Source organism: Martes martes (assembly GCF_963455335.1).
Source record: "Martes martes genome assembly, chromosome: 7".
NCBI lineage: Eukaryota > Metazoa > Chordata > Mammalia > Carnivora > Mustelidae > Martes > Martes martes.
The window spans coordinates 1,930,204-1,999,626 of NC_137894.1; the positions used below are offsets into that span (position 1 = coordinate 1,930,204).

A 69,423-nucleotide genomic window follows, 5' to 3' on the forward strand; every position below is an offset into this window, starting at 1 on the left:
CCGATGTGCGCTTGTGAGTGTCTGGAAAGAACGGCGGCGAGACACGGGGAGCACCGCTACCGCCTGGGGCCGGGGCTCCCCATCGTGCTTGGCTCTATCCCCTCTGGACGCGCGGCATTGGAGAATCAGACGAGGGGATGGGCCCGGGGCTGGCGAGCCCTGCGGCGGAAACCTCAGCAAACTGGCTCCGGTGGGAAGTTGATTGTCAGGATCCAGAGCCGTCAGGCTCTAGCGTCAGCCTAAGCAAGACCCAGGAAGTGAGAAACTCAGGGCAAACCTACAAACTTCACCGAGAGAGGTTTGGACACCTTCGGTCTGGCGGCTCCGCTCTCTGCGACTCGCCTGCCGGCTCACTGGGGACGTCCGGGCTCATGGCCATGACCGCTAACCGCCTGGTGTGTGGAGCCTGCGTTACGACAGACAGACAGACAGCATGTGGCACGAGCGGAGAGGGAGCAGGCTTTCTGCAGGGACAGAAAGGGCAGCGATCTCGCTCTGAAGGACACGGGGTCAGCTGACAGGAGCTTCGAGCGCTCCGCTGCTGTGTTGGTGGATGAATTTCTTAACATTGCTGTCATGTTATCTCAGTAAAAGTGAGGATTTCAGTTCCTCCTCTGGAAGCAAGAGCCGGGGAAGTCAGGGAATACGAACCCTGAAAACAGAGGACGCGGAATCAGTCTGCTGCTCTGAGAGAAACAAGTCGACCCCACGCCTGTCCCCAGGGGCTGCACCGTCCACCCTCCTCCCTGCTCTGTCCCGTTCCATCTCTCATGCAATCCGCTGTTGTCAGGGTTAGTTTTTTTTTGTTTTTGTTTTTTTTTACATTAACCGTATTTTTTATAGAGAGCATTAAAATATCACTGATGCTGGTTGCTGGCTGTGTGACACCCTTCCGCCGTGTGTCTGCAGCAAGTGCCCTCCCCACGCCCTCGTCCTGCCCTGGCCCACGGCAGCACCCCACGTTCTGTAGGCTGCAGGAGAAGACGGGGTGTGCACAGAGGAGCGAGGCAAAGAGCGCTCCGCTCAGACCCTCCCGGAGAGGCGCCGACGGTCCAAGGTCCATGGCTAGTGCGAGAAACTCTCCAAAGATGCGTCGAGTGGCTTCCTGGAATGGGGGTCACCCCCTCCCGCCACCGTGGGGAGGAGCCGCGGATCCAGGACACTGGGTAGAAACCACAAGAGCGCAGAGCGCACCTGTCGAGCCAGAACACAGGCCTAGGACCCTGCCGGTCCCACTCGGCTGTGGAAAAGCTGGGGGACGGTACCCCACGTCCTTGGACCACAGCTCCAGCGAAACAAAACAACACTCAGATCAGGAGCAAGGGGAGGCGGAACCCACCCAAAACAGATGCTGCGGGCCAAGGTCTGGGAGACGCTGTGTCCACGAAGCATGAGCGAGAGGGGAAACAATGACCTGGCGGCCATCCACACATTTGGCAATTACGAAACAACAACAAAAGAAGAAAGAGACTGGCGATTCCAGAAAACAGTCCATTCTGGGGGGAAGAAATATAACCCAAAGGGGAGATTCTCCATTTGGACTTTGAGTTCATAAAACTTAATGAAACCTTGAATTTTAATAAAAACAGCTGAGATGAAAAACAGAATGAAGTTAAAACAAAAGAAACAAAAAGCCTCACATCAGAACTAAGAAAAAAAAACAGGTGCCCAAAACCCCAACGCAAGTTTCCAAACCGATAAGAAAGAAAATCCCTGAATCTGCGATGGAAAATAACACACCATCTTTTACGAGAGTTAAGAAAGAAAGAAAGAAAGAAAGAAAGAAAAAGAAAGAAAAGAAAAGAAAAGAAAGAAGGAAAGAAAGATCAACACTCACACTTCCTAGCAAGGTTACTGAATGTCCGCACTGAGGAGGAAGCCCCAGGGAGCGGAGAGAAAAAGCAGTTATTATTCAGGAGAAAGAGCGGCTGGTCTTGGACCAGTACACGCAGCACACGGTTCACAAGAATCGGGCGGTAGGGGAAGGTCTGTGAACTCCCTGCCTTGATTAGGGTCCGTACTCACTACTGAAGTTGGTAATTAAGAAAGCAAGAGATTAGGGGCGCCTTGGGGGCTCAGGGGTTAAGACTCTGCCTTCGGCTCAGGTTATGATCCCAGGGTCCTGGGATTGAGCCCCGCATCAGGCTCTCTGCTCTGCGGGGAGCCTGCTTCCCCCCGCCTCTCTCTGCCTGCCTCTGCCTACTTGTGATCTCTCTCTCTGTGATCTCTCTATTTTTTAATAAAATATTTTTAAAAAAAGGCAAAAGATTTAACATAATATGTAAAGGAGAGCACCAGAAGTACCAAAAACCAGAGAATAACCATGAGAACCCAGCGGGCGTGAGGACGAAGGGAGCAAGGCGGTCTACCTAATGGCGCTCTCCTGTCTCCTAGGCCACAGTCAAAGGCTACCACGCAGGTGTCTTAGATCAAGACAGGACCGCCCCTCAGAAAGTCAGAAAGTCCCACTGACTTTGTTTTCGACAAAATTTAACTCACATCAGCAGGATCCGTAGATGTTCCGGACTGCCCCCGCCCAGCGCCGGTGAGTTTGCAGGTCGGCCGGGCCGGACAGTTCACAGCAGGGACATCGTGGAGGCTGGGGCCGGAAGTGTTCGGAGGTTCCCCAGCTCGCCCGTCGGCGTGGGCTGGGGGGACAGGGGCACAGGTGTGGCCGCCTGGTGCCTCCAGCTGTATGGGGCCGCCAACGGGGCTGCAGGGTCTGATCTCCGACCCCACCTGGCACACTGCCCAGCAGCGAGGAGGAGCGAGGAGCGGAGAGCTGCATGAACTAAACTGCTCGGGAGAACAGACCAGAATGTTCCGTCTGGTTTCCTCCAGCAATTCCACTGCTAGGGATTCGCCCTTCAGATAAGCATCAAAGTTCACCGAGAAATTCCAGCAGCTCCACGTGCTAAGGAAAAACCCGGAGAATGCAAGGGTCCCCAGGTAGGCAGTGTGCAGGCCAACGGGGGAGGGGGGTCACCCCTCACCGCCACCTGCCCACTGGGGCCACCTGCAGCTGTGACTGGAGCCCCTGCAATACTCCCCAGCTTGCCCCACACACCCGCTGGGGGCCCCCCGCAGTCAGTACTTCAGAACAGCCACGTACAGACGGGATGGTCTCATGCTCACCCCAACGCAGCTCAAAACTCCTCAGGGCATCCCAGATTCCCGCCAGACCGCGTACCTCTTCCCTCTTTACGGGGGTGCTGCACTATGCCCGACTCCTCTTGGCTTCCCTCCATCCCTCCTCTGCTCCTAACCACAGGGCCCTTGCAGACGGTTCCTCTGCCTCCACCCCACCTCCCGGCACCGCGCACCTCTTGCATCGAACAGTTGCCCTTTCTGAGTACTTGTCTTCCCCCACCGGGTCATCACGTTTCAGGACAGCGGGGGCTGCATCTACACTGTCCCTGGCGCCCAGACGTGCCCAGCACGTTCCCAGACGCTCCAAGCACTGGCTGACGTGGCTGCACGTTGCACGGGGAGCAGTGAGGTTAGGACATCCTGACGTGGAAAGACCCCAAGGAAACACAGGCCACTTTAGCGCAGTGTGCAGGTACACTCCCCGCGTCCGGCTGAAACTGCCATCCAACCACCACAGTTGCTGTCTCGGCCAGAGAGCACCGAGAGCTGGCAGAGGGCCACCGGGGCTGCACTCAGGAGCTCAGACAGCCCTTGTCGGGACGAGGCCCGGTGGCTGCAGCTCCAGCCCTGTGCACCGGCCCCCCTCACCCCGCTCGAGGTGTGGGAGACGCAAGGAAGCCCTCCTCCCAAGGGGGCTCGCACGCACGGACCCGGAGATTAGCTCTGACTGGGCCTGACGCCTTCAGGCCGGCCGGGAGGGCAGGTGGAGGCGGGGTGACCATCCGGCCGCGGCACAGACCTGCGGAGCCAGACGGCGTGCTTCAGCCCAGAGAACCCGAAGACTGCCCAGTCAGGGGACACGGCAGCCGGAAGGAACACGTCACTACAAGATGCTGAGCAAACTTCTTTTTTCTTAGAAACAACTTAACAGGAGCTTCCCCTGAGAGGAGGCAGTGGCAGGGGTAGGCACGAACTTGTCACTTTGTACCTTCCTTCAGTCACATTTGGAACCACGCACATGTGCTATTTTTGATTTGTTAAAGTCACAACGGAAGTCCTGTACAAGTAATTTTAGTTCTCACCAATGACACCGGCAGCTAAATCCTGCCGGCCTGACGCACGCACAGCCGCACCCGGCAGGAGCGGGTGGCGCGTCCCATCAGCACAGGACGCGGCAAGTTGAGGCACTTCATCAAAGAGCGGGCAGAGATGAATGAGGTCACGGAGTCTCCCGTCCCACCTGCTGACTCCCACCACCCACCCTCAGCCCCGTCCCGTGACGTGGCACGCGCAAGGCCCACACAGGACAGGAGACACAACCCAGACCCAGATGGACTGCGTAAACCCACACACGTACTGACAACCCCCACGGGATTCAAAGTAAAGGACGATCACATGACGTCCTCTGCACTGAGGTGGGGGGTCAGACATCCTGCCGTCCCACCGCACAGTCAGACCCCCGAGTGCGTGGAGGGCTGGACGACAGTCCCGAAGGCCACGTGTGCGGCCCGAAGAGCCCGGTCCCGCCGAGTCCGCGTCTGTCTGGTCAGCATGCGGTGGCCCCGGTGAACAGAAAGGAAGGAGGCACAGACCCGCATGCCTGTGGGCCAGGGCCGGCGTGGTGACGGGAGCGTGGCCGCAGGAGTCAGCGACACCCCCATACCGAAATGGGAAAAGCAAGTCAGGCTTCCACGTACAGTGACTTTATGGTAAACGCGAATGTGTCACTGTCCAACGTGAATGACAAGACCCCGTCTTCTCTCTTGAAGCTGTTCAAACAGTTCTTCCCACGTGGACCACAAACTGGTCCTATGGGCACAGCCTTTCTAGAAGAGAGCAGGATTCCCCCGGCGAGGGGTGCCTGTGCCCACCCCGCCCGGGGAGCTGCGTGCCCGTCCCGGGGGCTCCTCCGAAGGGGCCGCGGCGGCCGCTCATAGCTCCTCCCTCTCACTCCCAGCTCGACTGTCTTCCTTTGCAGCCTTGGTGGCCCGAGACTTCGGGTCCCCCTCCTGCTTCTTCTTGCCCTTCTCTTGCTTTGTTTTATTCTTCTCTTTGCTTCCCCCACCTCTGCCAGGGTACACCTGCCCCTCCAGGGTGACGTCGGCGCACCTGTCCTGGCTGACCAGAAAGTCCTTGATCTCCCAGGCATAGCTCCCGTCACGAAGCATGAAGATGGCGCGGTCTGATCCCACGATGAACCTTGACAGAGACATGCGAGCGTATGGTCAGAACACACCAGTAAAGCGTTCACGGGCAGAGCTGCTCTGTGGCACGTAACCAGAAAAAATAATCCCCCCAAAAATCCAACAAAAATACAGAGGAGAAACCTGTCGTTTTCAAAGCCAAGTAGGTACTGACATTAAGGGTCAAAAGCACTCGCTGACTGAAGGGTTTCACGCGTCAGCTCAAACCCCAAACACACAGAACCCGGCTGTTCGTGGTGTGGACACCCGCGCTGAGACAGCGTCGGTGAGGGGTCTGGGGGGACACCCCGGGGCTGCGGGAGGCGGCTACCCCTTGAATCTGTTCTGTGTCCTGAGGCACCCAGTGAAGGTTTCCTCTGCCCAAAGCCTTCTGCAGACAAAGCCTGAAAACCACGGGCTTACACTGGGTCGCGGTAAGGGAGCCACGAAGGCTAGGAGACACACTCGGTCACTGGACAGGGATCCCGTGCCCGGCGGGTCACACATAGGCCAGCACTCAGCAGGTCCTCAGGGGCGAAGAGGAGACGATAGAGGCCTAGGCGGCCCCCCAGTGTGGCCAGGGGCACAAAGGCCTCATCCCCAAGGGGCCGCACCCTGCCCCCCGGAGGGCTCTGACCGTTCACCTGCTCCCCTCGCAGCTGGTCACGCCGCCAAGAGCACCACGCCCTTGGGGCACTAAGTGCTCCTTCCTATTTTCTCACTGCTCTTCTCTCCGAAACCAGGACACGGGAAGACCCTGAATTTCAGGGCCGTTACTGGGGAGGAAAAAGGCAAATCCTCAGCACTGCGCTGAGGGCCACGCTGGGCTGCGAGCACCGCACCCTTTACCTTCCTCCAGCCGTCGGCTCCCAGCCTGAGTGTGGACGCGCCCCCGCGGAGGGACCCCGGGGGCACATGGTCAGGCCGTGACGCATCTGCCCCTTGTCGCTAACCTGCTCCACCTCGCTCAGATAAAGGAACAGTTAACGCCACCGTCCCGGGGACAAAGGCACAGCAGGGGCCGTGGCCCTGTCACAGAGCTGGGTGGTGACAGCCGGGAGCCACCCCCGCAGGGGCAAAGCACGCGGCTGCTGAAGCGCCAGGCCGGGCACCTGACACTCGCGTGACATCGTGTGTCCGCTCCACTCCGACCACAAGAAAGTTAAAGATACAAAGAGAAAGAAAACTTGAAGATCAAAGGAGACAGTAAAAAAAAAAGCTTGCTGGCTGTGACCAACAATAAACGCTCTTCTAAAAAAAAAGAGAGAGAAAGAAATACACGTTAGGAGGAAATCGGAGACCGGAGAGGCCCAGGGCGCGAGGCGAGGACCGCCAGGAAGGACGCGCCGCTGCGGCCGCAGGAGGAGGCCCGGCGTGGCCTGCCGTGTCCCCAGCCGGCCTGCCGGGGCGTTACCTCTGCACGTCGTAGTTGGCATTGAAGAGACTGCCCTGCCAGAGGCTGGTGATCTCCTCCGTCTCCTTCTCTGTGGGGCTTCCGGACACGGTAACGAACATCATGAGCGTCTTCCCCTTCTTGGTCATCTTCAGGATGCTCTCGGGCTTGCCCGGGTCTATCTGTGAGAAGTCGATAGGCGCCGAGGGTCTCTTGTGCTCCGGGAGATCCCCTTCTTCTATGTCGTCATCCTTCTACGAGAAGAGAACACAGAGCACGCGCGTGATCAGACGTGCTCGTCGGCCGGCAGGTGCACGCGCATGACTTAAGTTCTCCCAGGAGAAAGGAAACCCAGTTCCCACCCTCACGCAACCTCTAGGCGAAGCCCTAGTCTCCAGCAGGACTTAGCACCCGTCACTCCAGGTCACCAGAGACCCCGCACGATGGCTTATCAGCTCTTTGCGTCTGGAGGAATCTACCCAGCACGGCAGAGTGTAAAAATGACCACGTTCTGCCTCGGTCCTACAATGAGCTGCGACACAGCAATGAAGATGTGTCCCAGACCTAAGAAAGACAGGACTGAGGGACTGATGCCAGGCACAAAAATCAGACGTGCTACAAGCCTGTTATCTAAAGTTCAAGATCAAACACAATTAACCTAGGATGACAGAAACCAGGAACAGTGGTGACCCCTGAGAGGCAGAATGAGGTCGGGCTGTCTGAGAAGGGACACAAGGGAACTTTCTGAGGTCACGGGATTGTCCCCTACCTTGATGGCGGCGTGGACGACACAGGTGTATCCTGTCGTCATAGCACCCTACACTTAAATTCTGCATTCCACGTATACCAACGTTAACTAAACAGTAAGAACTGTGAGCAAACAGTCAGTTCTAGTTAACAGGCTTGGTTTTTGCAGTGGTGTGAACTAGCAAGCCTCAAACTACCGTGCGAGAATTCTAGGCTTCCTCCCCTGGATAAGTAAATATATTAAGGATAATGGCAAGCCCGTTCTCCACTTTGGGGAAGGGAGTTCTAGGCACGGAAGGGGGATGAGCACTCCCTGTGGCTTCAGGCTGGGACTGGGAGGCACCAGAGGGAACGCGTGACTTTTCACAGGTAGGCAGGCAGGTAAACAGACTGATAAATAAAAATATGTAAAAGCCAGAGTTCCTCGGAGAAAAGACTAATAATCTCAGCCATAAAAAGAAATGAATGACTGGTAGGTGGTCCCCGAAAACACTATACTAAGTGACAGAAGCCACTCACAGAAGACCTCGGTGTGTGAAGCCACTGGTGAGATGCCCAGAACAGAACAGAGATTAGTGGCTGCCTGGGGCTGGCTGCAGGGTTGGGAGATGTGGGGGAGGGGGAGTGAGGCGAGATTTTGTTTCTGGGGCGATGGCAAGGTTCTAAAATTGAGGCAGGTGACAGCTGCACAACCCTATGAAAACACCACTGAAATGTGCGCTTTAAATGGCTGAATTGTGCGGCAAGTGAATTACCTCTCATACAGCTGTTATCAAAAAAAATGAAAAACGACCAACCTAAAATGAAACAGAGTCCCTGTATCACTCTTCCATGGTCCTCTTGACAAATCAACAATAACGGACTTTTAAAGTATTTTTAATAAAGGGGGAGCACAAGAGCCTTCTACAGCAGAGCTTGGAGCCGGCCCCCATTTATTCGATTTGGAATCTAGCGTTAATCCACCTCACCACCTGGCTGGCCTTGCATAGGACTCCTTACTCCCCTGGGCCTGCTTCCTCATCTATAAAAAGAAAAACAGAGCTAGGTGACCCCCAGGGCCCCGCCAGTGTGACGGCACACGACATACCAAGCTTTCCTCAACTCTGCGACCCTCCCACCTGACCCGTTTTTCTTTCTCCTTTTGCTTTGTGAGCTGATGGTGATCTGCAGTCAGGGGCTCAGCTGTCCCATGAGGGGATCTGGGACGGCTTAGAAAATCCATTTCCTCACCTATCATGGGGAGGGGGACGGCATCTCCCTCCTAGAGTCTGGGGATTCGATGACAGAAAGACAAGCAGTAAACAGCCTGTGCCGGCCCCAGGAATCACACCTCCAACCACCTATGGGAATCCCACTGACAAAATCAGGCGGGACTGCCTGGCCGCCAAATTCACCGGCTGTTTCCGTCTTTGTTCTACTCTCACTTCTCTGAAACATCTGTTACGGTCTCCTTAAAACACCTCAAGATTCTGGCTGGCTCAGGAACCCAGGACATTTGTGTTTTTCACACTGATTTCACTCAAGAGCTCAGGAAATTAACCCAGTAGGTCACAGGCGGCATTTAATGAAAACGAAGCCATCAGAAGTCCAGTGCGTACAGCAAGGGTACGGACCGTTTCAAGCAAAATGTCCATCTTATAGCTTTATGTGTGTCTCCATTACAAGATAAGCGGGGGTAGAACGGCGCCCCAGCATGGCCACCAGTCCGGCTCTACTTAGTCCGGCTGCTTCTTCCCTGCGGAATCTGACCTATTGCCCCATCTCTCTCTCTGAGGAAGCCATCAGGCCCCTACCCCAGGCACTCGCAGACCCAGGCCAGCCCTGCCTCTAGGCATTTTCAAAGGGCTTCCCCACTTCTCCACTGCAAAGCTCGACTCCCCTTCCGGCAGATCCTTCCCCTGCTCCCGTGGTCCATGACGGTAACACGAGCTGGCATGTACCGAGCAGCTGGTGCCCAGCCTTCAGGACGGCCCTACAAGGCTCCCGCGGAACATGGGGTGGGTGAGGCTCAGAGAAGACAAATGTGACCCGAGGCCACATGCCAGCGGGGGTGACACGGAAGAGCAAGCCCACATGGCTGGCTCCGGAACCCCTCCCCCCAGCCTGCCCCTACTGTAAAGTGTCATCAGAGAATGGCCGGCCTTTGGTTTTCCTACGCCAGCTGGGACTCAGCATTAAATCTAATACAGCAGAAAAAGTTCCCTTGCCCCATTCCCACCCCCAACACGCACGGCAGGCCTCTCCATGGCACACCGATTCTCCCACTGGTGGAAAAGAGTTGGGGCATGGATTCAGGGTTCACCACTGGGGCAGGAAAAATCACAGCTGGGGGGCATGGGCGTGGGGGCAGAGCTCCCGTTTGTGGAGTGTCTGCAAACATTAGCTCACTTGGTCTATCCCGCACCCGGCCAAGGGGGATGTTTCTGGCATTACAGTTAAGGAAAGGGAGAGTCACAGTTACCAAGCTTAGAGCTGATTCAACACCGGTGCTTTGAGCAGATCATGCGGTCTCCTGCCTGGTCACACAACCCACCAGCCACCAAGCTGAGCATACGATCTCTCACGTGTCTCCCTTCCACTCGATCCTGCAGCTTCTGGCTTAATCCAGGCCCTCCTCGCTACCTGTCATTTGCACTTCTGTTCACCAGTGTGGATGGCACGGCAGTGAAAGCGTTAAAATGAGTGAATGTGCTCCGAGCAGTCCGGTTAGCTAACGAAAACTCAGTAAACATTAACCAAGGAGTCGTTTCTGCCTTCAGATTCTCTCCCTGCCCATCCATCCTAACCTTTGCCAACCAACCCATTTTTCTAACCACGACATCCCCTATTCGAAAACCTCCAACAGCGGAAACACCCACTCCAGGGCATCCTCTGAAGCCTTTAAAGAGTAGCCGTGGGGAAATGCTCAATCTATCAAGTGAAAAAATGAACAGCAGAAAATTACACTGATACTATGCTCTCAGCTAGAAAACTATGTCCGCATACAGAGGGAACACAAGAGAGTGAATGCACACTTCCCTCCAAAGGTAGGGATGATCACGTGTAAGCATCCCTGTATCCCAGTATTTGGGTCATGCCGCTTTGCAAACTCATCAGTGACGGCGTATTGCCTTCTAAACAAAGTGCAGACCCCAGAGCATTCAAGGTCCAGGCCGACCTGGTCCCCACCAACCTTCCCACCCTTAACTTTGGACAGAGCTTTTTCCAGCTAAGCTACCAGAAGATTCACATGCCCACAACTTCCTGTGGGAGCTGCGCTATCCCACCTTCTATCCCAGCTTTCTTAAGCTAATCCTCCCGCTACTCTGGGGTGGGTACGACTAACTAACGTCTTCATTTTGCAGATAAGGAAACTGAAGCACGGACCGGTTCTTCCGTAGCGAATCTCACAAGTGTTCTGAGACCCCGCAGTCCAATTCCAAAGCCTGGGCAATTACCGTTGGCACCCTTCTGCCCCGTTCCCTCGTGCCCTACCCTCAGCTCCTGTGGCCCAGCTCCCACGCCCTCCTCCAGTATCTAAAATGCCATTTCCTCCCTGGGACCTTTTGAAAGTCCCACGACACTTTCTTCCTTTTTACAAAACTCAACAGTTCCCAGTTTGTATCAGGGTCACTCGTCCTGTCACCTAGTTGCTGACAGTGGGACATCTGGCTCGTCTCCACCGCACCCCCTCTGCCTAGCGCCCAGGCTTAGTATTTCCAGGGTAGGATTTCTTCAAGAGGTAGCGTTCTTACAATGGGGGATCAAAACCTTCATTTGCTCAAGTCCATAAAGAGACAGGAGACAGAAAGGAAGAGAGCAAAGGGGGAAGGAACTGCCGCGCGAGCTCCCTCCTGGTCGGCGGGTGCACACCCAAACCCACCCCAATCTGGCCATCAGGGCTGATAACACACGAAAGTCCAAGTCTGCTCTCTCCCAGCGCAGCTCCTCAGATGGTATTTTAAACCGAAAGCCTCTATCGGACACCACCAGGCGCACAGAGATACCCACAAAATAAAGACACCCCCGGGGGAAGGCGTCACCCGGTGAAACCTCATCCCGCAGATACGGACCCGAGGCCCGGAGAGGGAACAGCGCTCGCCCAAGACACACCGAGCAGAGCCCACGTTGCCGACCGCAGTCCACCGGCTCCGCAAACCGGCCGGGACCATCCAACCGCCTTTGCAGGGGAAAAAGGCACCTGCTCTCCTTCGCGGAACTTTCTCCGAAAGGGTGACACAGTCCCGTGCGCGCTAGTCGGGAGCCCGACCCCAGCGCAAACGCGTCTCTGCGCCTTTAAAGCACGTGCTTCCACCCCCGCCCCCCAAGGAAGCCCCCCCCCAGCTACAACTCTCCGCAGAGAACCCGGCGGTGGGAGCCCGAAGTCTGCGGACCTGAAGTCGGGCCAACGGTTAACGCTGGGATGACCCCCGCCCCCCGCCCCCCACCCCCACCCCCGAGCAGAGCGGGGAGGGCCCCTCCGCACGCGCCGGGCCCAGCGACCGCGGGGCCCCCGCACCGAAGGTACCGAAGGGCAGAGGCGTGAGGGCCGGCCCGGCACCGGCGCGGCCCGGGAAGAGGGGCAGGACCGTCCGGGGGGGACCCTGAGGCGGGGGGCGGCGGGGGCGCGGGGGGGCGACGGCGGCTCGCGCGCGGCAGCCAGCAGGGAGGCCTGGCCCGGGCAGAGGGGCCGTCGGGGGCCGGGGGACACCCGGGCGGGGCGGCGGAGGGCGGCGGAGGGCGCCGGGGGTCGGCGGGAACCGGGCCCGGGACGCGGCGGGGTCGGCCCAGTGCGCGCGCGCGGACCTCCCACTGCTCCAGGAGCCGCGCCATGTCCGCGTCGTTGTAGTCGCGGATGTCCTTCTTCTTCCGCGGAGGCGGGCTGGCCTCGCCGGGCGTCCGGGCCGCGTCCTCGGCAGCGGAGGCCCCGGGCGGCCGCGGCGGCAGCAGCAGGTCGGAGGCGCAGAGGAGCACCAGGGCCGCGCGCGCCCAGCCGGAGGCCGCCATCTTCGCCCGCCGCCGCGGAGACCAGCGTGCGCGCGCCGCCGGCCCCGCCCCCGGGCCCGGCCCCGCCCCCGGCCCCGCCTCCCGCCCCGCCCCCGGGCCCGGCCCCGCCTCCCGCCCCGCCCCCGGGCCCGCGCCGGCCTACCAGGCCCCGCCTCGCACCCGCCTCCAGAAGCCCCGCCCCCGCGCCATCTTGGCCCCGCCCCGCCCCCGGGGTCCCTCGCGCGGTCCGGCTGGGGGGGTCTGGCCGGGCCGGGTCAGCGCGGGTCGCCGGCCAGTCCGCTCGCGGAGGCCTGGCCTCTTCTCCGTGCCGCGCAGGCCGCGTCCACCAGCCCCGCCAGGGCCTCCGGGAGCCCCGGACAGCGCGTCGCGGGGCCTCGCCGTGCGGCCTGCGGGAGGACCCGGAGGTGCGGGTCCCGGGAGCCGCCTGCGCTCGGGGGAAGCCCGGCCGCTGTGCCGGACGCCGCCCTCCGCCTCCCGCCGCTTCCCTCGAGGACGGCGGCGGCAGGTAGCTCGGCTCGTCCGGAGGCCACGCCTGGACGCGGCTTTGCGGCCGGTCCCGCTGGGCTTCGCGGGTCACCGTCCCCTCCGGAACGCGAGGACCCCCCAGAAGATTACTTTTTATATTTAAGACAGTTTCAGTATTTCGTCTGATTTTAACCCAGTACTGTAGGCTCCGACTCATGCCTCTCGAGGTTGGATCGTTTTGGGGTGTTTGCGTCTTATTTTAGAAGAGCCTGGACCAGAGATGCTTTCTCTGGTCTTAAAGTTTGAATTATGCAAGAAAGACACGAATCACCGATCGCAGTTGTAAGATCCTCGACATGACGTTCCACCCCCCCCCCCACGACTGTACTCCAGCTCCGTTATCATGTGCACGTCTTTCTATACATTTATGAACATCAGAACGTCACTGGAAACGTGATTCGTACAAATTTCGTTGCCTCGGTATGTCTGTCTGTGGCAGAGTGTCCGTACCGGTAAGCATGTGGGCTCCTTAAGTGTTTTGCACTTAGCAGCAGGACACGATGAACTAACTTCCCTCCCTCATTCTTCAGTAGGCACAGCACGCTTTTCTATTAATACACCAATAGTTTATTTCCCTATTACCACACCCCCCATTTATGGACCCTTATTACCAATGTTTATGCTATTACCAAAAAAAAAAAGTGCCACAATAAACCTCTTTATTCACGCTATTACGGGCTGAATTGTATCGTCCCCAGATTTCCCATGTTGAAGTGCTAATCACAGTCCCCCAGAATGTGACTGTGTTTGGACACAGAGTCTTTAAAGAAGTAACGAAGTTAAAATGAGGTTGCAGAGATGGGTCCCCATGCAATATGCTCTTCTACAAGAAGAGATCAGGTCCCAGTCCTATAGGGGAGAGACATGGGAAGACACAGGGGGCAGGCGGCCATGCACGTGAAGGAGAAAGGTCCCAGAGACACCAACCCTGCCGACACCTCAGTCGGGGACTTGCAGCCTCCAGAACAGTGAGATGCGTCCTGTCGTTGAAGCCACCTGCTCTGCCACACTCTTAGGGCAGCCCTAGCAAACGAGGAGATCCCCATTTCCTAGGATTAGACTCGTGAACTGCATGTAACAGAAGACCGCGCTCCTTTTAAAGGGGCTTCGACCAGAAAGAGGGCTTTGTTGTCAGGGTTTCATTTCTCTTTCTCAGAAGCGGTTGGAAACAGAAGCCTGGAGGGCTGGTCCTGGAGCTCCTCAGTCCCCTGGCACCCAGCCTCCTCCTTACCCTGCTCCATTCTACAGGTCGGTGGTTTCTATCCTCAAGTTCACTGCGAGTTCCGCGATGGTGACTGGAGCCCCTGCGTCGAGGAGGAGGAAGGAGGGGAGGTATCAAGGAGCCCACTTTTCTGCAGAGTTCGCTTCCTTTAAGCAGCCTGCTCAGTTCTGCCTGTATCTGGCTAGAGCCGAGCCCTCCAGAGAGGGAGGAGGCTGGGAGACTGTCTTCTAGTTGTATACATTGTCACCCCAGATAAAAACGGGATTGTGTTATCACGGGAAGAGAGGAGGTGGCTGTGGACGTGTTTGTGCCTCCCTTTCACCCTGAGGACAATTGTGTGTGAATTCTGTCCCGCTGCAGAGCTGGGTGACCTCGCCTGTCCCCACGCATGCGTCTCTATGTATACAGACGATGACATTTTTTACTGACATGAAGCAGAGACTCTAAGAAAAAGAGGGTTTGTTTTTTTTTTTCCTTTTCTTTTCTTTTCTGAAATCATAGGGGAAATGTCATAAGCTTTCTCCCCAGGGCACACGGCTCCACCCAGTGGCTCACAGCCCTGTCCTGGTTCAGTCACGGCTAAAACACATGAGCAGCTGTGGTCGGTCATGTGCTCTGCTGGGAGGGGTCCCGCCCATCATTTATTTTGCCAGCTGCCAAGCAAAGGTGCAAAAGTGTGGAGAGTCCTGGGCCACAGAATCTGGTTATACCGGGGGGAAGGGGAGGAGAGGGTCATTTAGTGTTTCACAGAAATTCTTGGGATCGTATAAAAAAAATTCCACGGCTACTGACTTTCATCGAAAGAACAAATCAATTCAGTTTATAACCCACGGATGTGAAAACATCTGGATTGATTTTTCACTGTCACCATTTTGGTGTTTGGAAGTTGACTCAGTTCAACTCGGTGAGAATTTATCTATCGAGGGCCTGTGGTCCAGCAGATGAGGCACTGATGAAAGGATTAATGTAACAGGGTCCCCACTTGAAAGAGCTCGCGGTGCCGCGGAGGAGATAAAGGATACGCAGTCGTGGTGTCATGCGGGTTCCAGGAGGTCAGGACCTGAAGGGAGGATCTGATGGTAATAATATGCCTGTTTTAAATAAGAGGAAATGCTGGTTTTGGAACTATATCATTCATCAGAGGTCCCGGGTGCCTCGGATGATAAGATGTGTCTTTCTTCCATGTAGCACCCACTGGGGTAATCGCTGAGCCAGTCACATCGTGAAACTGGGCAAGAGCCACTGGAAAGGACTCTGGAGGCAGGGGTGCTCAGATGGGATGAGACATGCCTCTGACCAGGCCTGAGGCGTTGTTGTAGGGCAGGAGAGGAGGGGAGCCCGAGTGAGAGGCATGGCGTGGTCATGGGCTGAAGGAAGCCACGAACTTCTCACTGCTCTGGGGTTTAATACTAACCCCCCCTCCAAGTGGTTCAGCGACTGCAGATGGTAAAATCCAGCCGTCTGGATAATCTGGGTTTATCCTGGCTTGTGGCACTCAGCAACAGAGCAGGGAGGCCTGGCCTGGAGGCTGCGACAAGACTTGCCTGTAGTGTCGGGAACCAGGCAGTTGTGATGTTCGGAATGCTGAGAAGCGGGAAAGGCATACGTACTCATCGATCAGAAGGGACGCCTGTGACCTAAAGGACACAGCGTGGTTTTGGAGGCTCTGATGCACCAGACATTAACCATTTAAAGTCTGAATCATGGAGACCGATGGGAGGAGGGTCCAGGGGGTGGAGCTAAAGTGGACATGGGGAGACAATGGCTATTTACCACCTTCACTTGGCTACTTCTGAATCCAGTGCAAGGAGAGGCAAAACAGAGTCTCCCGAGGTTTAGTGGCCCCTCAGTTTACTCACATGCAGCAACTCCAGATTTCCAGAAGAGACGTGACTGCCCCAGGCTACCGTGAGAGTCCATTCCTGATCACCTGATTATTTGTGAACAGAAGAGTAGGACTCATCTAATGAGACAACAGTTAAAACCCGTGTTTGCCAAACACGGTGACAGTAAGTTAAAAGGCAAAAAGTACATTAAGCTCCAACAGGGTAGAGACAAAACTAGCTTATAACTCAGCAAGAAAAAGACGAACGCCCCAGCAGAAGAAGAGGAAAGGCCATGCACAGTATCTTTATTTGTGCAAAATCAGTCCATGGCCAACTTATACATGAACAAAAACTGCAGAACCTCACTAGGTAGCGAAGAAGTGCACATTCAAACAAGATACATAAGTTTACCTGCCGTCTGGGCTAGAATATAAATTAAAGTCCTGTGCACGGTTGACAATGCTCAGGACATAAGCAGTCCCATTCGCTCCCAGGGGTACAGTTTTTGTACATGAGAATGAGGTGAAAAGTATCAAAATCCTAAAAAAGAAAAAAAAAGTCCATGATCTGGAGAATCTGAAAGATCGCCCTGGAATTAGCAATTCTGCTTCCAAGAACGGACTCCAAGAAGACAGACCATGAAAACAAGAGTACCGCGAATGAAATCGAGTGCTTACCATGTGGCACTAAGTCCTCTGAGTCCTTTAGATGTATGGTTTCATTCGCCCCTTGTCATAATCCTATGTCCTGCTTTCCACAAAGCAGGAGGACCTGATATGCTCAGTGACTTCAGACTGTCAAAAACCTACACGTACAGACGGCAAACTGTAGCCCACGTATGCAACGGAAAACATCACAATCGTTACCTAGGATTCACAGGTGTTCATCTGTTCATATTAAAAATGTTCGTTTGAATTGTTAAATAAAATGTTACAGAACGGTATTAAAATCATATAGCTATGCATACATCTGCATAGGAAAATAGCCCAGTTGTGTCTCTAATGGTTTTTTCTAAGCAGTGGAATTTCAAATCAGTTGTGTTTTAAAAGGGCTAAGACACACGTAAACACAGGGATGCCCCTGAACATTGTAGGGGAAAGAAGTCTAATTTCAACTAAAGTACTCAGAACAATACACTTCATTCCAATTATCCCTAATACTGCAGTTGCCTTGAAACCTTGAGGATCAGACCGGAATCTGCTAGGAAGAAAATGTAGGACTTTTTTATCTGTGTCGTCTGACACATTCCCTACCCTTTGTTGGCACAGCGATTTGCAATGACAGTCAGTGAGCTCACGATCTGTGTTTCCAGAAAATCATCTCCCTGGGCTCTCCACAAGCTAGAAGAGAAATGAGGTGAACACACTTGCTAAGCGAATAGGCCTCAGGCCTACTCTTCAACCCTAGAGCCGTGAGCTGTAAATCCTGACCACACCCACGGGCCGTGTCCCTGCTGTGGGATGGTGAACGTCCGTGACTTTGTGTCCACGACTGAGCAACAGCTGTGGCCAGCAGGATTTGGGTTCAACGAAAGCATGCCTTTCTTACAGAGAATGGCAAACAGGTTAATTCATTTTTTTATCGCTTCCACAAAATTTATTGATGACCACACAGTGCATTGGGTGTGGGGGGAAGGGGGGACAGATCAAGTCCTCGTCCTTAAAGAGGGGCCGGGGTTGCGGGGAGAGAGTACCCCGTGCTCAGGGCCACTCTATGCATTGGGCACACCAGGAGCAGAAGTGCCCGAGAGTCTGTCTGGGGGTCAGGGAGTCTCCATGTGGAGGGAGACCACTAGGCAATCCATAGTTGCTGACTTACTAGGTGCTGGGCACCCTGAGAGACAGAAAAAGAACTGGGCATGATCAGCGTTAGGAACTCGATTCAGGGAGTTGAAGCCTGGATCTTGGCATTTATCTTTTCTGCCCTGCAGAATTCTGGAAAGTACCTCTCGAGATCCTTTATCAGTAGGGAGAGGAGGTGGAGAATTTACCCATGAAAGCAACCTCCACTTCTACGTAGGGATCTCTGATGAGCTAGACAGAACATTCCAGATCTCCCAGATCTTGGGAGCTGGGTGCTCACGTGTGCCTCTCCTGGTTAGCGGCACGCACACCCGCCTCGCTCATACTCAGCTTCAGATGAACAGAGAGACAGGCCAGAGGGAAGGAGTGCGGGCAGGCGGATGGGGAGCATGTGGGAGGGATGGGTGAGGCCCTCCCTAGGTGTTCTTATGGGCTGGGAACAAGATACACCAGAGAGCAAGGCGACAAGCTGGGTGAGGCCGTGGGGGTGGTGGGCGCTTCCGCTGAGCCATAGCTAAGCTCGGAGAAATGGCCAAGATGGAAAGTTTTATGGAAGGCATATAGAGCCACAATTCAAAAAAGAAAAAAAGAAAAGCCAAACCCAAATAGTGTTCATACCACTATTTTATACCTGCTCAAAGTCCAGGGGGTGGATACACCTTCTAGAATAAGCGAGAAAGGAGGGAAAGCCTATTTCCCCAATCCCGGCTGGCCCAACCTGTCCGTCCCAGCTCGCCTCCCCGAACCCTAAACCAGCTCTCTTTCAGCGTCGGGCTCCTTTCTTTGTTAAATGTCCACGAAGCCAGGCCGGGCACTGAGAATACGTTCTCCAGGGGCCGCGCTCTGTCCTCTGGGCCCCGGCTTCCGCTTGTCTGCTCCCTCCACCGTCCGCCCCAGCCCTTCAGCCCCCGTTAGCAGCTTCTCTCACCCCATCTCCACTATAACGAAAAATACTCCGCACAGTGCCTTGGGTTCACGTTACATTTTCAGAGAGGGTCGGAAGGGGTAACGAGTGCGGTTTCTAAAGAGGAAGCCCGCATTCCAGGGACTTGAGAGGCACACACGGCCGCCTTCTGTTAACTTAGCTGGACCGCCATATGCTACAGCGACAAACCACCGAGGGTCTGCGGTGTGACGCGGGGCTCCGGCCTGGCTCCTGTCGCACGTCCCCTACAGGTCAGTGCACGGTGCTCTCCAGCCCCTGGGCTTCCGGAGGCCCCACCGTCTTGGAGCTGCACCCTCTGGAACCGTCTCCCGGGCGCCTGGAGCAGGGGAAGAGAGATGGAGAACCCCAGATCTGCTTTGCGTTCCCTTGGCTGAAAGGCAGGCACATCACTTCCCTCCCATTTCATTGATCACAACTGACCACGTGACCCCGCCCACTTGCCCCTGGCCTGTTCTGTGCGCCCCACTATCTCTGAGGCAGCTCCTTTCCTCCGTGGGGTCACCATGCCAGGGACGACGTTGTGACGACTTGCTTGTGTGGCTGTGTTGCCCCTCTGGGCTCTACCCTTTCGAGGACTTCGTTACTTCGCTGTAACCGTGGGTGCCTAGTGTAGGGGCTGCTACACGGTAGGTGTCCAGTGTGAATGGGCCACGGCAGAAAGTCAGGTAACCTGAAAAGAAGGCGGAGGCAGTCCCAGGGTGGGCCTGGGTAGGAGGAGACACCAAGAAAATAATCCTATCAGCTTTTAAAGCTAATGCAAACATAGTGGAACCTTCTATGTGTGACCAGTTCCTCAAGGGGGTACAAGGTGTCCAGCAAAGAGAAGACGCATATATAGAAGGGAAACAGCCCTCCCCCACCCCCCCGGTTCCAAGTAGCTTTGGGGAAAAATCCCAATCCTAGAACAGTTTCATGAATCCACCAGGAACGGCGGGAGGGGTTTGACTTGTCCTAATATGTTTTTTGGAGCTACGTAAGAGTAGGGTGCTTTCCTGGGTTACCACAGAAAGAGCTTGATCAGTCCACCCGGTTTCCGATCACAGAAAACTAAAAGGGATTAACCCTACGTAACCACTGCTTGCTGAGAAAACCGTCTGTTTTATTGGCCCTGGCTGCAAAACAAGTGGGTTCGTCTAGATTCTAGAAATATCCAAGGACACTCTCTGTTCTAAGTCGGGTGACTACCCATTCAGGTCTGTATTTGTTTTTCCTGGTTAACTTTTTGATAGCATATTCTATAATTCCCTCTCAGAGTGGTCTCAGTTTGGATGGAAGTTGCAAGGTCATCTTAGTAACAAGTGACAGTAACCGGCTGGCTGAAAAAAAAGGTGACCGTGGGTCCAAGGAAGGGACAGAGGAACAAACATTTCCGTTGGCGGACACACCCCGCTGGTGCTGGGCACCTGGAGGGGCCTGTTTCTGGACGAAGAGGTGCTCCCCCCCCACAAGGGGAGGAGGCCCAGGTGCTTCAACCGCTTCCCGAAGGGCACCGTCTGGGTACAACGAAAAGAGGTCGGGAGCGGGCTCCTGGCCGGGCCATCGGCTCTCCTCCCGGCCTTAGGAAGGCGCTGGAGGCATCCGCGGATCAGTTTCTTCTGTGTAAAACCGGACAGCGGGGTTTACCTCCAAAGGCTGCTCCTCTTCGTGGACAGTGGCCACTCTGATCCCACCGCGGCCGAGCGGAAGACACTCAAGTTACGAGAAAGCCCGCGGACCGAGGCTCCTGATTCTCCCCGCTACCGCTCCCGAGCCGGGACGCGAGCAGCCAGGGCCCACAGTCTGACCTGGAGAGGAGGCGGCGGACCCTTGGGGGAGGGCTTGCACAAGGTCACAGAACTGGACGGCTGGAGGAAAGGTCGGCCCCAGGAAGTGTGGTTCAAAGCCCGCGCTCCAAGCACAGAAGGGGCCCCGAGCCGGCTCTTCCGACTCCCTAGCAAGTGCTCTCCTCGGCCCACACAACCCTGCAGAATCTACCCCCCCCCCACCCCCGCGGACGAGGGCCACGCACAACAAAGGGCAGGGCAGGGCGAGGGCTGGCGAACCCGCCCGGGTCCCGCAGAAGGCGCAGAGCGGCCCCCGGCACGCCGCCCGGGCACGGGGGGCAGCGTCCTCCTCCCTTCGGGGCAGAAACGGTCCCCTTCCAGGCCGGCTCGCGGGGCGGGGAGGGAGCGCGGAGCCCGGGTCCGGCTCGGGGTCCCCGCGAGGCCGCCGGAGGCTGCGCCCCGCGCCCCCGCGCCCCCCCGCCCGGGGCCGTGCGCCCAGGGCGGCCCCCAGCCCCGCCCGCCCCCCGCGGGACCCCCGGCCCGCGCCCGCGGCTCCGCGCTGGGCGGCGGCGGGGGACGCCGCCGCCCAGCTTCCCGGGGGAGGAGCAGCGCATCGCGCAAGCATCCGGGAGCGGCGGAGGGGGCGGGAGGAAGGGCGAGAGGAGGAAGCGGGATTTAAACGAAAGGCGGTGACGCCACACAAAAGATTTCTATAGGCTCCGGGGAGGGGACGGCCGGGCGGCGGCGGCGGCGGGCCCGGGGGCGAGGCGCGGACGCGGGGAGGGGCGGCTCGGGCGGCCCCGGCGGGCGGCGGCGCACCCAGGGCCCGCGCCGAGCAGCGGGCGCGCGGGGCGAGGGGGCGGGCGTCTTCCCCTCCGCCTCTCGGCCCCCGCCCTTCCCTTCCGTCTCCGCGGCTCGCTCGGAAGTTGGAGGCTGACGAAGATGGCAGGGGCCGGCGCCCGGGCGGGTGGCCGCCGCGCCGCGGGGACCTTCTGAGTTGGCGCGGCCGCCGGGAGACGCGCGCCGGGCGTGCGGCGCGCAGGGCCCGGGGTCTCGGGGGGAGCTGAGCCGCCGCGGGCCCCAGGCGACCGGCGACCGGGATGGACTCGCGCCCGCGGCCAGCGGCCGGCCCTGGGGCGCGCGGTCGGGGAGGGCGTGCCGCCTCGGCGCCGGGCCGCGCGCTGTGAGCCGGCGGGGCGGGAAGGGGCGGCCGCGGTGGCCGGCGCGCCCGGGCGTGGCGGGCGGGCGAGCGCGCGAGCGGGGCGGCCGCTGTGCGCAATCGGTGCCGCCTCCCGCCCGACTCTGACTCGGCGCGGCCGCCAGCAGCGGCCACACCCTCGGCTCTGCCGCCGCCGGCGCCGCTTCCCGAGAGCGGGGGGCAGGAGATGCGCGCCCCGCGGCGCCAGCCCCGGCCGCCGTCGCAGGCGAGTGCCGCCCGGCGGGGTCAGGGCGCCTGAAGCCCACGTGCGCCGCCGAGCCCGGGGTGGCTGACAGCGGAGCCCGCCCGCGCCGCCGCCCGCGCTCCTCCCCGAGGAAGGGATTTTGATTTCAAAGAAAGGAAGGAAGGAAGGACAACTCCCAGCTCCCCCCTCCCGCCCTCCCGCTCCGGCCCGGCCGGGCCATGCCCAGGAAGGCGGCGGCGGCGGCGGCGGCGGCCCAGCAGAAGGGACTTTCCTGGCAGCCCGGCGGCGAGGAGCGCGCCCCGTGAGTTCGCTGCGCCCGGTTCATGGTTCCTGCAAGCCCTCCAGGAGGCCGAACGCTGCAGCCCCTCCCCGCGCCCCGAAGAGCCTCCTGCGTCCCCCGGCCCCCGGGCCCGCCCCGCGCCGCCGCCGCTCGGGCTCCGGCAGCCGCAGCAGCCCAGTGCCCTCCGCCCGGCGCGGTGGATGGCATGATGGTGCGGGGAAGGCACCGCGGCCCTGGCCAGCTGAGTCGCGACGGCCGCGGGGGCGGCGGCAGTGGCAGCGGCAGCGGCGGCGGTAGCGGGCTCCCCAGCGGCATGCCAGTGCCCCCCGGGCGCGATGGCTAGCGGCAGCGCTGGGAAGCCCACCGGCGAGGCGGCTTCTCCGGCTCCTGCGAGCGCCGTCGGCGGGGCCTGCTCGCAGCCGCGGAAGAGGCTGGTGTCCGTCTGCGACCACTGCAAAGGCAAGATGCAGCTGGTGGCCGACCTGCTGCTGCTGTCGAGCGAGGCGCGGCCCGTGCTCTTCGAGGGCCCCGCCTCCTCCTGCGCCGGGGCCGAGTCCTTCGAGCAGTGCCGGGACACGATCATCGCGCGCACCAAGGGGCTCTCCATCCTCACCCACGACGTGCAGAGCCAGCTCAACATGGGCCGCTTCGGGGAGGCCGGGGACAGCCTGGTGGAGCTGGGCGACCTGGTGGTGTCGCTGACCGAGTGCTCCGCCCACGCGGCCTACCTGGCGGCCGTGGCCACGCCGGGCGCGCAGCCCGCGCAGCCGGGCCTGGTGGACCGCTACCGCGTGACGCGCTGCCGCCACGAGGTGGAGCAGGGCTGCGCCGTGCTGCGCGCCACCCCGCTGGCCGACCTGACGCCGCAGCTGCTGCTGGAGGTGTCGCAGGGCCTGTCGCGCAACCTCAAGTTCCTGACGGACGCGTGCGCCCTGGCCAGCGACAAGTCCCGGGACCGCTTCTCCCGCGAGCAGTTCAAGCTGGGCGTCAAGTGCATGAGCACGAGCGCGTCGGCGCTGCTGGCCTGCGTGCGCGAGGTGAAGGCGGCGCCCAGCGAGCTGGCCCGCAGCCGCTGCGCGCTCTTCAGCGGGCCGCTGGTGCAGGCCGTGAGCGCCCTGGTGGGCTTCGCCACCGAGCCGCAGTTCCTGGGTCGCGCGGCGGCCGTGAGCGCCGAGGGCAAGGCGGTGCAGACCGCCATCCTGGGCGGCGCCATGAGCGTGGTGTCGGCCTGCGTGCTCCTGACCCAGTGCCTCAGGGATCTGGCGCAGCACCCCGACGGGGGCGCCAAGATGTCGGACCACAGGGAGAGGCTGAGGAACTCGGCCTGCGCCGTGTCTGAAGGCTGCACCCTGCTATCTCAGGCTTTACGGGAGAGGTCTTCGCCCAGGACTTTACCGCCAGTGAATTCCAATTCTGTGAATTAGCACCCGCCCCCCTTCTTTCTCCGCCCCCAGACCAGAGGAGGATGCTTACTCTCTGCCCCTCTCCATGTATACCAAAGAAATCCCCGGGGGAGCCCCCCTCCACGTCAGATGCTCCAGCGGAACCTTCCAGAGAGCGGGGCCGTGCGCTCCGACGACACTCGCGGGCGCGGGGGGACCCGCTGCCCACCGACGCACACCCGGCGGGGACCCGGAGGTGGCACCCCGCCCCAGCCCCTCTTCTGGAGTTCCTCCACTAAATTTTCTTACCAATTGGGCAGGAAGGAGGTCATGGGTTTGTTTCTTTTTGGGTTCTTTTTTTTTTCTTTCTGTTTTCTGTTTTTTCCTAATTAAAAGAAAGGTTACCTCAGTTTTCACTCCTTAGACATGGATGTAGCTACCTTTTTTTTTTTGTATTTTTTTTTATTTTAAAGCAATCGTGTTGGATTAGGCGTATACTTGGTGTGGAAAGAGTATGACTTTGCCATGTGATTTGCAAATGGGGGGAAAAGCTACTGTGAGTGTGTGTTTTATTTTTTAATTTACACTATAGAGTGATTCCCCCCTGCCCTTGCCCACCCCCCCACCCCCATGTCAAGTTTTTACCTTGCATGTACTGGAGTATTTATTTCATTTATTAAAATGTTATGTTTCTCAGATGGCCCTTTGCAATTATTGTTGATTTTCAATAATTGTAATAATGTTGCATGCTGCATGGGTCCCTGGAAGGGGTAGCAGTGTCTCCCCGCCTTAGCCCTGTCTCCCTTTTTTCCTCGAGGGTGATCTCTCCGCAGCAGCCTAGAATTGGAGAACACTGTCCTTGGAGAGGTGCCAGGGGAATGATTGGCAGTAGGTACAGTGCAGGGGGGTTGGGCTGGCGAGTGGGGTTTGGTCTTGCCTCTGGTTTCTCCCGGAAAGTACTTCAGCCCCCTCTCTGGGTCCCACCGCTGTCTGTCCTGATGGACAGAGGGTCAGGCTGACCGAGGTCTGATTCGTATTCCGCCTGTCTCTTTCAGATTCGGGCTCTTCCTAATCCTGCGTGGTACCCCACCCTTGCCAGGTCAGGGGATCTGGTCACTGGAGCTGGAAACTGGACTATAGCAAGGAGCTTCAGGAGACTTTGCGGCCTCTTTTATGTAGGCAGGTCTCTTCACACAGGACCCAGTTGCTCATGATTGTAGGAAGACGTTTGCAGGGTTCCAGACTGTTTAAGAGAGGGAGAGCTGTTCTGGAAAGTGGTAGGAACTTTCTAGAGCCACAGCGTAGTTGCAGGCAAAGGGCTGATTTCCGTGACCTTGATCTAAGATCTGCCCTGGTTGGTTTCATATTGGAAGAAGGCTTTGTTAACTGACGTTTGGAGTTATTTTAAGGGAGTTTGTCCTTTCTGCAGACAGTTAAAAAAGAAAATTGGGGAGAGAGAAGTGTATGGTTTTACCGAAACTTGTTAAGTTTGGGACGTTTTCCCGCTGGAGGTATAACATTCTTCTTCGCAGGGCTTGCCCTGGGAGAGCCACGTGGATAAAAACCCAAACAGGCTTTAAATTTGCTCAGTTCACAATTCTTCCGATCTGTTGTGCCTGAACCTTGGTAGTTCCCGAGGCTCTGAGAAGAAGGCGTTTTTCACTGTGACATGTTAGAAAGTCCTATTGACTGTTTTACTCGAATAGCTCTGTTTGTTACAAGAACATCATATTCAACATGAAAGCATCTTTAAACCTGTGTTGGGTAAGAGTAGGATCGGGGAGCTGCTCTGAATTTGATGTTTGGAAAAGTCTTAAAGCGGTAGTGTACATACATTTCTTAGAAACAGTCAAGGGAGCTGTTGTTTCTCTCCTAGGGCCTGGCAGATTAAAAAAAAATCAAATTTTTAATTTAAAAAATGACAATGACCTTGAGAATGTTTCTGCCTCTACCCCCCAACCCTTTAGTCTGGGTCAGTCAGATTCGGAAACTATTTGGGGGGAGGAAACGTAACCCACGTGCCAATGACAATCATGCTTGCATTTAGGATTCGTTCCTTTTATTTATTGGATATACATAAGTAGTTATATGGAGAGTTTCTAATTATAGATGTTCCTTTAGCCTACATAGATCACAAAGAGTAAACCAAAAGGAACAAAGTAAAATAAAATTAGGGCCGGGAATCTGTAAATTTGGTGTTTGATTAAGACGAAAATGATTGCCACTTGTTCCTTGGACTCATTCCTTCTGCAGAAGCAATTTTTGGGACAGTGCATGCCAAAAAAAAAAAAGAAAGAAAGAGAAAAAAATTCGTTTTCCTTATCTACTTGGATGAAGTTAACTAGCTTGCCACCAAATTAATTTTGAAACTTTTTTTGTCTTAGCCAACCAATCGTGGCTCTTTACACTTCTGTATATTAAAGATACTGACTTGTAATTTTCAAACTCTCTGTCCTCTGAAGTTGTTAAAAGTTTCCGTGGTGTTTTAACATCCTTCTCCCCCTGCCTCTGTCTCTAGGATTAAGTGTAGGATTTTTCTTCCAGCAGGTGGCTTGGAATGGATTCTTGTACTTTGTTCAGCAGGGCGGAGGAGACCAGAGTGAGGCGTGTATAACATTTCTGTGTATCTACGTTGCTTCGCTAGGCAAGGGGTCTGGGCCCAGGCCTTTGACATTTTATTTGACATTTTAGCTTCTAGTGCACCAGCTGGCTAAACTTGTTTTTGAAATAGCCCTGATTTTTAAAAAGGAGCATCTCAGACCTATTTCACGGGGCTTAATAAGGTCAGCAGAGATACTAAGTTCCAGGAATAAAATCAGGCCTGATTCTTTTTTTTTTTTTTAATTAAACCATATTAGAGTTAATTTAAGACCTCAATCTTTAGGCTCTTTTGATTTCCTAGGGCGAGTTTTCTGACTTAGGCTTAATGGGCACCATCCTGACTGGGGATGTCGAAAACCTTCCTTTGGTCAGGAGAGAAGGAAATCATTACGGCTAAGTTGTGGAACGAAAGCCATTATTTATGACAGTGAACCCAAGTAAATGGGACAAAAGGCTTTCAAACACAAGACTTCACTAGAAAAGAGCTCTGTCTTTCCTTAGCTGCTTTAAACTTGGCCTTTTTCTCTTATTCGTTATGGGTTGATTTTGGGAAATGTAGAAGGGGTGTGTGTGTTTGTGTGTGTGTTGTGTGTGTGTGTGTGTGTGTGTGTGTTCTTCCCTCCCCCATCCTCCTTGCCACCTGAGTTTTTATTTCTAATTTAGGGTCATGTTTCTCAAAAAAAATCTAAAGACTATGACTGTGGAAGCATCAGTTACGTCTGACTGGTTATTTTGTGAGCCTTTTCTTTTTAAACCTGGCATAGGGAGCTAAAGCACTTGACAGTTTGAAACAGCTAATTTTAACAGAAACACCTGTTTTTCAGAATGAATGTGACTATGGTAACGTGCAGATCAGGCAGAGATTTTGAAAGACGTCTGCCACTGCCCCTTCTGGGTTCTGCTTGGTACCGAGCTCGGAGTCGGGGGAGAGCTCTGCAGCCTTCCCTATGCTTTCTGCCGTGGGACCACAGCTTGGTCCTCTGGTGTCCAGCACCATCTCTGGGTTTCCAGGGCGGACACAGACATTCGTGAGCACTCCTGGCAAATTCTTGTCTTGATTAAAAAAAAAAATTTTTTTTTTTTACATGAGTATGTGTGAATTGAATTGGCCTGTTTTTAACCTAGGCAGGTCTTTCTTTCTACGGTCCTTTGGGCAGGTGAATTGTCTGTTTCCATTTTAGTGGTAGAGAAGGCTGAGAGACTGGCTGTCCAGGTAGGGGGAAAAGGGTGATACGGTGTCCTCGATAGGCGTTGATTTCATTTAACGGTACAGCCTTTAGGCCAGGGGCTAGCGTGCCTGGGACACGTGTGGTGGGTTCTTGAAGTGAGCGCATGTATAAGATGCTTGCGGCAAGTATCTGTACACAAGGAGTAAATCATTTCTGGAAGGGAAAGTGAGAACGGGCATTGGTTCGGTAAATCCTTGCTGGGGACCAGCGGTGTGTACCAGGCACCGTGCTGAGCCCTGGGGGGCGGGGGGCACAGCGACCTGTGAGCCACAGTGTCTCCCCCTGCGTAGACTCTGGGCGTAGACTCTGGGCCCTACCCCAGGCCTGATCGATCTGAAACTCCGGGGGCAGAGCGGTCTGAATTTTGTCCAGCCCGGTGATGCTGAGGCGTGCCCGCCCTGGAGAGCTGCTGGCTTCCTTTTCTTCCTGGCCGAACCCAGGCGACCCCAGGCGGGAGCACCAGCATTTCCGCAACTTTCTTGTTTGCTCAGGTGTTTTTTTGTTTGTTTGTTTGTTTGTTTGTTTCTTCCCCTCCTGGGTCTTTTGAGCCCTTTTCTTCAGATTGAGAAGATAATGTAGTCTCTCCTGCTAGTTTGGAACGAGCAGGTTTTTCTTTTGCCTGGGTGTGTTGACAAGGACAGAGTCCGCCCCCTCCAGCCCCCTTTGAGATGAGCCAAAGTCACAGAGTAGTGGACTGGCCAGTTAGCTCTCCGTACTCATGCACGTTGTTGTCTCTTGTCCTCAAACACGGGACGGACAGACACCCTCAACCCCTTCCTTCTCGGACTGTCCGAGAAAGAGCGCTTTGCTACTGAATTTCAAGGACTCGATTCAGAACCCAATGAGGCAGGCAGACTTGTGGGATGACCAAGTAAGTCTACAAGACACTCAGGAAGTAGGTCCCTCATGGCAGTCATGCCCCGAGAATTGGGACGATCTCTCAGAGCTTCCGTCCCCACAAGGGAGCATTGCCCAGGAGTGGGGGGGATAGCACAGTCTTGGCCCCAACCCAGACCTACTGGGTGGGCCTCTGCTCTTGGGCAAGGTCTCCAGGTGGTTTCTGGGCACATTAACTTCGAGAAGCACTGTTGTAGGAGACAAGGGTAGAGGCCGTGGGCCGTTCTTGACTGTGGGAGCTCAGGCGGTTAGGGTTAGGATGTTCGTGTGTGTTATGTAACTGGGTCCTTAGAGCAGCCTTGGGCAAGGTAGGCGGCTCTTACTGTGCGTGTCATGTAAGCGTCTGTGCTTCCGTTCTCCCATTGTGAGAGTTATGTACGATGAATTCCTACGACGTGTGAGGCTGTGATAGGCTCCACTGACGACCCCACTCCATGAGGTCACCGGGAGTATGATCTCAGACCCTTTGTGTTAAAGTCAGTTTCCCCCAATAATCTTGCCGCCACCCCCCACCCCTTCATCTGACCCAGCAGATACCCTGCGATGGGCTCCAGGATGTCCCTGAGATAAAGAGCACGGCCCAGCCTCTTCCTCTGTTAAGCTGGGTGGCCCACCTGCCCAGACTCCCCGAAACATTGCATTAAGTTCTTTTTCTTTTTTTTAAGATTTTACTTATTATTTGACAGAAAGACACAGTGAGAGAGGGAACACAAATAGGGGGAGTGGGGGAGGGAGAAGCAGGCTTCCCACGGAGCAGGGAGTCTGATGCGGGGCTCCATCCCAGGACCCCGAGATCATGACCAGAGCCGTAGGCAGACGCTTAACCACTCAGCCACCCAGGCGGCGCGCATGAAGTCCTTAAAACCACAATGACAGTCAAACATTTCAGAGTCCAGGGAGGAATTTGAATGCTCGTTTAGATTTGCTAGCATATTTTAAAAATGAACCCACTTAAAAAAAAGGAACCCACTTGCCGATGTTCAACTTTTAAGTATTCACAGCTACATGTATTTGCGTGATGCAGAAGCTGGGCACAGACAGGGAGCTTTTAAAATCCTGTTTCAGAAGGGACATGGATATGCTTGGTACTCAGTTACCGAGTGTGCCGCCCTGAGCACTCCTGGAAGTTCGGGCACCGACTAAGGGTTCATGGTTTCTGACTTTGTTCTCCTTTGCCTGGATTTCAGGCGGTACTCAGGACACCGATCAAGTGAAAAATCACTAATTAATTGCCTTGCTTATATTATCAGTCAGTTTTGTTGTTTTTTTTTTTTTAAGAGCGTTTTATTTTAAGGAAACTCTATGCCAGTGTAGGGCTCGAACTCAGGACCCTGAGATCGAGTCAGGCTCCGCCGACAGAGCCAGCCAGATGCCCCATCAGTCAACTTTTTTGGAGACCCCGACCGACGTCTCGCCTCCAGAAATGCGAGATGCGCTGTAGGGAACCTGGTCCACTCAGTGCTGACTGACACCCTTGCCGCCGTAGCTTAGCTTTTAGTGAGATGACCTTCTGCTTCCTGTTCTAAAATTAACCGCAAGCCATCCGAGCTCCCCCCTATGGATAGGATTTTGGTATAAAGATTTCCTCAAAACCACCTTGGAGGCCAGGTTCTCCCTGCCCGTTCTTTCTCTTACAAGTCCCGTCGTAAAGATAGGTCGAAACGTGTAAATATAACTCTGGTCTTATCACTTGGAATCTAATTTGTAAGGTGTGTGGGCATTTCGTGTCAGCGATGGTGTGGACCGTTGTCCGCTGAACCGACAAGAGATCATCTCGTACGTCACCCGTCTCGACGACGGACACTTTACCGCCCCACATCTTCCAAGATAACAGCTCTTTAAGTGGAGTCCGCACTCTGGCCGTGAGTCCGATGTGGCTCGTGACCGGGGAGAGTCCCCGAGACACGGCTCTGAACCCAGTCTGGCTCAGCCCCCACGTCTCTGATCATGTAGGACAAAAATAGAGGAGTTTTTGCACCGACAGTACACCCAGAACTGAAGTTTTAAAGAGGCATTCTTTTAGGTGGTTCCGTTCTAACACCTTTCTCTGGAGCTCACCCAAAGCTTCTTGCCCACGTGTTTCCAGAAACACGGGCCATTCTGGACTTCGATAGGGCTTCTTGACCCCGGGCAGCTGGGGAACACCGTGAGAGCCCTGCAGATTACCGATGAGGGCCATCACAGAGTGTCAAGCAGGCTGATACTGACATTATATTTTTAGTTGGGCCTAGAACAGTGTCAGGCTTGGCAAGTCTGATGGTGAAACATTTCTGATTTAGCAAACGCTTACTAGGCGTCAGGGACAGTCTTAGGCATGTTCTTCGTATCTGCGTATTTAGGAGGAATGACTCAAAGCCACACGGATATTTTTAGCAACAATCCTAAGAAGTTCCATCCTTTGTTGTCCTCAAAATCGACTTGAGACGCGGTCTTCCGACAGAGGTGTTTTCTGGGTGCGCCATCCTTCTGTGTTACCTCTGCGTTCCCTCGCGAAAAATGCAGGTCTGGTAACGCGTGGCTTTCAGAGAGCTCTCGGGACGCCAGGAGGAGTGAGTGAGCCCCACCACGACTTCCCAGGGTGCCTTCCCCTTTGGGTATGGTAAATGGCCTTAGGCTCACGGGGGCCGATTCCTTCTTGGACCGACGAGGATCATTCACTCCAAATGCCACAGGAAAAGGTCCTTCATGTATGTTACGCATGAAAGTCTACTTGATCTTCTCCCATGTAGGCGTGTCCGTGAAATTCCATATGGTTTCTACTTGTATGGATCGTCAGATTGCAGAGCCGAGAGCCTGGATGTTTCTACCATCTTCGTGGTTTGAGAAGTGAATGCTGCAGTGTCGGGAGTTCGTATGGACTTTTTGAAGGACTTCCTGCTTGCCTGACCCCAAATGCTCCTTCTACGTTGTTCTTGGGGCTCATTGCTTTCTGGCTGAGAAGAGAATGGGGTCCCGAGGGCCACACAGAGTACAGGGCATTGATTACCTGACACGGCCTCGGGACACTGAGATTTCAGGAGCCTCCCCCCTAGATTTTCCGGCGGTTTCCAACAGACATTTTTCGTAAGGCTGATTCGGTGCGAGGAGCTGGCACCGTGGAGGTGAGCTTCGAGGGTAGCACAGGTGGTAGGACAAATGAGGAGAGACACGGATGAGCACCAGAATTTCATGTTCACGAGGACACTCTAGTCTGGGTCTTTGGCTTTTGGGGACCTTGTAGTTCCTAGATTTGATCAAATTGGATCTGTTTGGTGCCCAGGAAGGCTGTTGGCCTCAGAACTGGTCTTTCCTACCCTTTGTGCTGGGTGAATGCGTGTGATTTAACGAGGGGTTTCACTGAATCTCTTTTCTGGGTGGCTGGAGGGAAGTGTTCAGATGTAGGAACTTCAGGTGCCTTAAAGAGTGGGCTTGATTCCAAGGCCCGGGGGTCGTTTTCTTTTCACTCATTAATTTTGAATCGCGTTGATGCAGCGTGTAGGGCTGCGACCGGACTGGGTCTGCCCTCCAGGCAGCAGCTTTCCTCCCTGCCCCGTCCACCGCCCCCCCCATTCAGGTTGTTTGCCTGGCCTCGGGTCAGGAGACCCGCGTGCGGCCAGTGAGGACAGCTTACCTGCAGAGCGCTCCTGGGCCGGGCTGCCGGGTCCCGTGGACCACCAGGAGTGCAGCTGGGACCCTTGAAGATGCCCGCCGTGGGAGCGCGGGCTGGCCGATGCCGATGGACTGGGAGCCTTCCCAGGCAAGAATCGGAATTTCCCATCACTGTCATCCCTAGCCGGTGGCCAGCGTGCTCGACGCACGTTTGTTGAGTGGAAGAAAAGCAACAGTTGGCATTTTTGAGCCCCTGTGGCGTATGGGAGGAACTTTACGTTGTGTCCTCGTCCTCAGAGCAACCCCTTCAAGGTGTGAGAGTGCTCCCATTTGATAGAGGAGGATGCTCCCTGGGACCAGCCACCCTGGGTCGCAAAGCCAGCAAGCAGTGGGTGCAGTCGAGAACCAGGGTCTGCCTGTTGGAGCCCAGCGTCCTCACCCGCGAGATGACGACAAGAAGGAATGTCTAGGATGGAACCTGTCTGCCCTTTAAGGTTGCAGGGTTCTCCAAACCTGTTATTTTTAACCTCACTCGTAGGATAGTTTCGGGGGGGGGGTTTCCCCTTGAGCCTGCCATGAGCCATTAGACTGAGCCCCTCTTGGGCCAATTATATGGGGCCCCGCATGCCCAGTGTTCCCTTGTCGAGTGTCAGGGAGAGCCGGTCACACGGACAAGGGGTCTCCCACCCGCTGCGTGACCCTGGTATCCGGGAGGCTGCTTGCGGAAGATCGACCTCTGCTCTGCCAAGTGACCGGCACTTGAGTTTCTAGAACGCAAGCATCTTTGTTATCTGCCCAAGGTCCACGGCGGCCCCACTGACTTTAGGATGAAAGCCAGACCGCCGGTGGAGGCGCTTCCCGCTCGTCTGGTGTCTCACAACCCCCCGCGAAGTACATTCCGGCCCAAGTCACACCTGCAGACTTCCTTCCATTGTCGCGCGCCCACTTGACCTCCAGGCTTTAGCACGGGGCGCGTCCCTTGGACCCCTCCTCCTGCACCCTGCTCCCCCCTGCTGCCCCCCACTCCTCAGCCTGGGTGACAGCTTCTCCCGCGGTCCCTAGAGCACCCAGTACTTCCGTGCCGGTAGCACTTACGTTGTTATAACTCTCTGTTTACTTCTCCATGGCCCCGTCTCTATCGTTTTCGGGAGGTCGAGTTCTCTTTCTCTCTAGTGACTAACGCAGTCGCCTCACACACTAAGCCCCAATGAAAATTTCTGGACGAACAAATGTAGGGTCCCCGTTACTGGACGAACAAATGTAGGGTCCCCGTTACCGCGTCCTCTCCCGTTCTCCTTTCTAGGGCCTTCGGCTCCTGCCCCTCGCCCCGGCTGCCCTGTGCAGGCCCTAGCCCGGGTCCTCGCTGGCCTTCACCTGGACACGGTCTGTAATGAGACCCCCTGGGCTGGAGCCTGGGTCACACGCCCACAGCGGGCTCTCATCCTCTCCCTCCCCGTGCCTTTGGTACAGCAAAGCCAGGCCCGGATTGCAACTTCCGGTAATCAGTATTTCGGTGCATTCATTGAGTTCCAACAACATGCTTCTGGACTGGGCACCGAGAGGCCAGCACCAGGCCTCGATGGGCCTGTGGCCCTCACCTCCCACGGCCCCAGCCCCAGCCGTGCCCCAACACAGTGGACCTCCTCGCTCTCCACGGGACTTTGCTGGCTTCCATGGGAATGTCTGTCTCATCCGCCTGAACAACTATTAACCCCTTGAGCTCCAACAGAGTCTAGGGGCCTAGGAGGGGCTCTCAGTGCTACAGGATGGCACTGTTCTGACCCATCTGGTTCTTTGAAGACTTTCCAGAAATTTGGGTGGATTCCAAGGGAGATCCTTGAGGGGCCCTTGCCGGACCGAACTTTCTTCTCTCGGGTGCTCTCATTTCCTTGGGGCCTCACCTGTGGGACTGGAGGGCGGTTTGGTGGTGATTCTCCTCAGCCTCCTCGGGGTGGTGGTGGACCCAGAGGCGAGGTGGAAACGGAGCACCAGCCGGGGAAGGGAGGCTTTTTCCCACAAGCTGACTGAGAACCGTCCTCCCTGGGGAGCCCTTGAAGCCGGTGTGAGAATTCACCGAGGGAGGGAGTCCTGGCTTTCAGTCCCATAATTGTTATAATCCAAAAATTACTCATGACTTTCCATAATCAGGTTTGGGTTGTAATAGCGTCCGGGAGCTGAGCTCTGGGCTGAGCGCGCCGGGGCTCCTGGGAGTGGAGGCAAGAAGCCGGAGCCTCGGGGGCGAGGAGCGGGGCTCTGCTAAAATCGCGGGGGGAGATGAGAATGAAAACCCTCCAGAGGCCCAGCTCCCAGCAAGCAGGCACTGGGGCCCCTGGGCTCGATTTCTATCTCATCCCTACGGTTGGAATAGTTTCACTAAACTTGTTTTTCTTGCTTTTTTTTTTTCTTGCCTTTAATTGTTGACACTACCTAAAAATATAAGATTATGGTTATCTTATCAAATTAAAGGCATTGTTTTAAACAAAGGCATTATATCTACTTAATTATTTAACTTTCCTTCCAGCCCCGACATTCCGGTTTCAATGGAGTAACAAGCAGATAGAGTTCCCATGGCCACGGGGAATGGCCTTAATAAGTTCCACAAAAACCGAAAGGAGTTGCTCATGTCCCCTTCTGGTGATGTGACAAGGGACCCGAAGGGCTTTGGTGGAGGCTGGCGGCCCTGGGGCGTGGCTGGGGGCCTTGCTTGGGACCACCCGGCTTCTCTCACCCTGTGATTTGAAAGAAATCCTCGAGGAAAAGAATAATGGTTTTCACGGCCCCTCTAAGCACACCCACAAACTTGCGTCGGGGCTCAGAGACACCATATAGGGCCCTGTTTTGCCGGCCCGAGGAGGGATCACCACTCCCCTGGGGTCAAAAATGCAGGTGTGAGAGGTAAACTCTGCCCCCTCGTCTTTGCACCTCCCTGCCTCTCCCCAGATGCTCCCCGAAATGCTTCCTGTCCGAAGAGATTAGCTCATGGCAGCTGGAACCAGCTCCCGGACCTCTTGGAACAACACTGCCTTTAACGTCCCCTAGGGGAGCGCTTTCTCCACTCACTGCCTGACCCCATCCGACAGCGGACTTCCTATGTGTCCTCCTCAGTGTGCCAGGAGCCAATCCGAGGCTCCCAGAAACCTGTTCTGCGGGGCGTGGATGGTTGAAAAGAGGACCCACTCTCGCCGCTCAGAGAACAAACGCTCCTAGAGCAGAAGCCGCGTTCCAGGAGCCCTGTCCCGCCAGGCTCAGCGTTAGGGTTTTCTGGGGCAAAACATACTGGAAGAGAAACCTGGACCCGAGGCCAGCTGAAATTGGTCAGCTGGCATGCCCTCTGCCTTTGTACTAATAACCTTGTTCCAGAGCACTGATTTCAGGCCTCGCCCGCCCCCAAAGGGAGGATGTCCTAGTTGGTTCCCAGGCAGTCCGCCAACTCATAAGTGAATGTGACAAAAAATTATGGAGATTGTGCCCGGTCCCTTGCCCCTTAGGAGAGAAGCACTTTGTTGCTCTGAGTGCTGGTGGGGTCACCCTGGGGGAAGCGTGAGTCAGGCTGGCCCTGGCTTCTGTCTTTTTAAATAGGGGCTTCCTTATGACCATTCTTAAGGACATGCTGTGGCCTGTCATTGTGCTCAGGACTGAAGACTGGGAAATAGCAGAGTCAGGCTGAGGATGGGAGGAGCTAAACCTCCCAGCCTGCAGGGCACAGAGCTCCCGAGGGACGAGGAAATATTTGTGAGTTGTAACAATTTGGTGCTGAAGGTTACAGCAGTGCCTGGAAGTTTCAGTTCTGGTGCGTTTTGGAAGGCTTTGGGTATTACGTAACGTCCTGGGGAATCGAACGCCGGCCTTAATTGTCACCCAGATCAGTGGCTTGCTGGCTGAGGACCAGAGCCTGTCTGTGACAGACGTTTCACCAGTCAGAGCAAAAGGGAAAAAAGAGATGGTGAGATGTAAGATCCCTGACGGAGACCTTCATGGACTTTCTTTTTTCTGAGATTCGATCCTTCTTTATTTGGTTAAAATGTCATCTTATAAAAACAACATGTCAGCTGGTAGTTGTTGTAATTTTTCAAAGTATCATCGCGTTGGAGAATGGGTCCTTCGTCTTATTTTGGTCCTTCCCACATTAGACGCAAAATGACCGTGTGCTCCAGAACATCCAGGTCTGAGAGCCGCTGGCCCTGCCCGCCCATGACGTGTTTGGATTCCTATGGTGTCTCTTTCACAATGTGTGTGAGTTAGCGCAATCATTTTTGGAAAAGCAGATGTAAAAATACTTTTGAAGGTGAATCCAAGCAAAGAGGCATTTTCAGGAGCTGTACTGTGTCTCGTTATAATATGCCTTTTCCTAACTTTATTAAGAAGCCTGTCCTTAATCAAGCGACAGGAGTTACTATGACAGTATCACTCAAGGCCAAGAGAACCAGGACCGTGGTTCTCAAACTTGAGCACGCCTTGGGATGACCTGGAGGGCTGACTTACTAGACACAACTTGGGACCTACCCCTGGAGTTTCTGAGTCAATGGGTCTGGGGTGGGGCCTGCAAATGTACCCTTCTAGAAAGTTCCAAGGTCTGCTGGTGCGGCTGGTTGGGGCCACACTTTGAGAACCCCTAGAGCAGGCCCCAGATTCTCAGCCTTGGCCACATGCTAGATTCACTGATGCTTGGGACCTGCCCCCCCCCCCCCGAGCGGCTGACTCAACCGCCTGGCACACCTCAGGCACTGGGATTTAAACCGAGCCTCAAGTCATCAGCCAAATTTGAGAACCACCGGACCAGGTACCGGATTGAGTTCCGGCGATCGGAGTGAGCTAATCAGAGAAGGTTACTGCTCATGCGGCAAGTCCAGCGTGAAATGAAGGGGCGGGTGCGGAGAACGGAGCACTCTGGTCCACGCAGTCAGCCCGGTACCACGGCTGGTGCTGTCTACACCCTCCAGAATGCGCGGTCTCTGTGCCTGCAGCAAGGGAGAGCTAGCCTGCTCGTTTGTGGTTGATTTAGCCTGGAGATGGCACCGAGTGCTCTGGGACACAGGTGACTGGTCAGAAGTCGTCACGTGCCCTCATTGTACGGGGATCTGCGGCTGAGATAGACCAGCAGGTAGCTTTTGGGCAAAAATAAACTTCTCTGTCACAATAATAATTCCTCAGTACCCTGAGATCTTCTATGGACCTAAGCACACACTCTTTCAAAAAGCAGCTTCTCAATTGTTGCTTTTAGAGTAACTTTTTTTTTTCTGTCGTAAAAGGCTGACCCACTGTAGATAATTTAGAAAACGCCGAAGGTCCTAAGGAAAAGAAATCCCCCTACGACCCACTCCCTAGGGGTAACCCCTCTTGAATTTCTGGCCTGTATCCTTCCAAGTATTTTTTTCTACACATATTCTTTAACACAGTTCATTGTTTAAAAAGATTATTTTGTAACCTGCTTTTTAAACTTAACATTCCCCCATTTGGTTAAACTTAATTAAAATGTTATTAAAATACAATCCAACGCCATCGCATAAGTATACTACGGTGTAATTGGTCCTTCCCTCCCTCCCAGTTAGACATTTTCGTTGTGTTTTGTCAGTAGTTTACTTTTACGAGTAGTATTTGCACGGGCATCTTTACGGATGACTTTTTTCCCTCCACATTTCTGATCACCCACTTGGATGGATTTGTCGAAATAGGTGACCAGGTTTATTTTAAGCTCTCTTATTACTGTACAGAAAATGTCTCTAGGCTTAGCAACACACAGCTAGCGAGTACAGGGCATTGGTGAAGAAATGATTGAACTTGGTTCCTGCCTTCAAGTAGCTCGGAGACTGGTTGGGGAATAAGATAGAAACACGAGTAGCTCTATCCTCAACAAGAAAGACAACTACTGGGGCGCCTGGGTGGCTCAGTCGTTAAACATTTGCCTTTGGCTCAGGTCATGATCTCGGAGTCCTGGGATTGAGCCCCACATCGGGCTCCCTGTTGGGCAGGAAGCCTGCTTCTCCCTCTCCCACTCCCCTTGCTTGTGTTCCTTCTCTTGCGGTGTTTCTCTCTGTCAAATAAATAAATAAAATCTTTAAAAAAGAGAGAGAGAGAAAGACAACTATGGTTATCTCCACAAGTGGTTTCCAACATACCTTCCAGGGTTTGGACTCCTAGGAGGAGGTCTGAGGGCTCCGTGGGATTCAGGGGCGGAGTCGTCTGATCTGAGTTGACCTTCACCCTGCTCTGTGACCCTGAGCAAGGTGTCCTCGAGAGACCTTGGTGTTCTCGTCTTTAAATGAGGTCATCGGATTAGGTTGTTTCTAGCGGTGCCATTCTGTGCCCCTTAAATACTCAGAGGGTGTGGGTAGGCATGAGTGTATACTTTCCTTTTTTAAATGTCTAATTGCGTCCAGCAATCTGGGACAGTTTCCCTGGGACGTGCCGGCAGGCAGTGAGGCCGCCCCGTCCGTGTCCGCCCCGGGACTCCTCGGTGCCCCTCGGTGCCGGCGGAATTCTCAGTGAAGGAGCCGGGCCGGGCTTACCGCAAAGAGGAGCCCAGGAACGCAGAGCTCTGGGAAGGAGAAACTTTTTCAAGGAGGAGAAACTTGTCTGGCACCGGAAAAGAACGTTAATGGTAACAGTGTAACTAACCCACAAGCCGTGGGAGGCCCCTCCGAACTCATGACCCACGTGATTTCATGCAAACCTTTTCAGGCTGCGGGAGGTGAGGGTTTAACCCCGCTTGACGGAGGAGGAACTGGAAGTTCAAAGAGGCGACATTAACTGCTTTAGGGTGTCGTCCCGGGGAAAGTGAGGTCATAGCCTAAATGCAAAGAAAAGCAAAATAAGCTAATTCTTGTCTTTTGAGTCTGAAGGTGGAGGTCAGGGTCGGCATAAGGGCATTTTGTGAGGTTTCTTTAGGTGGGTAATTGTGATCACAGAGCTTTCAATCTTAGGGGCCACGTGTCTAAGGGAAGGGCTTCCCCTCACCCATCTGAACCCCAGTGGGTGTTGCTGCTGTCCCAAACTTGTCTCTTCCCCAGAGTAGGTCACCGGTTCACAGGGATGATTTAAGGGACTCTGGCCGGACCTCGAGTTTGGAAATGGAAGAAATTTGCCTTTGGCACCATCTTCCTTGTAATTCAGTATCCTGGTCCCGGGTTCCCTAGTTTGTTAGTAACAGCCAACAAGAACGTGATGCTTACTGCCTTCCAGGCCCGGCTCCGAGCATCTCGTCTTCATGACGTGACCTTAAGATCATCATCCCCATTTTACAGATTGGGGACTGAGACCCAAAGAGGCGAAAGAGCTCTCCCAAGGTCATGGCTGCTAAGGGATGAGAATTAGATTTAAGCCTGGACAGTGTGGTCCCAAAGTCCATGCTCTGAAGGAGGCCGCTACCCATGGCCTACTGGGGAAGGCCCCAGATGGCCCAAGCTGACCCCCCACCCCACCCGCCAAGGGCTCTGTGCTCCTGCATTAGCTGCTTCCTCCAACTCCCGATCCAAACCCTGAGCCTCTTATAGTGGCAGACTGCTAAATCATCAATAGTCTCTGAATGACTCAAGCAGACCCTTCCTGTTCCCAGAAGAGCTTCTGTCGAAAAGGAGGATGCTAGATCCCCAGCACGTTGATGGAATTCCAGCTAAAGAGACCGTGTGAAGGGGGAGAGGTTTAGGGAGAGACTAACCCCTCCAGGAGTCTGCTCCTGGAGCCAACACTGCGGAGCTCGTCCCACCTGGGATAATGTCTTCACTCGCACCTGTCACATTGCACGGGTGCAGAGGACCCCGGGAAGCAGAGCCCCTGGAGGAGGTTTTGCACGTCGAGGGTTAATAAGCTCAAGGTGGCTGGGGTCCCCAAAAGCCTGTCGAATGCACGAGCTCTTGCCTGAGCTCTGCTGTGTGCCTGCCGCTTTGCAGACATTCTCATTTTGTACCACGCTGCGCTGAAGCATGGACATCAGTACCATCGTTTTCCGGATGGGAGGCAGGGTCCCCGAGGCTTCCAGCAGCTTGTCCGAGGTCGCCCAGAGAAAGCATGGCGCAGCCGGAACTCTCTTGCCCACACCGCCCCCGACCCTCCCCGCCCCTGCTGCTGGTGTGGGCATTCTGAGCCGCGTCGTGGACTTTTCCCTGCCTCGTGGATGACGCCTGTCCTTACATTCTGGGGAGGGTCATCTGCACAGGGGCCGAGACTCGGCTGGGACTCCCACTGTCCGCACGCCGATTACCGCTTGCCTCCGCTGACTCGCTTCCTCTCCGGCTCCCTGCGGCCACTGGGCAGAGGCTAGCTGGCCCCCGGGGCGGCTGCCTTGCCAGCATTGCCTCATTCTGTCCCCGGTCGTCCTGCTGCCTGACCCCGGGGAAGAGCTGAGAAGCACCCGGCCCAGGCCGGCCAGCCAGGAACTGCCTGGGCCCTGACTCCAGCTTTGATTTTCTGGAAAAGTAGGGTTTTCTCAGAGAGGCTTCGCCCAAGGGGAAGGACAAATATGGCAGTCGAGTTTCAGCTGACCTTAAAACCCCGTGAGCTTAGTCCCTGTCATTGAGTGGTTCCGGGATTACTCAGCTTCTCCATTGTGCAGCCGGAGGAAAGGAAATGCTCTCGCCGTGTCATCTCTGTTAGGCCGTGGGCAGTTTTCTCCCTGCTGACCTTACTTTCTGTGTATTGTGAAGTTTTGGGACCGGATTGGGTATCTCGGTGGAAAAAAAAAAAAAAAAACCCTTCAGGAACTTTTCTCTCCAGCTCTCTGCAAGGGGCACACCCTGAGTGGCGACAACGGACAGCCAGGGCTGGGGGACGAGGCTAAGGTCCAGTCCTGCTCCAGGAAGTCTAAGGAAAATCTGAGTTGGCCCTTCCGGGAAGAAGGGACCAGGCAGAAGGGACCTGGGCTATCTCCCCTGCGCAGGGTTCGGGGAAAAACGCAGCAAGGGCCCGAGGCAAGGAGGCTGCAGGATCAGCTCAGCACGGAGCACAGCGAGGGTTAAGTTGGAGGGACGGGCCACTTGACAGGCCGCGGGGAGCTGGTCTTACCCTCCACGTGCTGGGGCAGTGGTGTGGGCAGTGCAGCGTTGAGAAGAGCGGTGCGGGTGAAGACAGAGAAGAGGAACGGTCCTGTCAGAAGGTCTTGGGTGGGGGAAGCAGGCCACGACCTCAGACCTCCCCGTGGGGCTCCAGCGCTCAGGCCCTGGTCTGGGGAGTGGCGAGGATACGCCCAGGGAGGGGATGACCGCCTGTCACTTAGGGGACTGTGGGGGAGGCTGGTGTGGGAAGGAGAATTCGGGCACCTTCCAAGGGCTGCTTTGATGTCATCGAAAGAAAGGAAATTTTGACTTAGAGGGAAATGTTAGGCTTTTTCTTTTTTTAAGCAAATTTTTCTACTCAGCTGTAACCTATAGACATGAAAAGACCACAGGTGGTGAGGAGACCCCTGACGACTCCTCGCATAGTGAACACAGGTGCAGCCAACACTCGGATCAGGAAACAGAGCCCAGCCAGCCGGCACGCCAGACACCCTTGCCTCTGTGTCCCCTCATCCTGCCTCTCCCCTTCTGCCAAGGATGTCCCTGTTCTGACTTCCAAAGCCTCAGATTACTTTAGTCTTGTCTCCACTCTGTTATGAAATCTGTTCGTATTGTTGGATGGTTATGTTCACTCATTCCTGCGTGTTCCGCTCTATAAATACAGCACGATTCACTCACCCAGTCTATTACTGGTAGACACTTGAGTCCTTCCCGGTTCAGAGCGATCAGGATTCGGGCTTCTCGGGGAAGCCTCGGCCGCCGCATCTTCGAGTCCCGCGTGCACACGCCTGTCTTGGGCGTGTGTCCGGGAAAGGACCCGCAGGCTTACGCAGACGCTGCCCAAAGATGCACTTGGAGCTTGGTAGGGTTGGATTTCATGAAATAAACTGAGAGCTGGGGCTCAAGGGGCAGCTCTTGACAGATGAGACACAGAGCTCACATTGAGCCTCAGGGAAGAAGGCGGTAGTGGCGTCTGACTTGCTCACGTCGTCCTGGGGCGCGCGTTGGAGCTGTCGTGAGGGACCGTACACCGTCCCGGCCAAGCACTGCCAACAGTCGTTTTAGCTTTCCCAGACTCTCAGCAAGGGGCGGGGGGGATCCCTGGTCCTGTTTTCTTTGCCCTTCCTCCCCCTCTTTTTGGAATATGTGCAAAAAAAAAAAAAAAAGATGTTTTTTACATTTTTGTTTTTCCTGAAAACTTGGACTTCTCCCTGGTTTTACGACATGAACGCCACTGTACTAATCCGTTTCTCACCATCTCTCAAAGCAATTCACATGATGGCTGTAATTTTAACGTTTTGGAAAGCATGTGGTGGGGAAGGGGCGTGGGGCGGTGGGGGGCTGGTGGCCAGCGGAGGGAAATGTCCCCTGCTTGCTGGGGGGAGGGGGATGGAGAGCTGGGTCCTGCCGATCGAGCTCTGGAAGGAGCATGGCCAGCAGGAGACGTCGTCTTTCTCCAGGGAAGCTGTGGCCTGCAGACCAAAAAAGGAACTTTCAAACTCCTTTGCATCTTAGAAAAAAGGAAGGGGTTGTGTTCTGTACAAGTAAATACTTATGTAGCCCAGATGTTAGCAGGAGGCCTCCCTACCCCCAAGAACCATGAGAAATTAGCTCAAACCTCTCCCAGTTCCATGGTCCACGGAAATCACAATCGTCCCCCAAGATTGCTCCTTCTCCCCAAGGGCCCTTGAGCATTCTCAGCGGAAGCCCTCGCGGCCGTGACGGCCCGTGCGGTTTGCTATCCAAGCGGGTCTGGACACCAGCAGCAGCGACACGGCCTGGGAGCTTGCTGGAATCGTGGCCTCTCGGTTCCTCCCTGCGAGGCAAGACCCACTGAATCAGAGCCTGCATTTCCACAAGGTGCCCTGGTGAGTTGTGTGCGTGGCACAGTTCGAGGAGCACAGCGACAGGGGAGAAGAAGGCGTTCCGCAGTCTAACAGATCTGGGTTCAGATCCTTCCTCTGGTGACCTGGAGGCTCGGTCTCCTCTTCTGTGAAATGAGGACCGCAGTCCCGACGCGAAGGCACGTGTACGCCAATGGACTGTCAGTTGAGGTGCCCCCCAAAGCCCGGTACACCCTGATTCTCCGGAAGTGTTCCCCGTCCTTCCCAGACCCGCCCAGCCCGGGGACCAACGGGAGGCGGCCATCCTCCCCCTCCCGAAACTCCCGGTGGAAGTGTCTTAGTATGTGATCTCCGAGCTGTCCTCTTCCCTGACTTCAGCTCTGTGTCTAGGACGTGCATTCGGATCTTTCTGGAGGCGGTGATGGACGTGCCAGACGGCTCACACGTTCCTACCTCCCCAGTTAGCTTGCCTGGGGATAAAGCTGGGGGAGGGACAGAGCTTTTATCCTGTAACCGGTGGGAGATGGGTTAATTCTGCTACTAGCGTCGTCATATGGATGCAAGCAGGCATGACTCTATTGTCACCGTGATTGAGACGCTCGTGTTAGGGTGTGTTACCGTCAACCTCTGGGCTGATCCGGGGAGTGGTGCCCGAGGAGGAACGGCGAGGCCTTAGGGAATGGCTGTGGCCTCCTGGTTCCCCACCACACAAACCTCGCTTGAGTTTTATACAAAAAGGGGATGGCCCATGGTTGAGAAAGAGTTGAGTCGAACAGCAGAGGGGAGAGTAGGCCTCTGGAATTACCCGATGTCGGAGCCTTGAACGCATGGGGAATGTGCTCCCGGGTTCGTCGGGCTGTTGGCTCCTTTCAAACACCGAGCACTGGCTTTTTCCAAGAGCAGGGAACATGACAACCACTTAGGGTCCACGTGGCTGGAACAGATACTCTGTATCCAGGCATGAAGAAATGAACACATGCGGCTATATTTGTATCCGTGTCCACGTCTCTATCTGTGACAATATAAAGAAGTTCCTGAAAAAGACTGAAACACACCTGGCTTCCCAGCGGTCAGGGGAGTAGCCCTTCCATTGAGTGAAATCTGTTTGCGTGAAATCCGTTTGGGTTTCGTCTTTCCATTTGGGATTTGTTCCCAGGGGACCCACCGCTCTGATGCCTCTGCCCAGGCTGTTAGAAAAGAACCAAGCCCCGGGGAACGGTGGAGAATGGCCTGTGTATGCGAGGGTCGGGTCGGGGCCGTGCAGAGTGAAGAGGTGGGTGGTGCAGAGACGACAGTCCCCGGGTCTCTCTCATTGAGACAAAGAGCTAAATTTGAGGCTGTCGATAACACGCAGCGCACCGATCAGCAACGATAAGCGTTGTGTAAGTAATTCTCATTGATCACTCTTTACTCAGTAAACACTTTCTGGATCTCTCTGAAGCGTGAGAGATTACAACACGCTTGTAACCCACTGTGTTTTGCTGCTGACAATACATAAAATACATCCATTCCACCACCCACTGGCGCACCCCCAGACCTCGTATGTGAGCGTCTAATACATAATGTTCGTTAAGTAGGGGGTTTGCTGAATTCTGTCTGCCGCCTCTCGCCATGCTGCAAAGAGCTTACCAGATCGTCCTTCCCGGTGAGCGTGTTCCGAGCGCTCTGACGCACGGCTTCTCGAAATTGTCCTGTGCGCGCCCGGCCCTGGGATCTGGTTACCTGCCGATCCCCTGGGGTGGGGCCGGAGTCGCGTGGAGTCAGGACGGCCAAGGGGGTCTTCAGGACCCAAGTGAGATCGGCTGGAGTTTCTCACCAAGGAATCTCCCTTTTGGGTTAAGGAGTGAAGGGAAGGGCTGGGAGGAATCGGACGTGAAACCATTTTAGAAAAAGAGGTCAGCTGGAGATGAGTGTGACCCGAGGGGGGTCAGAGTGTCACCTGCTGAAGGACTGGGAGGGCCTGGAAAATGAGATGTCAGTTGTGTGACTGTGACTCAGCTCGTGGCGGGAGCTCGTGCTCACCCGTTTCTGCTCTTCTCTTTCCTGGGATCACTTCCCCAGCCTCCCGCAGCTCGATGGCACCTCGGGGCATGCTGTGGCCATCGGCGTGTGAGTGACGGTGGCGGGCATCCCTTCCTGCTGCTGCACTGACCCGCTGGTGGGAGACCCTCCCAGGTGCTGTCCTCCTTCCCCAGTGGGGAGAAGGCCGTGCGTTCCCGTGGTGCAGGGTGACCGGCCCTCGTCAGCATGTTTTGCCGAATCTCACTGGCTGAGTGAGCGAGAATTAAACCACGGCTCATTGTTGCTTTAAGACATGGGTGATGTTTGTTATTGCAGCAAAACTGGCTTATCCTGACTCACACCCTTCGCAGTGAGAGAGGAAAGGGAGAGGCATGGGGGAAACAGTGGGGCTACACAGGGCCTCTCCGTAGGCACAGAGTTAGATCACACGCAAAAGGGGGAAAGACAGCTACGGGCAGAGAGGCAGTTTGGGAGGAACCGAGGGCCGGCTGAGCTCATCAGGGGCGACTTCTAAGTCTCTGTGTGGACAGAGAAGAACAGGACAAGGAAAGGTCCCCTGCTTGGAGGAAATGACGTGAAATCACCAGGGGACAAAGAGGAAGCAAAATTGCTCAATTCTTACTTCGATTCCATTTCCTACGGTGAGGGGAATCCTCTTTAATGCAACACGGATGAAACGAATGGTACGCAAACGGACGTTTAGGATGGTAGACCCCACGCTTGGTCTTGACAGCGCATAACTGACACCGCCCCAGTGCAGTGCTTAGCTCAGGAATGTTTGTTGAGTGACTGAATGAAGGTACGTGATGGTGTAGGAGGAGAGGGTGCAGTCACGTTGGCTGGATTCAAGTCTTTCAGCTCGGATGAAAGGGCCCGAGAGGAAGTGCAGTGGTGACAGCAGGAGCTGTCAGAGGAAACTTCCAGAAGTCAAGGGCAGTGGGAGAGGGAGGGGCATGTTAAAAATTAGAAACGATCAATGTTGCTCTGAGTTCTTGTAATGAGGGGACACGAAAGGGGGAATCCAGAAACTCTCCAGCAGTGAACTGACGTTAGCTTCTGGCACTTTTCTAGAACAGTCTATCAAGTTGATGGCTAGTGAACAACCAACCAGAAACCCAAAGAGATGTTACCAGGGGTCTCCACGTACTTGGACATTAGAGGGGCTCATTGTTATCATGGGCTTGCCCAGTGCCGGTCAGGGCGCTCCGTGCAGGATCTTGGCCGAGGCTTGTCGTGGCCTGGCGAGGAGGGCACCTGTCGTGACCTGTTTTACTGCTGAGGATGAGAACCTCAGGGTCCACCACCTGCTCCAAGCCCAAGGACGCAGCCCTCTTCCCCTGCCACAGCACCGCTTCACATGCGCGGGCTCACCTGTTTTCCACGGGCTCCCGACCGGCAGAGGGGCCAGGGGAGGGAGGAGGAGAGCCTCTCCACCTGCAGCCATGGGGACCGCCCAAATGCAGCTCTCGACCTCGAATCGAATCAGAAGGGACTCAGGACCTGAATCCAGCACCCGTCTTGGCCAGCAGGGACAGGATTTCAGAGCTGCTGGAATAGGAGGATGGGAGGACTGTCCTCCCAGATCCGGAAGCGATGGGGGAGAGAGGGAAAATGTGTTCGCTCCAAACAGCCAGGTCCCTCTTGTGGGCTGGTGTCTGTTTTTCCTGTGTTGTCGTCTTTTTACCCTAAGACAAGGCTCTACAGCTTATTTGCCCCTTGGAAAGGGGGGACAGACACCTGCCTATCCTTGGGGCCGAGAAGGCAGGGTGGGAAATCTCTGTCAAGCAGAAACCCAGAGTAGAAAGCTCTCTGGTGTCAGAGGAGAGAGGGATGGGCAGATCAGGATGAAATGTGCGTTTCTGTCCGTGCGTCGACCCCCTCCGTGCCCCAAACCCAGCTGGTCCTCCAGGGGGGGCTGGCAGGGTGGGGGTGGGCAGAGCAGACCCAGGGTTTTGAGAATCCCGGAGTTCGGGCCAGGTTTGCGGCTTCCCGGGATGTGACCCGGAGAAAGGCCAAGCCTGCAAGGCTCCGGCCCTGGGTCCCCACCGCCAGTAACACACTGAGATCTGCTCCTACTTAAGCTGTAGGGCGCGGCGCTCCAGTGTGAAGCCTCGGAGGGGCTCTCAGCCTCCATCGCGCTGGAAGGACCAGTGAAACCAACTTACAGAGTGACTTAATTCCACGGATACTCGCAGCCTCTGTGAATTTGGAACAATATGCTTTGGAATCAGAAATTAAAGAAAAAATGACTGGTCCCTCTCGCAGACAGTAGGCAACTGACCCAAACAGAGGATTCAACAGAGAGACTGTCCCACGCGGACCAGAGGAAACAGGACTAAAATGCAAATGACGTTGTGGGTAGGTTTGTGGCACAGTTTTACCCTTCCCGGGCTTTGGGAACACTGTCCGCCCCAAGGGCTGCCCTCAGAAGCCCCGGTGCTGGGACTAGGGCTGCTCGGGGACTTTGAGTGACTGGCAGGGGGAGAGAGGGGGGAAGGGAGGGAGGGAGACAGAGCGCAAGCAGCCAACAGGCAGGGACTGAAACGGAAGCGCATCAGAAGAGAGGTGCCTCCATTTATCCCCGAGGCCCTCTCCTGCCCCGTTTTCACGGGTTTCTCTCCCTCCCTCCTACTTTGCTCTTTGGCTGGAAATACTGAGAGAACCAGGGTGAGCGGAGGCTTCTCCCCAGCGGGTTCTGCGTTGGGGGAGGCGAAGCTGAGGTCGCCCTGCCTGCCCGCCCGCCCGCCGCCGCAGGGCCTCCCCCACTCCTGTCTTCCCTGGAGCGCTCCGTCTCCTTGCCAACCCTTCCAGGCCTGGGTGCCTTCCTTCCCCTCGTCTTGCACAGAAGGAATTTGGCTCTTCACCCTGGAATGCATCCCGTCTCCTGGGCTCACAAGGCTGGGAGCAGGGCGGGGCGGGGCAGGGACGGAGGAAGGGTCTGTAATTCCTTGTGTCCCCCTTCCCCAGAGCAACATTTCCGTGTCCTCCTGTGAACGCCCGGAGTTCTGAGCAGTGAAAGCAGGATTTCCACAAATAAAGCTCCTCAACTTGGCGTGGGGCGTAATATTCCCAACAAGGGAGCGCCTTAAAAACTCTGGTGATGCTCGTTATGGAGCAATCACCGTGTTTAACTTTGCTTTCCCCAGCATCCCGGTGGGACTTCCCTCTTCTTCTTCTTCTTTTTTTAAGACTACCTATTAATATCTCGTGGGATCCTAGTATTTTATAGAACACTGTTTGGGGAAAGCGGGCCTGAAATGACTCCCTCCAGTCCGGAGCCGCGGGGCGGGATAAAGCGGTTCTCCCGTCTTGCTGAAGGAGAGCTCCTCTTGTTTGGGGCTTCAGAGGTGATGCCAGGTCAAACCCCAGAGGGTCAGGGCAGCTCGTGCGGATGCTGGGTCCGGTTAGCAGGAGGACGCACGGTGATCCCAGGGCGGTTACCGGTCAGTGCAGGCTAAGCCGTCAGACAAAGCCTCCCTGGGCCCTGGGCCAGCTCTGGGGCTCCGGTAGGATCCCTTGGAGACCTGCGGTGGGGCCCGGGGCTTAGGACGCAGGGCGGGGTGACCTGGGACCGAAGGTCAAAGAGAATGTTCATGGTCCAAAAAGGAATGCGGAGACCAGCAGCCCAAGGGGGTGGACGTGGGCCCAGGAGTTAGAAGAGCAAAAGGGAAAATAATCCAACATGTATGAATGTGCCCATGGGTGCGTGTGTGTGTGTACGTGTGTTTGCAGGCACACACGTGCATACATTGACATGCGTATGCGTGTGCACATGTGTATGTACATATGCATGTATGTGTGTGTGTGATTATTTCTATAACATGCACCTTGTCTTTAAGAATCATATTTCCACATTTAGAAACCTGAAAAGCAATCTCAGAAGACGGCTGACATTGAAGCGACTTCGTGACTCACCGTCAGTGCTTTTAAACTGCATCTTCCCCATTCGTGAGATCCGAGGACTGATTCAGCCTCGACATTTTGTATCTGCTGTCCTCCTGTCTGCTTGGCCTCTGGGTCTGCGGACACCAGCTTGACTTTCGTCCCTCCTACCCACATTGTGCCCTTCTCATGGCCTAGACTCTTCTAGAAAATTTAAAGGAATGAAATCCCATTAAGCTTTTTACTTTGAGATAACGACAGACCCACAGGGGTTCCTAACACGGTGCGGAAGGTGCCGTGGGCCCTTGGCCTGGCTGCCCCCAGCGGCGACCCCTTATGGAACCGGAGTGCAGTGTGGAAATGAGGGCGGCGACATTGGTACGGTCCTGTGGATTAGACCGCAGACCTCACTGCGTTTTCACCAGTTTTTGTGTGCTTTCTTGTGTGTGCTAATGTGTGTCTGCATGTGCGTGTGCGTGCATGTGTATGTGCACATACGTGTGTATGTGTGCACGCACGTGTGTATTAGTGCGTGCATGCATGTGTATGTGTGTACGAATGCATGCATGTCTATTGTGTGAGTGTGTGTATGCGTATGTGTTGTGTGTATGTATGTGTATGTGTGTTGTGTGAATGTGTGTATGTGTGTGTATGTATGTGTTGTGTATATATGTGTGCATGTGTATGCATGTGTGTGTTGTGTGAATGTGTGTGTTGTGTGAATGTGTGTGCATGCATACATGTGTGTGCATGTATATCTGTGTATGTGTGCTCATGCATGTGTATGTGTTTATATGTGCACGGATGTGTGTTGTGCGCGTTGTGTTAATGTGTGCATGTGTGTATATGTGCGCATGTGCATGTATGTGTGTGTTGTGTGAATGTGTGTTTGTGTGTGTGTTGTGTGAATGTGTATGTGCGCATGTGTGTGTGTGCACATGTGTGTGCGTGCACGTGCGTGTGTGTGTGTGTGTGTGTGTGTGTGTGTGTCTGCCATGTGGGATGCAGTTCCAGGGCTTTACAAATCCTTTCCTTCCATGGAGCCCCTCAGCCACCGTCACAGCACAGGCTTCAGTGTCCCTCGGGGGGAGACCTCAGGGACGCTGGCCCCCCACCATCAACCCCGGTGCGTCCCCGGCTTGATGGCTTTCAGGGGCTCCTCTATGGCTCCGAAGATAAAATCTGAACTGGTTTCTGCTCTTGCTCTCGTCTGCTGCCCCTGGACCCCATCCCCCTCTGGCTTAACCTGCACTGCAGCCCAACCAGGACCGTCCCCCGACTCCGGCGCTTCCCCCGCACCCCTCCTGCGTGGGCGCGGGCGCGGGTGCCCTTCTCGCCTCTGCGCACCTCCGTCAAGCTTGGCTCGGATGCTCCCTCCTTCTGGGAGCATTTCCCACCTCTGTTCCCAGAACTTGTTTCTCTTGCCTCTTCTGACAGCACCTGTTGCAGAGCTGGGATTACTCACGTAGGACTGTGCAGGGCTGTATTCACGCCAGAGAGCCCGGACTGCGGACAGCGGCTTAGACAGGGCGCCACCCTCCTCACGGGGAGAGATGCAAAGGCAGGAGGCCGGCGGCTGGGGGGGGGGGGCGCAGCCGGGGGCGGGGCGAGGCTGGGGGAGCGCACGCCCGCATCAGCGGGGACACACGGGGGACCTTCGTTACTCCACCGCCATCGGGTCTGGCTTGTCACCTCTTGGGGGCAAGACGGCTGCAGCATCGTGGGCATCCCAAGCAGGGAGCAGAAAAGTGGTGTCTGTCTATGTCCCTCTTCTCACGCACGAACAGCCAAAGCTTTTCCAGAACACCCTTCAACGGACTTCTGTGTACAGTTGGCTGACCTGATTGCGTCACATCGCCATTCCTAGCCGGAGGGAGGCCAGCGCGGGCAGGGCTCTCCAGTCTCTGTCGTCGCAGAGGAGGCCGCGGGGGAGGGCCGCTGGCATTAGGTGTCCGGTGAGCCAACCCACGGTGTCGACGGCAGGGACCCCCTTACAGGGAACCATCTCCTAAAGGCAGGGCTGGTCTGCGAATGTCTGTCCCGAGTCCCCAGTGCTCAGAACAGTATTCGGTCCTTCATTGACTGTTCCTCGAAATTGCACACGTATTTGAGTGGACACATGTGTGTGATACACCAAGGGTGAAGGAAAAACATGTAAGAATTGTCTTTTTTTAAACCAGATGGAGAAGGTCGTTTCCCAGGCAGCCGCGTAACGCAGCGCACAAGGGCGTGCCCACAGGGGCGAGGGTTTGCCTCGAAGGAGGGGCCCCGGCGGCGGTCGGCGCGAGCCCCGGACCCCTCTTCACAGGTTGCTGTGTCTTCATTGGGGCGGCGGAGGGCAGAGCTCGGGACAAAACGGACAGTGCTCTGGGCTGTGGGGTGAAGCCTGGCAGCATGGAGGGAAAGGAGAGGGGGTCGAGCCTGGGATCAGGGTGCTCGCAAGCCGCCGCTCCCTGGTGGGTTGCCGTGTTTTAGGAGAGACTGTTTTCTTCGGGATGGAGGGAACGTTCCTGTCTGATGAACCCGTGGGGTTTCTTCTTCTACATCTTAGTTCCCAAACTCTTCTGTAGGATCACCCTTGTGTAGTCAGCCTTCCGCGGTGGTGCTGGGGGGACTCCCGGCCAGGTCCACACCACCTCCCGGAGGCTAGCGTGAGCGGAGCAGCCCTGCGTGGACGTGCGGGGGCTGGACCAGCAGGAAGACCGGGTCGGCCGCCGCAGCGTGGACAGGTGCGATGGGGCACCTGCCAAACGCACGTGCTGAGGGGCCAACTCAGGCCCAGAGTCGGGCTCCTGGGGAGCCCTGCCCTCCTCATACTCACTGGAAGATGGAGAATCTGGAAGGGCGGGTAAGCGTGGGGGAGGGGTGCCAGCACCCAGCCCTGCCACTCGCTCACGGGAACCTTCCATAAGGTGTCGTCTCTTCTAAGCCTCTCGAGGACCCGCCCCAGGGCTGTTGTGAAGGCTGGAGGAGAAAACGCTTGGGAAACACCTAGAACATCTCATGTGTCCAATAGTTATGACTCCTGCCTTGGAATCGCCTCGGGAAGCTTGACTCCTTGCTCCTACCCTCGTTGCAAACACGGGGACCTGAGCCGACAAGGCGTCAGGTTGGGTGCGGGACCCGGCGTGGATCACCCGTGCTCGGCCAGACCTCCGCGTTCGCCCCCATCGTACTCTGCACACGTGACGTTCTTGTCAGCCTGCGCCGCTGGGACTGTCGCCTCCGGGGACGGGCCGCCCACGCCACGGGCGCACAGTGCCACGGACGTGTGACGGCCGTTTGCGGGACCGAGCGGCCCCCAGCTCTTCCCTCCACACCGCCGCCCTTACTGACGCGCCCTCCCCCACCCCCAGCCTCCCTGGGGGCCCCAGGACCGTCCTGGTCGCCCCTGAGCTGCGGGTTTCGTTGAACGAGCTTCCAGGGACAACCGCCCTTTCCCTTCCTGCGTATTCTTGGGCCGCCAGAAACCCTCCGTTCACAACAGGAAACCAATAGCTTTGTGCTATCAGAAGACATTTCCTTCACACACAAAACGTCTGAGTAATAATTTTGAGCCAGCTTCACCCATTTCCGCTGGAAGGAGGCACATGAGCCCATCCCTGCCTGCGCACGGCCCTCCCCCAGGCGGGCAGCGGGGCGGCCTCGGGCTGGGGGGACGGGCCTCTCTTCCCTGTGCCCGCCCGGGGCCAGCAGCCTGAGTAGCAGACTCCCTCAGGATGGCCTGTCTATGTTTGCGCAGGTCACGGAGTTCCTGTGACTCATTCATACCTTTGTCTGAACACACTTTACAGGTGGCTTAGGCAGGTGAGGACAGGTGCACGGAAAGTCACCGCTCTCTCTGAAAGTCAAGACCCAGTGTGGCAAACCAGGGATAAGCACCCGTTGGGGGCCGTGGACAGCCCATGGGCCTGATTCCCACGTTGCCTCAGTCTGCAGGGAGAGAGGACCATGAGGTCGTAGGGTAGAAAACAGCTTTGCCTCACCGTGTGGCCCATCCCCCGTCCAGGCCAGAGTGAGGGCTCCCGGGACAGATGCTGCTGGACAGCCCCAGAGTCCTGAAAGAAGATTTTCGTCCTCCTTAGAAATCGTGGCCGATTTCTTACTATTAAGTCTGGGAGTATTAAGACACATTCTTGTCCGATTTCCCCATCTTACAGATGGGAACGCTGAGGCCTGAAAAGGTAAATTACGTCTCAAAACCACGGCAGAGCCAGGTTAGAATCCAGATTTCCTCATTTTCAAGACCCTGGTCCTCCGAAGGGTGGACATTTTGAAATATTTTCTTCAAATACCGCCTTGCAAACTTCTTAGGTGCAGTGTGGGGCTCACCTCGAGGCTGGCGGAACTGAGCCAGCAGCAACTCCCAGCTCCCAGGGAGAATCTAGGCCAACCTCTTTCTCGGGGCTCTAGGTCAGGCAGGAAGCAGAGGGTGGCCCGGGCTGTGGAAGGACATGGCGTCGGAGGGCGGTTGGAGTGTCCCTCCTGTCCTCACGGCAGTGGTCACACGTCCCCGAGGGGGCTCAGGCCACAGAGACGGAGCGGGGGCCTCAAGCAGCGCACCGACGTGTGCTGAGCCCTGGACGTGTCCGGTTTAGCTGGCAAGGACGCAGAACCGGCAGAAATCGGTCAAGTGCCAGAAGCCCGAAGAGCACGACGGAATTCAGGACCAGAAGCCTGTGATAAGTTCCCTGGAGCACAGAGGGGATGTCCCGGGTCTCGTGGGACCGGGACAGTGCAGGACACGCAGGCGGTCCCACGGACTCGACTGGGATCATTCCTTCTGCCTCACTGGCTGCAGCTTCGCCCCAGTCCCACGGCGGGGAGCAGCCCGGGCTGACGGTGGGACGCAGCGGGCATGCAGAGTCCCGGGGTTTTCAGGCGGTGGGGTGGGCTGCTGTGTTTGTAACCCATGTGTTTTATTTTTGCCCTTAAAATGCAGAGACGAATGTCCTTCTAGGTGTTTCCGCAGATGAATCCTGTCCCACCCAGGATCCCAGGAAGGAGGAAATGACACGGTCAAGTGTGCTTGCTTAGAGAAGGAGTCAACAAAGGGGGCGGTTATGACACGTGCAGGTTAGGGGAGTTGTGCGGGGACCTGGGACTTCCACAGCCCAAAGGGACAAGGGCAGGAACCAGCTCCAGGCATCTGGAGGGAGAGAGTCTTCTAAGGAAGGTGCTCTGACCTTGCTCGGGACACACTCACCTGCAGACGTCCAGGGACAGAGCCGGAGAGCAGACACCCCGAATCTGCTTTCTCCCCCTTGCTGGGCCTCCCCCTGGCCACACCTGCCAGGAAGCCGGAGGCCAGGGAGCTCCCTTGGGCCGTGCCCGCAAGGGAGGCTCCTGGGCACTGCGGAGGGTGGGGAGGGGAGGAGGGGGGAGCCGAGGGCCCACTGTTGCAGGCTTTAAGGGTTGAACTGGGCTGCCCCTCTTCCCGGAGAGCCCCCGGCAGGGACATGCTGGGACGCCCGGTGGAGAACGCGATAGAGCCTGCTAGAACAGAGAGATTATTTAAAGCTTGACTTCAAAATAAATTTATTGACTTGGAGGAGGGGAGACATTTAAAGTATTTCTCCAAGTGCCAGGACAGTCATCCTCCTCTCTTTCCCTGTCAATCCAGTATCTCTGCGGAACGTTCTTTCCATTTCAACGTGGCACCCGAGTTGGATGACGGTTTATGATTTTTCTTTAAACATATGATTTTTTTTTAAAAAACCCTGGCCAAATTATTAAACAGGAATTCTGTGACATCTGTCACCCTTCCCCTTATTTTTTTCTGGCGGTTGACGGTCAAGAAGAAACCATAATAGAACTTAACACTGCAGACAAAGTAGCCAGCAAGAGATGAGTGTGTTGGCGTTTCATTGGAGAGTCTCTGGACAGGCTCAAGCCGAGGGACCGCGATTCCGGTATAGGGTTTGTCCCTGTCCCCCAGCACCTGACACATGTGGGATTGGCCTGGGCCTGCAAAGGAGGCACCTGCCAGCTGAGTTTCTTTTCTATGAAAATAAAAAAGGAAAGAAGTGTCCTTGTCAAGCAGACACCCTCACTGTGGATGATCAGCAAATGCAGGCAAAAGGAAGGTTGGCTGTCTGGACGATACGCGATTTAGGATCAGGTCCGAATGTGATTGCTTTGGGGAAAGGCCAAGCGAACGATAAGAATGATGTTGTTGCGTTAAGATTCTTTATAGCATCTCATTTATTTTTTTCTTAAATATAGGAAAGTACAAAGTAAAAAATGTGACTTTAGACACACACACAACCATAAACAAACCCAAAGGAAGACTAACAAACAAACAAACAAACAAATCTCCAAGTAAATGGGATAGCATGTGCAAAGGTCCAGGGGTCGGGGCAGCGCTGTGAGTATGAGAGAAGGAAGTGGAGACTGGAGTTTGTCTCACGATAAGTCTGGAGGGACAGGCAGATCAGACCATGGCAGCACCTTGTAGGCCGGCGGTAAGAAGTCTGGGCTTCATCTCGGAGCAGTGGAAAACCTTTGAAAGGGGATGAAGCAAGACGTGTGTGTATAAAATAATCAGATTTGCATTCTGAAAAGATGTCGGCTATGGAACAAGGGATGAACTTGGGTGAAGTCTGGGGGGACATGAGTGGATACGTGAAGAGCCCTCTGAAGACTTCTGGAAAATTCCAGGCAGAGGGGACGCGGGTGTGGTTCAGGGTGGTGGAGGACGCAGTATGTCACCTCATCTGTGCCTTGCCGCTGAATTCTTTGGTCGGTCCCGTTTGTTTTGTTCTGCACGGCTTTGTTTTCTTCTCCGAGTCTGCGGGGAGCATTCTCACATATCCTGGTCACCTTCGGTCTGTGTCCCCGTAGGGTAAATTCCGAGCTGTGGATGGACCATTTCCCAAACCCACACATGTGGGTGGCGGCTGTTCAATGCCACTCCAAAACGTTGCATCCGTTCCTGCAGGCCCCGTGAGGAGCGCCGGTGTCCGCACACCCTCTCGAGCATCTGCGTTTCCTGCCACGACGAAGGATAAAAAAGAAAACAAAAATGGCACCTCGTGTTTAAAAGTCTCCTTTTTAAAAATTCACAAATGAGGTTGAAGATGTTCACATGCTCATCGGATCATCTGAATCCACTCTTCTGGGAGGCGTCCCACCCTTGGCCCATTTTTCAATCAGATCGACAAGGTTTTCTCCCAACCGGCATGCATTCTTCCTAACGAGAACAAGGAGCTCTGTCTCGCCCGCACTTCAAAGTTTGCTCTGGTTTTAGCTGTCCTTCTTTCTTTGTTACATGAAACTCGTCTTCGCGAAACGACATTAGCCAGCTTGCTTTCTGGGTGCCTCCGGGTGTGGTGGGTGTTCACTGCTTCAAGAATGGAAGTCAGTTCCCCGGGCTTTCTTTCAAGTCACATGGGCTGTTTGTTTACTTGTTTAAAGCTTTGGTCTGTGAGTTAGTTACTTTGTTTTAGGAGTACAGCAAGGATTCAGCCTAATTGTCTCCAAAGACTCCGTTCTCACTGCATCATTTGTTAAATAATTTCCAATTTCCTCATTAACTTGAAATACTGACTCTATTATAACTTAAATCCGATGTGCAATTAAGTCTATTTATAGGCCTGTATTCTGTTCTACTGGTCTACTTCTTCTTCAGTAAAAGTAGCTTCTTTTTATTCTTATAGCTTGATAATATATGTCAGCATTCGTTCTTTCCATTCCCTACCAGTCTGTTGCTTGTTTTCAGAAATTACCTGGGTATTCTGCATGAGCACTTTTCTAGATGAATTTTACTTCTTATTACATTTCAAGATAGTCACTTTTATGTTGTATTTGGAAACTCATGACCACAGGTATTACTCTAGGAGAAATAAAAACTGTCGATTAAAGAGCAAGGTATGTATTTCCATTTACTTGTGTTTTCAAAGGTTTTCTTATCTGGGTGCTGTGTGACTCCTACCCAGTTTATCATCAGGCTTTGTCTCCTTTTAGTTGCCATTGTACGTGGGAGATTATCTTCCATTATGATTTATTATTGATTATTATTTCCATGGGAAAGATACTAATTTTGACCTATCAGTTGTCTAACTAATTGCCTTAACGAGTTCTATTTTTAAAAATAAATTCTTTTTTGTTAATTATTTTTATTAACATATAATGTATTATTTGCCCCGGAGGTACAGGTCTGTGAATCGTCAGGCTTACATACTTTGCAGCACTCATAGCACATACCCTCCCCAGTGTCCATAACCCAATAAAATAAATTCTTATTAAGACATAGTTTTATGCCACCAGACTCACCCTTGTAAGGCATACAACTAATTCAGTACACTTTATTGTTCGAAACAAAACTCTGTACCCATTGGTGGTCGCTCCCAGCACCCCCCCAGCCTGCCCCGGGGGACCCCTAACCTACTATCTGCCTGTTCTGGACATAATATAATCGCACACGACGAGGCCTTTTACATCTGGCTTCTTTCATTTAGCGTCCTGTTTGCAAAGCTCATCATGTCGCACAGCGAGCTTCAGCCCTTCGTCCCTGTCCGTGGCTGAGTAATGGTCCACTGTGTGGACGGACCACTTTGTTGGCCCCTCCATTAGCTGAGGACATTTGGATTGTTCTCACTTTTTGGCTCTGAGCTGCGATGAGTATTTTTATACAAGTTTTCATGTAGACATGAGCTTTCTTCTCTCTTGGGTACATACCCAGGAGCGGAATTGCGGGTCACGTGGTAACTTTACGTCTAACCTCTCCAGGAACTACCCGACCATTTTCTGAAGCGCCTGCGCCATTTTACATTCCCACCAGCAGTGTATCAGGGTTCCCATCTCTCCGCATTTTCCCCAACACTTGTATTGTCTGTCTTTCTGACTTTAGTGGGTGTGAAGGGGTCTCTTGATGTGGTTTTGGTTCTCATTTCCCCAATGGCTCATGATACTGAATATCTTTTCATGGGCTCATTTGCTATTTGTGTACCTTCTTTGGAGAAATATCTGTTCAGATCGTTTGCCCAGTTTTTTAAATGGCTCGTCATTTTATTACTGAGTTTAAGAGTTCTCTATATGGTCTAGACAGGAGCTCCTCATCAGATACAGGATTTACAGCTGCGTGTACGTGGGTCCCTAACCGAGCAGATTAGAACACACCTTGGAACTTCGCTGTCGGAATGAGGGGGAGAGACCTTCTTTCTCCGGCTGCCCACAAGCTCCCCACATGTTCACTTTAAACAGGAATTCTACCGGAACTCCCTGTACTTGTCTTTCCCGGCTACACGGGAAAAGCGACCTGCAGCTGGAGACAAAGGGGCCCATGTGAAGAGAGAGCAGACGTGAGTCACGGCAAACTAGTCAGGACTGCCCCGTGCTAAATACAGGAGACCTCCGCCTGGTCTCCAGCCAGAGGGGAAGCAAAGAGACACCTGGACGTTTCAGACACGCAAGTCAACAAAATCCTTCCTTGAACGTTTTCCCCTCACGTAGCTTGACTTGAGTGTGAGCTCTTAACCATCCGGCGTCCTGAGCGGCCTAGGGAATGTGAGCACGTCTGCTCTACTAAGGGCTCTTTTGGTTTTAAAAATCAAGGACACACAATGGAATTTGTGAAGGACTCTTAGGATATTCTTACGCTCTTCCTCCTTTGATCTGCTGACATGATATATTAATAGAGTCCCTCACACCGAACCACATTTGTAGTCTAAGGATGCGTCTGCCTTGGTCATCGAGAAAACATATTTGCTGACTTTTTAAAAAAAGATTTCAGGTCAATATTCCTAAGTACAGCGTCAATGGGGAGGGGTCTGAAAACAAATGGGTCATGACCCACACCGAGGCAGCTGACCAAGTTTTTTGGCCATAAGAGTTTCAGAACTGGGGGAATCAAATGTAACAGTTGAGGTTTCCTTGAAGATCCAGCTGTTTCGGTGGACCTGGGTTTCCGTGTGGCTGGCCACCTGGGGTGGATGGAGGTGACTGTCATTGGCCAGGCTCGGCAGCCCCCCAGGGTCAGCACTCACAAGCCTGTCTGCCCGTGGTCTTGGTCAGTCAGGGTCCCGCATCTTGTTCACCTGCCTGGCCTGTGAGGTCCTTTGAATTTGTGACTCCTCAAATTTTCCTTTACTCGGTGCCATTCTTTTCAGGTAGTCACGGCTTGGGAACGGAATGACGTGTTCTTTGGCAGGCTGGAAGAATTCCCCGGTGAGAGTACCGGGTGCAGGTGTGGACCGATAGAACCTCTTTCGTTTTTCCCCCGAACATGTGTCCCTTCCTGACCCATCTGAGCCCGCTGGCCTTCCCTTCATCGCCGCTGTCTGAGAAGAGCCCCAGTGTCCGCGGCTGGCCTTCCTGTGGTGGAGGGCACCGTGTGGGGAGACCACACATCAGAGGGCGTGTGGGCAGCCTTGCCCTTGAGCTGAAATAGTCTCCCAGACTGCTCCAGGGCTCACTTCCCACACACGGGGTGCGCCTGTCTCCTGGGGGGGTAGGACATCCATCTCTGACCTTCATGTCCTTCTCCCAGCTCAGTTCAAAGCCCTGGAGACCAACGTAGATGGGCCCCCCACTGTCCCCCCCTTTCCACAGGCTGCCCAGCTAGCAAGGGGCTGAGTCAGGGCTCCAACGACGTGTTCCCCAGGCTGTGCAGCAGCCAGCATTGGTCCACTTCCTTCCACACTGGAGGAGGTCAGCGCGAACCCTCAGACTTCTCCCCACCCCACTCAGCCTCCTCCCTCCGTCTCTCTCACCGGCCTGGAGCATGGGCGACCAGAGCTGGGATTCCAGTCACCCTGCTCGGGCATCTCCCATCTTTACTCTTTGTCGTCATTTTTGGAAGTGTGTGGTTTCCGAGGTTAAGGACATGTGAGTTTGTGGAAGCCGGCGGGAAAGGCAACAACTGGACGAAAATGCGTTCGCGGCAGGGGCGCCTCCCTCCGTGGGTCAGGATCCAGGGAAGGAGGGTGAGCGTCTGTGTGATCCGCAATCCAGTTCTCCTACAAGGACAGTTTTGTCTAGTAAATACCCGTCATTCCCAACAAATAATCTTGCGAAGGATGCTCCAGCTGCATGACGAAGGACGTGTGAGTGTCCGCGGGCGGCGCAGAGAGGACAGGACCGTGGATATTTACAAGATCGGATCAGACCTCATGCTTTGGGGTCCACCATCCCCAGAAAGTGTGGGTTGAGGCCAGATTTTCAAGGACCGGCGTGAACATGAGCTGTGGTTGAGGGGGACTCTTGGGGACATCTTTCTCTTTTGTCCAGTTAGTCCTCTCCTTTGTCCCGTGGTAACAGAATCCTGGCCAAAAGGATGGGCACGTGACCTTGGCCAGAGAAACAACGTCCGCCACCGGAGCGTGGCTGCCTTCCCCTGACGCTCCCGTGGACTCGATCAGACCAGCTCGGCCGGGCTCCCTGGACTCAGGTTTGGAGACGCTGCGGAGCGCCGGCCAGGGGACTCCCCGCCAGGGGCAGGCATAAGAGGCTCCACGGCCCCCGTTTCTGAGGAATTACAGCCTTGGTTTGTCGCAGAAGGCGTTAGAGCAGATTCCCTGCTAGAATTCCAGTGGGATCCCTATTGCTTTAGGGAGCGTGGTTTTTATCTCGGATATTGAATCAAAAAAAGGGTTTTGAAGGTCAATGCCCAAGAGAGTGAGGGGTCAGAAGAAGGAAGGATGCTTTCTGCGTTCCGTTGCAGGAAGGGGAGCCTGTGGACATGGTGTGGCAGGCGGGGGTTGGGGGTCAGGGCTGAGACTAGGAGGAGCCGTGGAGGAACACGTCTGTCTCCTCCGGGCATCAGAGATGTTACCTGGTGTTCCTGCCGAAGGATCTCGGACCCTCCCCAGGGCAACCCCCTGCCTGTCCGGGAACAGAAGGGCTTACCGAGATGTGGAATGTTTGCTAATCGACCCAGAAAACCCGGGCGAACTGGGACTGGTTGTCTGTGGTTTGTTGCTACTGTGAAAAATGCACCATTAGGCTCTGAGGTTGGAGGCCGGTCATGGTGGCAGTGCCGAGGTCCTGTTCTCTTTCCTGACCTAGCAGGAGAGAAACAGAGGATTTGAAAGCATGAAAACATCCCAGAACCCAGGATCAAATGGTCAAAGTGTAAGTGGGTGAACGGGACAATTCTCAGGCAGTTTGGGGATGCAAAGCCCGAGAGGTGTGATCTCGTTCAGGAAGACGGCAGCACGGGTGACAGGCAGCAGGGGACCCAGGGAGAGCACGGGCCCTGCAGCGGAGAGGCCGCGGGGTGCTTGGGGGGCTGGCTGGGGAGCTGTTGGGAGTGAAGGCTCCATGGGAGGGCCTCTAGGCTGTGAAGACACTGCCTTCCAGCCACGAACTTGGAACAGCTGCAAGAGGCGTATCGTGCGCCATGTTGAGTCTTTCTAGGAGCGGCTGTGTCTGCCCTGCCAGGGCTTTCATCAGGATGAGCTTACGTGTCACCATCGGATTCTCTCATCGCTGGGCCTAGCTTCGTTATTTTTCTCTGACTCACCGGGTAGCCTTGGGTTTCTGCGAATTGTTACATCGTGTTTCTGCCTCCTCGACTCAGTTAGAGACTTCACAAAAGTAGAGGGTAGATAAAAGAGGGCTTAAAAAGTCTCTTAATTTCCACACATCCAGACAAGATGCTAGTAATTTAATTAAAAATTGTCCAGTTTTTAAAATGCATGTGTTTTTAAAACTGGGATGATGCCATTTCATTCTGCAACTTGATTTCTTTCACACACGTGCTTTCCAAACATGAAATGTGCCCGTAGATACACACGACGTCGGGAGCACGTTGTATACTGAACTCAGTATCCTGCTTTTCCCGGGTGCCATTTGCGCATGGCATCATCACATCTTTTGGAAACCCGCCCGCGGTGGGGCACAGCACTGGCCCCTGTGGATACCAGTCATCTGGTGAAGTCACTCTCTGTTGGGATTTTAACTCTCTCTCATTTTTTTTTAATCATCTGCATTTTATTTATTTATTTTTACTTAAATTCAATTTGATATAATGTTCAACGACTCATTAGTTGCCTACAATACCCCATGCCCACCACATCACCTGCCCTCTTTAATGCCCATCACCCGGTTACCCCGACCCCCACCTTCCTGTGCAACCTGGAGTCCAGAGTCTCTCGTGGTTTGTCTCCGTCTCCGATTCCTTCCCCTTCAGTTTCCCTCCCTTCCCCACGGTCCTCCGTGCTACTCCTTATGGTCCACATCTGAGCGGAACCGTGTGGTAACTGTCTATCTCCGACTGACTCACGTCGCTCAGCCTAACCCCCTCCGGTTCCATCCATGTTGATGCAAATGGTGGGTGTCCATCCTTTCCGGCGGCCGAGGACTATTACGAGACGTTCTACGTCTGTGTCTGGGTTCGTGCTGGTTCCACGGTTCCATGTATCCTGGAGTGACTCTGCCTACTTTCCTATTATTTCCTTAGGCTGGATTTCTAGAGGTAGCTCAAGGAAGACGCACATACTTAAAGCTCTTATGACATATGGACAGACTGTTTTCCAGGAAGATTCAACCTGTTCAGGCTCTTGCCCTGAGCAAATGATCATTTCCTTTTTACCTTTACTGAAGGAACTCTCCAACTCTGGTCCAGTTCCCTGTTATCTTAAGAAACTCTTTGCCAATTTGATCAATTAATAAAACATATTTTGATTAGCATTTGTTCGATTAGTAGTGGGGTTGATTTTTTCAATGTATGTCTTCTTTTTCTTCTGTGAAACTCTTATTTTTATCCATTTTTTCCCTAAATAGACGTGATTTTTTCTTCATCAGCTCATACAAACTATGAATATTAGTCCTTTGCCACTTTATTGCAAGTTTGCAATTCACTATCTTCTAATTAAATTCAGAATTGTTTTGTTCTCACCCAAAAGTGTTTTAAAGTCAAATTGACCTTGTCAATTGTCATTTTGTTTCATTGCATTTATTCTTAGAAAGTTCTCATATTAGTTAAACTTTACTTATATAGTATTTTTATTTTTTATTTCATTTCTTTAACATTTGACTCTGAAAAATCTTTTTTTTTTTTTTTGTAATTTTGAAAAAAAGTTAAAAACAGGAAAAGCGCAGGAACTAATGTAACGAATCCTTGAATAGCCTGCTAGTGGCATTGAGCAGACACCATCAGTCTGGCACACTGTTTCATACAAGCCAGAAATCAAGTGTCCCTGGAGTCCCCTTTGTGCTCTCCTCGGCCCCAGCCCTCCCTGTGCCTCCTCGGAGCAAACCCCATCAGGAAATCCGTGGCTGCCCCCAGATCCGTGTTTCTGTGCTTTCGTGCTGCCCTGGAGACAGTGGAGTATTATTTCGTGTATTTAAACAACAACAAAAAAGGTGAAGAACTCCTGTCCTAGCGATGTGTTCTGCGGGACTGTGTTTTCTGGGATTTATCCACTTGGATGCCTGGCTTGATTGTCCAGCACGCAGGTCTATCGTGTCTGCTAATCGGCTCCCCCAGGGGACCCCCGGGGTGCGTCGGCAGCTTCCTTCCAGCCCACTCTGCACACAGCCGGGCTCTGAAGGGTTGTCTTCCAAGGCGGGGTCTCTGGGACGGACACGGTGGGCAGGAGGGGGTCTGGGGAGTATTCTTGGATGGGACTGAGGGCAGGGGAGAGAGGGGGGCAGGTGGACAGAGGGAAAATAGGGCCGTGATTCAGCCTCAGGAAGCGCCCCCCGACCCACGGTGGCCTCCAAGACGGGGAGGACTCTGTCGTGCCTGGTTGCCGTGAGTTGGGGTGGGCATCGGTCCTCCCATCCTGAAGGGGGATCGGGGCAGCCCATCTCAGCGTCCATGGCTCTCGTCTTGTTAGCTCACTGCCTAGAGCATCAGGCACGCTTTGCGACATCTCCAAGGGCAACGGAGGCACGGACGACCCTTTCCTCTCGCCCCTCCTGATCCAGGCCCTGAGTATTTGGTAAGTCTGCAGGAGATCCCATGCCTTTAGGAGTGCTTTTCCTTCACAGGTTCAACCCCACGTAGTCCTATCTGTACTCCAGGTTGTAAAAAAAAATAAAATAAAATAAATAAAGTCTGAAGTTGTTGGCATGTAAATTAATTGACTCATTTGTTCATACACAAGTATTTACTGGATGCCTATAGCCCAGGCTTGGTTCCAGACCTTGGAGATACAGCGTTCAGACGCTACATTAGAGGGAAAGGCAGACAGCAAACCAACCAACACATGCATGATATAATGATAGATAGAAATACATTAAGTGGGAAAAAAAATCAAGTCAGGTTAAAGGGACGGGAGGGGGTGGGGGAAGAAGGCATACATTAGTTTAAACAGGGACCTTGGAAGTGTTTTCTGATAAAGGAACATTTAAGCAGAGACCAGCAGGAAATGAAGGAGTGCAAAATATGAGTATTTGGGAGAAGAGTGTTCCAGGCAGACGAACAGCATGTGCAAAGGTCCTGTGGCAGAAAGCTTGGCACCTTCAAGACCCATCCGAAAGGTCAGGGTGGCTAGACTGTGGGGACGGAGGAAGGCATGGCAGATGCTCACAGAGGTAACCAGGTCACACCGGGTAAGGTCCTGTAGACCATCCTAAGGAGTTTTCTCTTTTACCGTGATTATGAGGAGAGCCATTGTAGGATTTGAGGGGGCAAGTGAGAGGACATGATTTGGGATATAAAAGGAGCACTGCGGCAGCTCTGTGAGGGATGGAGACTTAGGGGACAGTCATGGAGACAGGGAGAGCTCCTGCAGGAGTTGGGAGGACAGGGCTCCATCTGGGAGACTGGGTGCACCATATCCAGAGTGAGTCTGGCGGACGAAGTCTGCTAGGGAGTGAGTATCGGTGGGGAAGAGGTCCCAGGACGGAGTCCCATGGCTCTCCAGCGGATGGAGGTCAGAGAAGGTGAGGCCAGCAGGAGGAAAACTGGACAGAGCTGCCCGAGGAAGCCGTGCGAGGATGGCGTCCCAACAAGACAGCATGATCGAGGGGTCCGTGTAGCTCACGGCCCCCGTCCCCGGTGGCTACCACTCCTGCGGTGTTTCCCGGATGAAATCGGCTGTTCGGCCATCCCCATTGGAATTCGGAGGCAGGGAAAATCCACGTACACACTCCACTCTCGGTCCCGATTGGCACTGTTAGATATGATCACGACGGACTGAAGGACTCAGTTTGAAGAGAAGAGGCCACTTTATTTGAAGAAAGTGCCCTCCCCTCTGCGAACCCCGGGGGGACTTGTCCGGAGGTGGGCTCCAAGGCTGTTTCTTGAGCCCGCAGTGCCTGTCTCTGGATCCGGAGCCCTGGACACCCAAGCATTCTGGAGCGTTCCCGAGAGTTCCTGTCCTCCGGCGGCCTGCGTCCGTCTGCGGAAGCTGTCCACCGTGTGCACGCCCCCCGCTCCGTTACCGGGCCCTGCTCCTCCTTCCACGGCTCGTGGCTCGAGTCCCAGCTTCCTGAACTCGGTGATTCTCATTTTATGTGAGACGTAAAAGGTCCTTCCCCTAAAGACAATTTTTGACTTTATTAGAACTCTGTCTGGTCCAGTTTTTGGCCGAGGACACACCAGGCTGTATTTATTGGCAATACTCTTATCTACTTACGCAAGGAGAAAAGAAATCAGAGCTATTTAACCAGGTCCAAAGCCAAGGCAGCCCCCGGAATTCCCTTTGGTCTCTGCCTTTACAAGTTACAGTGGAAACTCGTACCGTGGGTGGGGAGAAACCCGGGGCAGGGCTGCCTTTGAGGCAAAGAATGACCTCCCTTCTGCGGGGGCGCTTCGAGCAGCCTCGCTCCTGCCGCAGCCGGAGGTAGGGGCGCCCGGTCCCCGTCGGATGCTAAGTTGGCCCCGGCCGTATCTGGGAGAGACTGTTTCTTACTGTTTGGCAGCACAACTAGCCTCTGGGGCCAAGACTCACGGGCCCCCAGACCCCACTCCTGCAAGCCTTCTTTGCAGAGAAGGGCGCCCTCAGGTGCAGTGTGCTCTGGCGGGTCAGACCGCGGAAGGCCAGGCTCCGCGAGGCCGAGATGTAGCACCGGGACGGGGAAGGTTACAACCAGCCTTGGGGAAAGGGACTGAAAGCCTCGCTCTTCATTCCTTTGTATTTCCTTATTTCCGTAAAGCTCCCCAAAGCACTCTCCTACCCTCACCTCCGTTCACTCGCGCCACCCCCCTCCCGGGTAGTGTAGGGAATGTCCACGTCCACTTAAGACAAAACTGCGCTCACGTCGGTCTGTCTGTCTGCCTGGAGAGTGGCGTATTTCATGAGAAAGGATGATTTCTTTTTGCAGAAGCACCTTGGTGAGGTGAGGTCGAGGAGGACAAAGCCGCCCAGACGCAGCCTGGCTGGCGGGAGGAGTGGAAGGGACCCCGAATTGCTCCGTGTGACCCGCGAGAAATGTGGGCTTCCTAAGGCAGCCCCAGAAAGCCAGGAAACCAAGGGGGCTTCTGAGGGCGTCCCGGGTTCCTTTGTCTGCCTTTTTCTGCTTGCAGAGATCTTGGCACATAGTAGGTGCTCAATAGAATGTTTGTAGGATCCGCGAGGAGGGGGGATGTGAGGGGCAGCTGGGGGCTGTCCAGGCTGATTGGCCACAGCTGAGGGGCCGGGGGCTCACACCGTTCAGTTGGGATGTCCGAGGAAGGTGAGATCCAGGGAGACTGGAATTGCAACCTCAGGCTTGTGCCCACTTCACTGATGGGAAAGCTGAGCCCAAAGATGTGAACTGATCTGCCTGAAATGAAGAAGTCCGAGTAGGAGCGTTAGGGCTCGACCCACGAGGCCCTGCCCTGAGTTTCGTCCTGCTTCTCTGTTACATGGGCGGGCCCTTTCGCCTGCCCCTTCCCAGGCTCTGAGCACCTCTTTTTGGGTTATGGTCTCACTTTACTGAAGAGTAAAAGGACACGGAGTGGACGCGGTGGGTCCCTAAACGACTACTTATTGGACTACTGTTCCTGGGGAGGAGCTGGAGCTCATCGTGGAAGGTGGGTCTTGGGGAGAAGGTCGTACCTGCTACCCCTTTGATGGGCTCTAGCGGGAGTGTGGTCCAGCCCCCCGTCCGCACTTTCTAGAGCGCTGGGAAGAGAGGAAGAGAGCCTCCCGACGACCCGGGGACGAGGGATGGGGCTTCGAAAACGCTCCGGAGAGGCAGTAACTGCCCGACCCTGACCCTGGGCCGTCTTTAGATTCCATTTTTAGATTTTTTTCCTAGATCCAGTCTGGGTGGGAGACATTTCTCTCATCTTCCCTCTTCTCCAGGGCTCGGGCGTCCTCGAGCCCATTTCTGTTGTCCTTTGAGGGAACAGTTCCAGATCCCCGTTGGGGTGGGAGACAGCGGGTCCGCCCGCCAGGCTCACCTTCCACCGCAGAAGAAGACTAACCAGGGTGTTTTCAGAGACGAAGAGAATCATCTGCTCCTTCAGCAACGCCAGCTTGTGTGAAGCAAATGTGTCCCTCCCTCCGACGCGTGGTCTTGCTGCCCCCGCTCCCCCACTCCGTGAGAGACGTTGTGCCTTCCTTTCTGCTTTTCTTTGATGTCTTTTCTCTTTTTCCTGTGTAGGTGAAGCAGGTCTGATCCGTGGATTTCGCGGGGGACACAAGAGAATGCTGGCGCACGGGGTTTCCGTTTCACAGAACACGGCTTTGCGTTCATTCACTTCACATTTTTGGAACATGTCCTCCGTGCCGAGGACATGGGCACGTGCTGGGGATACATCCGTGGGAAGAGGCTGTCCCCATCCTTCGGAGCGCGCACACGGACAACGAGAGACCCGCACAGTAGTTCTGACTGCGGAGCCGGATGTAGGCGCCGAGCTCATCTGGAGGCAGGAGACCCGGGTTTGAGACCTCGGTCCCCTGGTCGCTAATTCAGAAACCCTGCAGAAGTCCTGCAGGGCTGGGCAGGTCCCGGCCCGGGAGGAGAATGCGGACGCTCACGGCGGTTGGGGTGGAACTCGGGACCCAGGTGTGCCCGTGACCGGCTGAATGTCCCTTTCACTGGGCCATACGCCTCTCACCGGTGAGACGGTCCAGAGAATCCCAGAAGGAGAGAAAAAGAAAATCATTGCAGATTTGAGCTTCCTCTATTCTTGGATGGCTTATACAGGACACACTTAAAAGCACCAATATTCACGAGCATCACTTTTTGCGACTATCGCTCTGATGGATAAACCAGAGGTTTGGAGAGACACGTATTTCCGCTAACTGGGGAACTCATCAGAGCAAGGGTACTAGTGGCGGCTTTGTCCCAGCGCGCGGTGGGGCGCGGCAGGGGACAGCGTAGCCGCCTGGAAGGACGACTCCGCCCGCAGCAGACCCCTGAGCCGTTTGCCCAACTCCCCCAGCTCATGAACAATTTCTGGAACAGTCTGAACTTGTTGCAGAGACAAATTTTCCTAAGCCTCCTCTCGTTGCCTGGGACTGGTCTAGGACACATCTCCCGTCTTTCCGCCCTTGGTGCCTCTCGCGACGCGGATCCGAAGCCTCGGTTGAGAACTCTGCGATGAGGGCGGTTCCGTGCCCTCCGCTCCCCTGTCCAGCCCGGCTTCGGCTCCAGGGACCTGGAACGGCTGGACTCGAGCCGGCCTTTTGCGTCCCTCCTCTGCCTCCCGAGGGTCGCCCTCTCCCGTGGCGTGCCGGGGGTTAATGCCGTTATGGTCCTTCCTCTGCTGGTGGTCGCTCTTCTCCATCACGGCTATCCGGGGAGCAGGCGTTCAGCTGGTGCCCCTTGGTGGGGCCCACGTGTGAGTCCTACGGAAGGCCCTCCTGGATGGTGCCTCTGCCCCCCACCCTCCCCTGAGGTAGGAGGCCCCTTCCTGCCTGGTGTGACCTCTGCTGTCCCCACAAACTCCCCCTTGGACGGTCTGCTTCAGAACTTCCACTAGTGAGGGTCGCTCACCTGCTGGCCGTCCCTTTTGAGGGACATGTCCCGGTTACTGCTGTTGTGTTGACCACCGCGTGGCAGACTCACACAGCCTTGACTCTCCAAACTGGGGAATCCAAGCTGCTAGCGGCTCGCCTGCTACCCCACTTTCCACCTGCCCTTTCTCTCCGGTTCTCGTCCCCAGCCCCGGCTCCGAGAGGCAGGAATCCTGTCCACATCTACTTTGCACAAACAGCCACGCCGCTGCAAGTCATCCGTTTTCCTTTCTTTCAAGCCCCTGCTCACTGTGAGCGGTCGCCGCGCAGCGCCCATCATTCCGTCCCGGAGATGGAAACCCCCCAGAACTTCCGAAGCAGGTCGGTGAGTTCTGACTCCAGCGACTCTTCTGGTTTCCTCCTGTGTCCCCTGTGCTGTCGGCTTAACAGACAGGCGGGGGGAGGGTGGCTGGAGCGGGGGTTGGGCTGGTTTCCTCTTAATCATCTCCGGGTGGGCGGGGGTGGGGGGGGGACCCATGAGGACTTGGAATGCAAAATACGTTTCTCCTCGGCACGATTTCTCAGTTGCAGAGAAAAAGTCCCACACAACACCCCACTGCAATTAAGGTAATTAACAGTTCTCCCTATGCCAAACCCGTGCATGAATTAATTTAGAAGATGCACAGAGGAAACGCTCTCAGCTTCATCTCAGGGGCTCTCCCTCACATGGACCCCTTCCAAGGCCCTGGGAGGGGCCCTAGAAATGGTCCCGTGCTTTTTTACAATCTGAACAAACAAGATATTTTTAACCACGTTTGGTTAAGACCACGATGTCCCTCCCCTCGGACTCCCCCTCTGCTCATCTCCCCTTGGGTCAGTCGGCATGGGAGTGGCCGCAGGAATATTTGGGTCTGGAACGGACTCAGAGAGGCATCTATTCTGCATTTGGTGGGATGTATTTACATGATTCACACTCCCTTCCACATAGAGTGAAAGTGCCTTTTGCTGTATCCGCACAGGAATGGTTTTCAGGGACACTCCCTG

At 54.9% G+C, this 69,423-nt stretch overlaps 2 protein-coding genes and 2 long non-coding RNA genes across 5 annotated transcripts; 1 reads left to right on the forward strand and 3 right to left on the reverse strand.

Moving 5' to 3' along the window:
• Positions 1-3,981: 3,981 nt before the first annotated feature.
• On the reverse strand, positions 3,982-12,457 carry MESD (mesoderm development LRP chaperone). The gene is made up of 3 exons (XM_080808983.1): positions 12,199-12,457; positions 6,688-6,920; positions 3,982-5,289 (listed from the first exon to the last, which is right to left on the reverse strand). The coding sequence occupies exons 1-3, from the start codon at positions 12,397-12,399 to the stop codon at positions 5,022-5,024; spliced, it is 702 nt and encodes a 233-aa protein (XP_080665109.1). The 5' UTR covers positions 12,400-12,457; the 3' UTR covers positions 3,982-5,021.
• Positions 12,458-14,635: 2,178 nt separating this feature from the next.
• LOC308346398 lies at positions 14,636-17,127 on the reverse strand. 2 transcript variants are annotated; one of them, XR_013967175.1, is made up of 5 exons: positions 16,650-17,127; positions 16,384-16,512; positions 16,006-16,076; positions 15,561-15,783; positions 14,636-15,206 (listed from the first exon to the last, which is right to left on the reverse strand). It is a non-coding gene; the product is annotated as an uncharacterized lncRNA (long non-coding RNA). The 2 variants fall into 2 exon arrangements; XR_013967176.1 differs by having other exon boundaries at positions 14,636-15,237.
• Positions 17,128-18,381: 1,254 nt separating this feature from the next.
• On the reverse strand, positions 18,382-20,692 carry LOC308346397. The gene is made up of 3 exons (XR_013967174.1): positions 20,344-20,692; positions 19,141-19,390; positions 18,382-19,036 (listed from the first exon to the last, which is right to left on the reverse strand). It is a non-coding gene; the product is annotated as an uncharacterized lncRNA (long non-coding RNA).
• Positions 20,693-21,646: 954 nt separating this feature from the next.
• Positions 21,647-25,821, forward strand: TLNRD1 (talin rod domain containing 1). Its single transcript, XM_080808618.1, has one exon. The coding sequence runs from the start codon at positions 22,502-22,504 to the stop codon at positions 23,588-23,590; it is 1,089 nt and encodes a 362-aa protein (XP_080664744.1). The 5' UTR covers positions 21,647-22,501; the 3' UTR covers positions 23,591-25,821.
• Positions 25,822-69,423: the final 43,602 nt, after the last annotated feature.

Coding starts and splice junctions, on each gene's coding strand:
- MESD (XM_080808983.1), bottom strand. CDS start 12,399: ATGGCGGCCTCCGGCTGGGCGCGCGCGGCCCTGGTGCTCCTCTGCGCC. Junction 6,921..12,198: donor GGCTCCTGGAGCAGTGGGAG/GTCCGCGCGCGC, acceptor CTCTTCTCGTAG/AAGGATGACGACATAGAAGA. Junction 5,290..6,687: donor GCCAACTACGACGTGCAGAG/GTAACGCCCCGG, acceptor GTCTCTGTCAAG/GTTCATCGTGGGATCAGACC.
- TLNRD1 (XM_080808618.1), top strand. CDS start 22,502: ATGGCTAGCGGCAGCGCTGGGAAGCCCACCGGCGAGGCGGCTTCTCCG.